The following is a 70,922-nucleotide window of genomic DNA, read 5'->3' on the forward strand; positions in this document are numbered from 1 at the left end:
CAAACCCGGGGTAGAAAGCCTGATGTTGAGTGTTGCGCTCAGCAAGCCAGGAGCAAAATTTAAGGAGGTGCCAAAAAATTCAGTCATCGAGATACATACTATTTTCATGCCGTATATTTAAAACTCAAAGTTAATGAGAAAAGTCCACAATGAACAAAATATCCCATTTAAAAACAGAATTTTAAATAACGAAGTGCCATGCAAAACACATAAGAGCCAGAGGCAAAAGACAAAAAAAAAAAATCAATAATAATGATCCTGTCTTTATTTTAAATTTTGATATTTTGTTCATCGTGGATTTTTTTTTTGGCATTAATTTTGAGTTGTTAACATACTGCGTACAAATAGTGTTCCTGTGGGTCACTGAGATTTTGGGGGCCCCCTTACATTTTGCCCTCCAGCAGCATACAGGGCTCAGCTCAATGCAGTCCCAGCGCTGGGGGTCAGTGCCAGTTCCTAGAAAGGCTGTGGAAGCACACCGGGCCGCCCCGGGGACAGGTGCTCTGGGCTGGGCTGGCCTGTCCCCAAGGAAAGTGCTGGGGGCAGGAAGGTGGGAGCCCACCCCGGGCCAGTCCCGGAGCCTACCTCGCTTATTCTGCGTGCCGTGCTTCCTGGCCAGGGAGAGTTCCCTCTGGATTCGATTTTCCAGGTACTCCTGCTTCTTGCCCAGCATCTCTTCAGTCTCTCGGAGTCGGGCCAGAGCCTCCTGGGGGCTGGGAGCGGCTCGGCTCTTAGAAGAGCCTCCCCCTTTAAAGAATTTGCCCAACTTGCTCATGTCTGTGGAGCTGGGGGCCGCCTGGGGGACGGGCAGCGAGACCGTCCTCCAGTCTCCAGGTCCCAACCTAGAAGGCGGCGCTCCTGGGAATCAACAAGTCGTCGGGGCAGGTGACACACACTCCTGGGCATTTCCTGGCGCCAGCGCCCCGCCCTCGGCTTGGCCGGGAGGGGAGGGCGCTGGAGTCGGACTTGGTCGCTGGCGCCACCTGCCCCAGGGAGTTCGGGGACAGCTGGGAAGGAGCGCAAAACTCAGGACCGCAGCCAAGTGCCGTGTTGTCTATGCTGGGGACAGCAAAGCAATGTCCCAGGGGTCTTGTGGGGGGAGAGAGAGAGAGAGAGAGAGAGAGAGACCCTGATAAACAAAATGCTTTATCCCCTACGGGTTTGTGTGTTGTGTTTGTGGAGTGTGTGTGCATGCAGTGTTCTGTACTCCGTCCCTGTCCTGGTGAATAAAAGCATTCAGACTTGTCCGCGGGGGGTGTGTGGGTGTGGGTGTGGAGGCATCGGCTCACAGGACAGGGGTCTGCCCCTGCGAGGCAGGCGTGCAGGCCAGTGGCTTTGTCTAGGAGCGGCTGGCCCGACCGGGCTTGTCTCTGCAGGTGAGGCATCTGGGCAGGCCCCTGCACCTTGGCTGCCAGCTGGCATGGGTCATTTCTAGATCACCCTCCCGTGGCTCAAAGGGGCAGAGAGATGGTGGTCATGACTTTCCCTAATGTCAGGAAGCTGAGTGTGTGTGGTTGTTGCATCCAATTCTGTAATTAGGAACCAGCGTGATTGTTAGTGTATCCGAAACCTTTAATGGGGTGCCCTTGTGTTTGGATCTACGTCACATGCCTTTACAGAGGCAGCGAAGTGAAAAAGGAGAGAATGTCCTAGAGAAAAGAAGCATTCTTTTTTCTTCATGCTCACTATGCGTCAGTCCCACCTAGGAGAGCTGCAAGCAGAGGTTGGTAAGATGAAAGAACAAGATATGTAATGGCACAGGCAGTGCTGAGCCTGCGACAAGGAATGGAACATGCAGTTGGGTTCTAGTTGTCAGGGGCCAGCATGGACCCCACGTAACACAGCCTTATTTGAGCAACACTACCCAACGTCACCAGAACCACTTTCTGATTGTTAGCTAACCACTGATTGTTAAAGGGGAAAAAAAACACGTCCATTACTAAGACAAATACACCTTGATATCCAAGATCAGTAACCCAATGTGTCTGCCATCGTACTGACACAGAAGCAGCAGGTTGATCCATTGTATCCAACACTGGAGTCGCCAGCATCAAATGTTGCCAAAGAAATTAGACATTTTCACAGGAGGCTCACTGGTTTAGGTCTCACACACAAAACCATATGAACTTCTTCTTTCCCCCAAGCCACAGCCAGCCACACCTTACCATTTCTCACCTGGCCGTCCAAAACACTGATGGTCTGTAACACATATTTTGCTCTCATGACCTCTGTATTGGAAACTGTAATCAGTATTGTATTTTATTATTATCTAAATGTTTCATGAGTCTGTTTTGGAACATATTTTCTCAGTTAGATTGTAAGCCCCTTAAGAGTTGAGAAGTAGCATGCATTCTGCTACAGCTTCCATTGCTGGTCAGTTTAACCAGCCTTTACTGAGTGTATTCTATATGTAAGGTGTTGGGAACACAGGAATAATCTGCCCAAAGGAGCTTTCCCTTCCAGCCATAGCAGTAACATCATTTTTTTCTGAGCACATACTGTATACCCAACAACATACGGGATGCTGAAGATTCAGCAGTGAAAAAAGAAAAACTAAAGCCATGCACGGTGGGGAGCCTACTTTCTAGGTAGGGAAAGGCAGACAACTCATTAATTAAGAAAGCAAAGTACTAGATGTACTGTGGAAAAAATAAAGCAGGGCCTGTTAGAGAATTTAGATTTTAGACAATATGTGCAAAACTCTTAAGTCTTACATAGTAGAGTTCAAAAGAAGACCAGTAGAGGCGTGGCTTGGAGACAGAAGAGGAGAGTGCTGTGAGATTGTCTCCAACTCACATAGGGTCCACACGACATGCTAATAAAAATCTTGCATTTTATCCAAAGAGCAAATGTGGATCAATCAGAAATTCAAACAAAGGGTTTAGTCATTAAATCCTATTTCAATAGAAAAAAATCATCAGTTTCACCCAATTTAATGTGCAGCGCTTTCAGAAACAAGATACATGAATTAAAAATCATTCCCTCCCATTCATACAGAACCGCAATAGGGAAAAGATAACACTTGCAGGCAAGCAAGCCATCCAAATATCTATTAGTACTTAATCCAGCAATGGGATATAGAGAATACATTTTTAAATCAATGATGTAGAAGCTGGAAAATGACACATTAATCTTTATTCAATACTCATCCAACAAACGCGGTTTCATAAAGAGTTCTCAGCATCTAGTGTATTTTTCACTTTCTAATCTCAATTGATCTCAGCTAATACAGAGGCTGTTTGTTGTGTAAGAGAATGATCTTGTTCAGGATGATTTACCATGGTTAAGATGGCAAAGGAAATTGGAAATTTATAGATCTGTTCAAAAGAGCTAGGTGTCAGGCTAATTGATCCATTTTGGCCACCCCGTGGAATTACATCCATTTTTAGAATACCAGATAAACTCTCTAAAGCAACAGAAGAAGAATTGCCGTTTAAACATACTGCAGAATCATCATCAGAAAGCTATTTATTAAGCAGCTCAACAAGCACGTAGACATTGTTTTCATTGGCAGTTCTGTTTCTTAGAACCAAATACTCATTGTCTATAATACTCAGTCACAACAATGAGTACAAAAGTCGCCATTATGAACCCAATAATTTTGCACAAATAAAAATTGTGTTGACCTAATTCATAATGAAGGTATATGGTGCCCGTGACTGAGTTTTGCCTGTATAGCTAGCTCTTTATCCATGTTGTCTCATATCTCTGTCTATCCTTGACCAGAAAAAAAGTCACAGAATCTAAGGATTATCACATTTGGCTGTAAAATGTTTTCTGCACCAACCCCTTGATGGACATAAAATGGGATCTAACCCTCGACCTCACTGTCACCCTTACTGCATAACTTACCCAAAGTGGATTCTTGCCCTTTCCTTTCCCGCCTGAATTTTGTTATACTACCTGAAAACAGCCACATGAGATTTTGGACCTAATCGAGGAATGCACAGATCTCTCAGTTAATGCTAACTATAGCTTTCCTTCCGTTCAGCACAGAAACCGTGACTCCTCTTTCTCTCACACCCCACACCCAATCCATCAGCAAGCCCCATGGCTCTAACTACTACACAAACCTGACCATTCACCGCCACCACCACTGCTCCCACCTGCTCAGAGCCACTCTCGTCCCGCACAGATGTCACACAGACTTCTAACCTGACCTCGCCAGGATGACCTTGAGCTTGCAGCTGTCTCCATGCAGAGTGAGCCAGGGTCAAACCCCCACTGACTTCCCACCTCACTCCAGTAAGAAGCCAAACCCTTTCACAGATGTCTTCACGCCCCTCTAGGAAGTGCTATAGGTCCCCACCCTCACTTCACCCGAACCTCCCCGTCCAATCCTGCCATCCCCCGTGTCCACTCTGCTCCAGCCACCCTGGCCTGCCCACTCTGGCTCCGATTCACCACGCACACTCTCACCACGCAGCCTTTGTAATGGCTGCTCTTCTGCCTGGAAGCCTGTCGACACTGACTCGTTCATGCATTCATTGATTCAGAGGCAGAGTATTGCTTTTTTTTTTTTTTTTTTTTTTTTTTGAGGCCTTACTATGTGCCAAGCACTGAACAAGGATCTGGTGACACAATGAATAAGACACAGCCTTTGTCCTCAGGTGACAAAGAGGAGACATATTATCCATAGTCGTATAAATACAATCACAGAAATTGTAATAAATGTCACCAAGGAACAATTCTGGGAAATATAAGAATGTATATTGGGATAGGTAAAAATAATATCCCCCCTCCAGTCATCCACATCCTAATCTTGAAACCTGTGACTACGTTACCTTCTCTGGCCAAAGGGACTTGGCAGGTGTGATTAAGTTCAGGATCTGGAGAAGGGAAGAGTATCTTGAAATATCCAGCTGGACTCGATGTAATCGCAAGGGTCCTTAGAAAAAGGAAGCCAAAGGGTCAGAGTCAGAGAAGGAGATTGCTGGAAGGGGAGGGATGGTGAAGGAAAGGATAAAGGAGATATTTGAGAATGCCACTTTGCTGGCTTTGAAATGGAAGAAAGGGTCATGAGCCAAAGGACGCAGGCTGCCTGAGGAACGGGGTTCGCCCCTGGAGCCTTCAGAAGGAACGCAGCCTTGCCAACACATTGGTTTTAGGACTTCTGACCATCCGCCCTGTCATATAGTAAATGTGTGTTGTCAGCCACTAATTGTGTAGGAACTTGTGACAGCAACCCTAGGAATTCAGGATACATTACAAAGGATCTGATGCAATCCATGGCAGGTCCTAAAAACCACTTTTGAGAGCTGAAAGATGAGTTGGTGATAACAGCAAGTTTAGGGAAACCAGAAAGTCCTTTTTCGCTAAGGGTCTAGCCCACAAGGGTGGGCAGGAGGATCGCTATAAGCACAATTAGTGAAGAGATCATTGGGAAGGTGAAGGCGGACAGTGGTTTTAGGTGTTGGGAATAGGGAGGCAGGAGTTGAGTGACTTTTATACGCCATTCTATGAAATGTGGATAATAATAGTAACTAAAAGTGTCGTGAAGATTAAATGAAATGATCCATGTAACGGCCTGGTACATAATAAAGTAATCAAAGAAGTTTAGCTGTTATTACACCTAAAGTTTGAATTTAGAATACTCAGGATTTGATGTAGAACATGGTATACAAGATAAACTGATATTCGGAGAGGAGAAATTATTTTGTCATGTGAATTATGTAATATCTTACCTTTTGTTTCATTTATTCCCTGAATAGAAGCAAGATATTGCCGTGAGGATGCTGTGTGACAAAACACCCCAATACTCCAGGACTTTTGACCATAAGCATTTCTACTCAAACTCACAGACAAAAATCTGCTCAAACTTACAGAAATTTGACTGGCCTAGAAAAGGCTTGCCTGCATAGCTCTTCTTCCGACTCGGTCAACTGAGCTTGGCTCCATGCTGCGGGTTGGGTGCAGGTCTGTTCCATCTGCATCCATTCTGGGGCCAGACTGAATGGCATCATCCTAGACTGAAAGAATTACAAAGATGAATGAAACATCAATCCAGCCATCAAAGCGGTTATAGCCTGTAAGGGAGAAAATATGCATAAGAATAATTATAAATTTAGAAAGAACTAGATTTAATAGAGAAGTACAGATAAACCATCATTAAGAGTCCAAAAGAAGGAGTGACTCCTTTACAGTGGGAAGAATAAGGGAAAGCCTTGAAGAGGAGTCTACATTTCAATTTGGCCCTCAAGGATGGATAGTAATTTGATTTGTATGGATAGGAGAAAGAACGTTCCATGACAGAGAGAGTAGCACAAGACACAAGGGCATGTGTAGGCTCACTAGTGCATAGAAGAATCAAGAAAAAAAATTTTTTTTTCATTCATTAATCCACTAAAAATTTATTTCACCTAAAACATAGGCTCAGGGCAATTATAATACAATGAACAGGAAAAACAGACATGTCCCTACCCTCAGGAAGCTTACAGCTTAGCGTGGGAGACAAATTTTACTCAAGTAATCATACAAACAAGCGCAAAAGCAAGGCTGGGATAAATGCTTTGAAGGAGATACGAAATGAATGTAATCACAGCAGGATGTGTCCTAGTAAGGGAGAACAAAGAAGAATTTCCTAAGGAAAAAACACTTGAGCTGAGCTAACAACTAAAGGAAAAGCAGAAATGAACCAGACCAAATGGGGGAGAGAAGAGTATTCCAAGTAGAAGGGACAGCATGTGTCAAGGGCCTGTGGCCATAGGGAGTACAGAGTGTGAAGAGACATTTGAGAGAGAAGGAGTGAGAATAAGGTAAATTGGGCCAAGATTTGAAAGACTCTAAATGCCAAGCAGAGACATCCCTCCACAGACTAAGAGAGTGCCTTAAATTCGCGGACCATGTCATATTCAATTCTGTATCAAATGTAGAATCGTCTCTCATGTGTAATAGATGTGACTTGAGTGCAGATTTTATTTTGTAGCTAATAGAAGCCACTGGAGATTTTGGGGGGCAATTCAATTATAATACTATCTGGTTAGTGCTAGTAAGAAAAGAACGTAAGAAGTGCTGCGAGAGCAGATGGCTGGTGTCCTGGAGGACTGAATTTTGCCTGTGCCTTCAGAAATCCTTCCCAGGTGAGAGAATGACAAAATCACATTCTGAAGGTGGGGTAAGAGAGAAATCCATTTCTTCAATTGATCCGATGATAAGAATGGATTTAAAGTTTGAATTTTTAAACATAGCCTCTCTGGACCCACCCCAGGCCCTCTAAATCAGACCCAGAATGGGGGAAGGGCAGCTGTATTTATAAGCAAACATTCCACCTGATTCTTATTCTCAAGAAATTTGGAAAACCCTGGTATAGAGAACACTGAAGGGAAAAGAAAAGGCATGTGCAAAAGTATGAACAAATGAAGAGCCAGAAGGTATATTCAGGAAATGGCGGGAGAGTGGGGAGTCAGTCAAAGGGGAAAGGGTTATTGCTGAGGCTGGAGACTGTGGGAAGGTTTACTTATAAACCTTCTCCTTACTAAGCTAAGGAATCTTGTGAATGACGGAGAACCAGTGAGGAAGATCTTAGGCAAGGAAGTGAGCTTTGGGGGAGGAAATAACCAGACAATTGAAGAGTACAGGTTTGAGAGACATTTCTGCGGCACGATGGATGGTTTAATTGGTACTTCCCTGAGAGAAGTAAGAAAGGAGATGGAGAAAAACTCCCAGATTTCTAATGTGGTACGTTGCCTTTGTTAGGGAGGGGTTGATATGTGAGAAAGCACTCCGTTTTGCACTTGAAGTTTACATGACAAATGACAACATGTAAATATGTCTAATAGACAGATGGAAATAGTGACCTCCAGCTTGGGAGCAAGTTTTCAGGGCTGAGAATATGGGAGTCACTGGAACTAGGGGAATGTCCCTTGTATAAGGATGTAAATTGATAAATGGACCGAGGACAAAATTGTGGGGAAACAGACGTGTAAGTAGCACCTAGAGGAGGTGTCAGCAAAGGAGACTAGATAAAGATGGAAGAGCTAGCAATTATAGTCTTGGCTACACTAATCGTCTAATGCTTCCCCCAGGCTAAGTGAACTGAAAAAATAACAGTATTTCCATTCTGATTAGATTGATAAAATATATATTTGCCACTTATCTAGAGCATTCTAGTAAAATAGAATTTACATAGTAAATGCTAGAAAACTTAGTGAAATCCTAGAAAACCTGCCATTGATTGACCCAATCAACTAAACTCAACATACAAAATCCAGGTAAGCCAAGAATTTTTAGATTCAAGAATACCAGAAGTCTTTGGTACATGGATTTGAGTCCTGACTCTTTCATTAATTTGGGTGAATCATTTAACTTTTTTATGACCCTGTTTCCTCATCTTAAAAAGGAAAAGCGACCGAGGCTGGGATAGCTAGATGATATCTTAGGTTGCTTCCAGCTCTAAACTCTAAAGGGTCTCCAGAGATCCAGGCAAGTCTAAGATGGAAACGTTGAATAGATTAATTCAAGAGTAAGTACTGGTACCTGTTTCCCAGTCCCACTTTTCCCCCTCCCTCAATGCACATTGATTTGGGGCCACCCAAAGTCACACAGAAGCCCTGGGACACCCGAGGGCATAAAGGAGGCACGGGGTACTTTGACGGTTCCTGTCACGAGCTGTTTTCATTGTCACTTATCCACTCTGAGTGGTGTCTGGGGGCGCGTCAGTGGAATGGCATCCCTTTGTACCCACCCACCTAGAGGAGCCTCTTTCCTCGGTGCCTTTCACGTGGCTCATCAAGCACGTGGACCTCCTCCATCCCAATGGCATCACCAACCGCGGGCTGCCGGTGGTTGTGTTAACTCAGGGAACTAGAGATTTTGTTTTTTCTACCAGATTTCAAGACAAAAAAAAAAGAAAAAAAAACCTTTGCTTTTTAAAAACCCTAACAACTCCTTTACAAGGGGCCTTCACTTTATACAATTAAGTACCGTTGATACAGAACGAATCAGGAATTGCACAACCAGTGTCCTCCCCTTCACTTGGTTCTTGCACATACTACTTGCACCAGGCACTGTGCTGCTTCCTCGAGTTATATTAATGTAAACATTGCGAACACCCCTTGCTTTGGGTTCACTCAGGACTCCGCGCACTTACAGCAGCCCGACTGCTTCCGGCACTCGCCCCGCCCACACCTGCAGGCTCCGCCCCTGGGGCCGCCGCGCTCCCAGCAGGCGCCGCGCGCGCAGTCGCCCCGCCCCTCAGGCCCGCCCCTGCAGGCTCCGCCCCTGGGTCCGCCGCGCTCCCAGCAGGCGCCGCGCGCACACTCGCCCCGCCCCCTGGCCCGCCCGCCCCCTCGCGGCGCTGGGCGATGGCGGAGTTGGACATCGGGCAGCACTGCCAGGTGGAGCACTGCCGGCAGCGAGGTGATGGAGGAGGGCCCCGCCCGGGCCGCGGGAGACCCGGTCCCCGCTCTGCCACCAGGAACGGTGGCGGCGGGGGAGGGGAGGCCCGGGGCGGCCGGGCGCCCCCTGTCTGTGGCGCGAGCTGCGCTGGGGCTTCTCTGCCGCCCCCAGCCTTTGGGACAATCGAGGGGTCTCGGTGCTCGGGAACCGTGCAGTTCCTGGAAACGCACCTTGCAGGGTGCACTGTGGTTCCCGAGGGCGCCTTGCCGGGCCGTCGCGCGGGGAGGGCGGACTCGCGTTCCCCTCGGAGCCCGCCCCGGCGACCCTGGGCGAGCGGCTTCTCGCTGCCACGCTTTGTGTTTAACCTGTGCCTTACCTGTCCCCGGGAGGCGCTGGGCGAGGTCAGTGTGTAATCTGGTTTTCCTGGGCTCCTCGGGAGACGAGCTTCTCGGGAGACGGCCCTTAGCTTTCACCAGATCCTCCGAGGGATCCTGACCCTGCGTCCCCCGCCAGGGGACCCTGACCCGGTCCCTGCTGTCGTTCTTTGCTTCTGAGGAGCACCCGTTCAGCAACCATTTGCCGAGCGTCTGTGTTGGTGCTGGGACCCCACCGAGCCTATAAAATACGGGCTGGTCGTAGAACAGCTTTCAGACTCGTAAGCTGCATGTTAGAGCACTGATAACAAGGTGGCGATGTTCTTTGTCCACGGAACGAAGACGCCTGCGATGCGCGCATCCAGTGGGATAGCCAGTGGGCGTGGGGCACAGGCCTTAGGATTTCTTACATCTGCGAAGGCGCGGCCCTGAAACGTCAGAGCCCGCAGAAGGCTCAGTCTTTGGTCCCTGGGTTTCACTCCAAAGGGGTGCTGTCCCATTTGGCTCATGCTACTGTACGATGGCAAATCTCACCTCCCAGTGCTGCTTCAGCCACGGGTAGCAGGTACCTACCTGAGTGACTGGTGAGGGCTCCGAGGTTCAGCGCAGATTAGTGGGAGGCCCACGGTTGATTAGTGATACCTGCTGCGGGCTGCGGGTGAACAGACCCCGTCCCTGCGAGGCCCTTGTTGCTTACAGCAGCTCTCTGCGTATGTATCTTGCACCACTGGCCATGTAAGACCCTGTGCTTCCTTGAAGAGCTTTCATACGGAAGCTTGGCCGGTTGCTGCTGACTAAGTTATGTATCTCAGGTATACCTGATGACCCCTGACAAGTCCCCCCTCATCTACTTTTTCTAAGGTCATCATCTCCCTTTCCAACTTCAGGTGTCTCTTAAAGTGTAAATATCTGAGATGAGGCCAGATTATCTAAGTCTAGGTCTAGTGGAGAGGGGTTAATATTTCAAGTATGTTAGGTGAGTATCCCAGATTTCCTTTAGCTTCTGGATGGCTAGCAGGATGCTGTCAGGTGTCAGGAAATCATCATGAGCTTAATTCTTCCCCTGCGTCCTCTTTGGTTTGTAGCTAATGTTTACATGGCCACTAAAAGTCTCAAAATAGCAACTTTGTACAGTTTTTCCAATTTGAAAGAGACATAAAAGTTTTGCAGAGTATTATATGCTTCAGTTGCCTTGTGTTGTTGATAAACGTACACAAATTCTCTTGGTATGAAACATGCTTACAGTATCAGCTTTCAGAACAGTGACAATTCCTTAAGCCCAGTTCTCAGGTGAAGGAATAACTGTATTTTGGCTCTCTTGTCCCACAAGCAGAATTACCCACGGGTCCCTTTTGGTTATAAGAGGACCCCATCTTTCTGTTTCATGTTAAGATAACCTGTGGGATGAGCTCTTTTGGGGGCAATTACAGCTTTCTGTACAGTGCAGGCCTTTTGTTTTCACTTTATAAAATTGATGTCCTTGAGTATATCCTGCTTGGCTCTATATTGTAATAGGAGGTACAGTCAAAAACAATTTAGAAAGTAATTGATTGTATCTAGTGGTGAACAGTCAGTTGCCACATCTGGGAATGGATACTGTCATGTACTTTCCAAAAATTCAGTTCCCAGCTTAGTGACTTAGTCCTAACTTAGTTGTTCCTCCACAGCAAGGAAGAACACAATTCAGGATTCAATTTTACAGTATCAATGACTCTATGTATTGAATTTCTGGAATTTCTTTGAAAACATCACCACCTAGTCACCACAGGCTTTTTTCTCGGAGTTGAGTATATTCAAAAGAAGTGAATTGTTGTAATTATCTTATTAATTATAGTTACTATCTTACTAGTCATATCTTTTGTGTATATCATTTTGTTTTTATAATTACCCTGTGAAGTAGGTATAGCATATAACATAAATATATATATATATGTATATATGTATACCGTGTTTCCCCAAATATTAGACCTACCCCGAAAATAAGCCCCAGTCATCAGCCAGACAGATGTATTTAGTATGTTATGATGATGTTCCAGAAGAAGATGACATGACTGTATTTGAATAAATGTACATTGTTGTACATGAAAAAGAAGACATCACTGAAAATACACCCTAATGCGTCTTTTGGAGCAAAAATTAATATAAGACCCCGTCATATTTTCGGGGAATCACGGTATATATACACATACACGCACAGACACTTATCACCTAATAATAGAGCTTTGGTTTTTTTGTACATATATGTGTGTGTGTTTACCTTTATAAAATAGTATATATATATACTATATATATATAGTATATATATATATAATATATATATATTATTATATATATAATATATATATAATAAATAGTATATATATATATACTATTTATATATATATAAAATAGTATATATATATATATCTCCCCAAGGCTCTACTACTAAGTAACTTGCCTAGCATTGATAGATTAATAAACAGTGGAGTCAGAATTGAAATCCAGGTTTTTCACTTCAAATGCAGGATTTTTGCAGCATGCAGTCCTCAGAAACAACACCTCTTAAATCTGGGAAATAAAAACAAACCAAAAAGACAACCCCCCTTTTTGGCTCTGGCATGCTTCTATTAGTAACACTTACCTCCTTCCTTACCATCTAGTTACTCTCTCAGGACTTGAGATTGCCATAGCTTTTGTTTAACCACTGCCGACCACATTAGGGTGTTGGTCAAAAAGGAAAGTCATCTGTAGAGGCAGTGCAGTAGTTTAAGAAAGAAAACGAAATCAAAATCAGAAACTGACCAGTAAATACAACATTTTTTCTCAATTTTAGATTTCCTGCCATTTATATGTGATGCTTGTTCAGGAATATTTTGGTAAGTTACATTTTTATGCAAGATTTGCAAGTAGTTTTAGAGTTGTAATGCGGGGTTGATTTCTGAACAACAGAATGATTTAAAATAGTTCTTATTTTAGCCATTGATATTTGATATTCGTTAGGGTCATCACTTGGAAAAAACAGACTAGTCATAGACTCTGATACTTCTGCGTATATGTGGCTAATCTTTAAACTTCCAGAGATGGCATTATTTATGTGTGTGGTTTTTATGTAAAAGTTGTATTAGTGTCTTTTAATCACAGGGCGAGAACATCTCCAAAATATAAAGAATATGGGAACAAAATCTAGCTATAAATATGATATAAATATAATATAAATATAAAGTTATTCTTTATTTCAATTAATAAAATGAAAAGAGCCCAATCTATACATTTCGTAAATTGGCTATCACATGTCCTTTGTACACACATAACATTCAAAGTCAAACCCAGGAACTAACCAAGGATTTTGGAAAATGCGTTTTCTCTGTGATTAAACTTTTCTTGAATCAGGCATTTAATTTATTAAATAGAGCACTGAGAGAACAAATTCTTTTCAGAATATAATTGAGAAAGATTTATTAGAAGTAAGAAAAGTAATGCATATTTTAAATCATCAGAGCTAGAATGCTCCTTGGACATTTTATTATTGATGGTCTTTGAAAAATAAAAGGAATCAAAAGGTTCTTTTGTGTGTCTTTTCACACACCTCAAGCGCTCAAAGTGAAGGTAATTTAGAGTGGTGAATTATTTTTACTCACTGAAGTTGAACAGTTGTGGTTTTAAAACTTTGGAGACTACAGACACTCCATCTTTTATCTGGCATTTCAGTGTATTCTTATATAGAGAGTTCTTAATGTGGTGTAAGGGTAATTAATGTTAAGGACACTAACCGTGAAAACAGCTCAGATTACTGCCGTTATCTCAAATGCATTATTTGATTGCGTTTAAATAAACACTCGTTTTTTTAAATTATTTAAGCCTTGAACACAGAAGCCGAGAGTCGCATAACTGTCCTGAGGTATAGTAACGTTCTCCTATCTAATAACATGTATTTTGTTCAGATTTTGAAGACATTTCAAGCCAGTCAGTGTACCACAGAGTACTGTTTGGTTTACTAAACTGATTATTCAAAGAGGCTATTACTTCACTTATATTACGTGTGTCTGTTTTAAAGAAAAATTGGTCTACTTGGTATTTATACATTTTTAGTCTTAGAATTCTTCTTTCTTTACACTTGAGTTCTGTTTAGGTGGCCCACGTAGAGCTCTGGGCTCTACATTTATAAATCTACAATGAAATTAACGTCCTCGTCACATACTCCTTCCAGTTTCCTTCACTCTTGTGTTCCTTTCCCCTGGGGTCTGGTGTTAGATTCTGTGGTAATAAATTGTCAGCCTTAGCCCACTGGGAAGAAACCAAGAAAATCCCCAGTATGATTCTGACCTAATAGATGATTAAGAAAAGGGCTGGCAGACGGAAACCAAAGCATCATCCTTATTAGGGATAAAAGATAAAGTAAATGATGAAGCTTTTAGTGTAGAGCCGGATGAGTCCACAAAGGAAGGCCAGAATTAGGCAGATTTGCCCACCAGTCAGTCACAAGAGTGCTGGGCCTCCTTGAATTCCAAGTTCTGTTCCAAGAGGAAACAAGAGAAAGCTGAGCCTACTGTGTCTAATGTAATTTTCTCAAATTTGACAGTCAGATAAATGGCTCCACCTCGCTTGAGTCAGAGAGAGGCAGGAAGTTAAACTGAATTCACTCCATTGGAAAAGAAGTATTTGCCTCACACTTTTCAGTGGGTATTTATTCCTGCCCACCATTTACTGAGCACTTTACCAAGGATTTTTATATCTGCTGTAGAAAATTAAGGTTAAATGAGCTGTGGTCAGAACATATCATTATGAAAACTGACTTTAACCCTCTGTGTCATGGATAAACGTATAATTTTTAAGTGTTCATTTAGATATTTAACCACTTCAAATTGCTGTAGAAAGTGGGCATGACTTGCCATATGAGGGTGGATGAGATGACTACCTGAACGTATTATCATGGGGGCATCTTTGTGTGGGACTGGTACAAAGTAGAAGACTAAAATTATAAAGAGAAACTGAATAGTCATTTTAACTTGACTTAGAAGATAAATACACCACAGTAGGAATATTATGAAACTATAGCACAGTCAACACAGCGATCATTTCTCATACAAATATTTAGTATAATCTTTAGTGAGAGTGTGTAAGTTGCTCTTACAAGTTTAAACAAAAGTAATGTGAATGTTGCCTTCCAAAATAGATTTGATTTGCTTTATATGTGAAATATAATGTCACTTTTCCTCCTTTGCCTTTCCAGGTGACTGTCATCAATGAGAAACTGAAGTCAGACACACATTCATCTTACCCATGCTCATTCAAGGACTGTGCTGAAAGAGAGCTTGTACCAGTTCTGTGTCCTCACTGTGAGAAGACTTTTTGCCTGAGGTGATCATTCAAACCACGCAGACTCTGTGTATCTGTTTAATCGGTATGCACGTATATGAACCAGTGTCACTCTTCTGTTGCTCGTAGACACCGTCATCAGTCAGATCATGAATGTGAAAAACTGGAAGTTCCTAGGCCTCGTATGGCTGCCACTCAGAAACTTGTTCAAGACATTATTGGCAAGTATCAAGAAAGCTTGTTTTGTGGCTTTCCTTATTGTTGTATGTTCTGTTAGTTCCAAAGCTCCTGCTTCTTATGTCTGCTTGCCAGTATGGAAGGCGCTGTTAACAGCCCCAGTGGTTATAATTTGCTGTAGATTTTGATGACATTCTTGTGACAGTATTTCTTACAAGGCCTACCTGACCAATGAAGATTTGGAGATTCTATAGAAGTATCCTATAGATGTTCTCCTTTGCTGGGCCACTTAGATCAGCTGGTTAACCATTATGGCTATAAATGGGATTAATGAGGCTGAAGTAGTGGTTTGTCGTCTGTAAACACTACGCTTTAAGCCTAGTTAGCTGTCCTATGAATGCTGCTGATAATCTGAGGTGTCTGTGACTTAGTCTGTCTGCCACATGTAAGTTCTCCAGAATTTTCTCGATTGTTAAGGATGCTACCTTTATGAAAATCTATAACCAATCTTAAAGTTCTCTGTAGAAGTCTTAGTGATTAGATTAAATAGGCTTCGGTTGGAAAGAAGAACATAACAATGAGTTTTTTGATGTGGATGTTGCTTCCATTGATCATGTAAGTATAATACCTACAAAATGAATGTGGCCTCTATATTTCCGTTGGGTGTAATTTGTGTACATTTCAGAGCCATAATGAATAATAGTTCATAAAACTCTGGAAAATGCAATGTAGAAGTTCTTATGTGCTTAAATGCGTATCCTTATTTCTTAGATTCCAAGACAGGACAGACAGCAAGTAAGCGACGGAAAGGTGCAAAAAATAGTGAAACAGCTGCAAAGGTAGCCTTGATGAAATTAAAGATGCATGCTGATGGAGATAAGTCACTGCCACAGGTTGGTCTTACAGATTTTGAAAAACAAAACAGTTTAAGTATCATAGAAGCTCCCTTCCACTCTTCCTTCCCGTCAAGTAACAACTAACCCGAACCTGAAGTGTATCATTCCTAATATGACATGGTCTATAGCTACATAAATGATACATGGTTTTGTGAGATTTTCCACTTCACAGAAATGTCAAGGAACCATATGTATCCTCTGTCAACTTTTTTTTCACTTGGCATCATGTTTTTAACATTTATCCATGCTGACACATTTAGTCTAGTTCATTCATTGTGATAGCTGCATAGTATTCCATTGTGTATATATTCCACATTTATTCATTCCCTTAGTGAACAAGATTCAGAATGTTTTCAGTTTTTTTTTGCTGTTGTAAACTGTTCAACAGTGAACATTATTTTATGTGTGTCAGAATGTTTCTCTAGGGCAGTCCCTTTAAAACTATATAATATCAATTACATTTTATATAACAGCCCAGTACACATATGCATATATACATACATGCATACATATATACATACATGCATACATACCTTAACAGAGTTTCACGTCGTCTTACAACTATGTAGTGTACACTCTGATATTTTTTATTCTATTTTATTTTAAAGATCATTGATTTTATAACCCCTAAAGAATTGAGATCCTCAGATTGAAAAATGCTACTCTAGGGAATATATTGAGAAATAGAAAAGCTGGATCATGGGATTTGCTCATCTTCAGCTTTACTAAATGTCAGCTTTCTCCTGTCAGTGGTTGTACTGATTTATCTCTTTCCTGTCTGAGAGTTTCAGCATTTCCTGGCAACACTGGGTATTATTCATTGTTACAGTTTGATAGATGTGAAGTGATATCACACTGAGGTTTTAAGTTCAGTTTCCCTCGTGACTACTGAGATTCTGCTACTTTCCACACGTTTGTTGGCTGTTGACTTTGTTCTGTGAATTATTTGTTCATATCTTTTGCCCATGGTTTTCTAGTGGGTTGTTTGGCACTTTATAGATTTACAAGATTCTTTATATGTTCTGAAATCTAATTCTTTTTGATTCAGTTGTGTTGCACGTATCTTCTCTCAGTCTGTGGTTTTTGATCTCTTTAGTGGTCCAGACTTAAAATTTTAATACACTCAAACTTATTCATGATTTCCTTAAGATTTATACTTTGAAAAATATATTGTTTAATATTTTTCTTATATTTTCCTTTAAAAGTTTTTATTTCATATGATTTTTTGTTTGTTTGTGTAGCTCTTTATCCCATCTGGAATGTAATTATAAGTAAGTAGAGGTAAAGATTTCTACACCCTCCACCCCGGAATGCATTACCTGTTGTCATAACATAAGATAACAAAGAGTTCATCCTTGTAATGACACATCTGTCACACAACACATTGTTCTGTATGTGTGGGACTAGTTTGGGAATCTCAACTCAGTTCCTTTTTGCTATTTGTCTGTCTGCGTCAATATCAAACTGTCTTAATTACCATAGCTTTATAATAAGTAGGGTAAGTCTCTCCTCCTTATTCTTTGCTTTCAGCCATGTCTATTTTTGACCATTTATTCTTCTGTAAAAAATTTGGGATCACTTTGTCCTGTTCTGTGAAATTGTGATTTTGATAGGAATTGTGCTAAATTTTAGATTAGAACAGTTGACCTCTCTAGAATTTTGACTCTTCCCATCCATGTTTATGGTCTGTTGTTTCAACTTTTCTTTAGGTGTTCTGTTATGTCTTTAAATAACATCCTGTAATGCTTACCGTACATATCTATATGTCTTTTCTTAGGCTCTTCATAATTTTTGCTGCAATTATAAACGATACCTATTTTTTAAGTAATGTTTTCTTAATTATTTATTACTGACTGTTGTATGTAATCCTTCTATCCCGCAAAGAAATTCCTAATTATTCCCATAGTTCATAGATTTTGCTGCAATGGTTTCTGTGCAGTCATATGACAGTTCTGTGTTGCTTTTTTTAAAAAAAAATTTTCTTTCCTCTTCCTCCTCCTCTGTTATTATTATTTGTCTTAATGAATTGGCTGAGCTCCAAAACAATGTTGAATAATATGGCTCATAACAGGCATCTTCGTCATGTTTCTGACTTTAATCCAAATGATTCTGAAGTTTTATCATTAAATATTATCTTTGGTACAGATATTTGATACTAGCTTTTATCAGGTTAACAGTATTTTTCTACTCCTAGTTTGCTAGGAATTTATATCATGAATAGGTATTAAGTTTTGCTGTAAGTTTTTTTCCTACATCTAATACGATGATCATGGTGGGTTTTTTCCCCCTTATCAATGGGATAAATTACATTGATGAATTTTTCTGTTGTTAAATCACCCACATATTCTGGGGTAAACCACTTGACGCTGGTATACAATTCTTTTAAAATGCACAGCTAAATTGATTTTGTAATATGTTATTTAATGTTATTTTGTGGCATTAATAGCAAGATTATACTAGTAAAATTAGTTGAGTAGCTTTCCGTCCTCTATTCTTTGAAACAATTGTAGAGGGTAGGGATTATTGGTTCTTGAAGGTTTGGTAATGCTTGCTATAACCTTTGGATCTATTGCCTTTTTGAGAGGAGAATTTCTAATACTATCTCAGAGTGTTAAATAGTTTTTGGTTCATTTGGCTAATCTGTTTCTTCTGAAATAAATTTTGGTAAATAATATTTTTCTTAAAAATTTCTGATGTAGACTTTCTAGTTTATTGTTATAAAGTTGTTCGAGTTATTCTCTTATGTTCCAAAATCTCTACTGTGTCTTCCAGTATCGTTCCATTTCATTCTGGTTAATATTTCCACTAAGTTGCATCATTAGAAAGTAGTCCTCTGACCAGGAGAAGAGAGGAAGAGATGTCACCAGACAAAAAACAGAGGTCTATTTCATATACATAATCTGTATCTTAACTTTTTTTATTTTTACAGACAGAAAGAACGTACTTTCAGGTTTTCTTACCTAAGGGGAGCAAAGAGAAGAGCAAACCAATGTTCTTCTGCCATCGATGGAGCATTGGGAAGGTCATCGACTTCGCAGCTTCTTTAGCTAGTCTTAAAAATGACAATAACAGACTAACAGCTAAGGTAACAACTCGTTAGAATGACTTCTCCCTAAAACTGTTAGGATATGCTGTACTCGTACAAGTATGTTTGTTTGTTACAGTGTGATTTATTTCTCTCTTAACAGAAACTAAGGTTGTGTCACGTGACTTCAGGAGAGGCCTTACCTTTGGATCACACTTTGGAAACCTGGATTGCCAAGGAGGATTGTCCTTTACATAATGGTGGAAATATTATCTTGGAATATCTTAGTGATGAAGAACAGTTTTTAAAAAATGTTGATTCTTACTTAGAATAGTTTCACTCAAGACTCAAGCCAGAAATCCACAAGGAAAATTCTATGTTAAGTTGGTTTCTTTTACTACAAATACTATATATATTTATTATTTTTAAAATTTTAAAAAATAAATTTGTTTTATTTTAAATGTATTTCCGTGATGTCATTTACAATGATCAGTTTCCTACTAAATGGAATTTGAATTTTTGTGCTTTCAAGTTTATGAGCTGACACTCGATTATTAGCAAATTCTTGTATTTAATTATGAGCTGACACTCGATTATTAGCAAATTCTTGTATTTAATTAGCATTTAGATGCTGTAGTAACCACAACAAAGGTGTACTTCCTGTTTGGTTAACGTCTGCTGTTGATGGATGGTGACTCTGCCCCCTGTCATCTTTACGCCAGGATATAAACTGAATGTTTATATGTTTCAATGTCCTTTTTGGGACACCGCCATTCTTATGGCAGAGGGAGGAAGAAATGGCTCTTAGGAGATACAGTATCACTTTTTAGGCAAATAACATGACCAAGCTAGCATGATGCGGCCAGGAAGTACAGTCTTACTATCTACCTACATGGTGATGTATGCATTGATGTGTCTGCGTGAATGAGAGAAACCTAGACATCATCTCATTCACGCCTCAAGGTTTTTGGACGAGGTGTCTCAGACCTCGGAAGGGGAAATGATTCTTTTGGTGTCACCTAACTCCTTGGGGCATATCTCTGATACAGGTCCTCCTCCAGTGGGATTTACTTTTTGTTTGTTTGTTTGTATGAATGTATTACAAGTGAGAAGAAAGATGAGGTAGCTCAACTTCATTAGTCTCTATACCGAAGCAAAATACATGCCAAAAGTAACTCCATTTTACTGACACATTAAAATTAATGCTTCAGGCCGATTTATTCCATCTATTTTCAACAAAGTACTACTGTATAGAAGGAATAGAAATAATTTCTATTCTTTGTCCCTTTTCCATTTTAATTATCATGGGCACGTATAGTGGCTTTAGGTTTAATTAAAGGAATAAACTCAGAATGTTCATTTCATCTCTGATTTTTGCTTCATATTATTTTCATGCAAAGAATGGAGATAACTTCCAACTTACAGCAGCTGCTTATCCCTTCATTTATAATATCCTAGTTTTTGGAGTACCTACTAAGTGTAAGGAGTTGATTCTCATTACGGTGGATACAATGAAGGGCTGTACTTATAACTACAATGCAAAGCAGTGTAGCAAGTCCCAAATGAATAGATAGATAAGAAGTATAGCTATGTTCCAATAGCTCTTTTATCACAAACTGTGAGACCAGAAGTAGAAATAATCCTTAAATACATTCCCAGGCACCAGAAAGTTTTAATACCAACTAATACCTTAGCATCTTGTCATATTATTTGCACATATAGGTGATCGACACATGTCTCATGAATTGAGCTAAAGCTAAATTTACCAGAAAAAATACCAACGGGGGTTGAGAAGAGGGGAGGTGAGGCTGGCAGAGACTGAGTTATACCCAGGGAGAAGGAGAAGGAAGAAGTGGTCTTGCCAATGATTAGACAGAGAAGAGACAAAGCGGCATGGAGGGAAGGACATATGTCAGTAGGCGTACCAGTGGTGAGTTATGTCTGGTGCCTGAGAGTGGAGCAAAGTCGGCTGGAGGACACACAGGATCAGCATCCTCAGGCTCTAGGGACCAGAGGTCCCCACTGAGCCATCTCCTAAAGAGAGCAAGGGTATGGGTGAGAGCGCCCCCTAGCGTCTCGTTTCCAAATTACTCTGCCATCAGGCAGCTCGCTCTCGGGCTTTCTTTCAAGGCTTTAAGTGCAGTATGCTCAATGGAATTTTAGGGTTTGACTGTCCCCACCCCACCCTAGTATCTGTCCACTTGCTTGCAGATAAGTAGAATTGTGAGTAGAAACCCATAAGTAGTTTTAAATTCAGATAAATAGTTGTAACAACATTATGATGCAAATGAGCTTCAGTTTGAATGTAAACAGCCAGGAATGAATGATAGATTATTAAATTTTCCCCGATTTCTCAGGGTTTACTGGCGGCAGTTTCTAGAGAGTAAGGAGAAGACTTAGAGAACCTGATGGAGGGGAAAGTTTGCAGACAGAGGAATCTGAGGAAAACAAAAGGAACGTTCCTCACATCTTTGACCTGGGCGGCAAAAATTGTGAGTTAAAATATTTGGTCACGTAACTGGAAAAGGAGCTTTGGTTTCACAAAATTTCTGATTTGTGTTTGTTTATTTTTGTTATTGGAACTAGGGAGGTTACCTGGGAACTTAACTGGAACATCACAGAAACAGTTCTGTTTTCAACTTTGGTACAATGTAGCTCATTTTTCTTGATGTGGTACCTGGAAATACAATTTATGAAATATAGGGTCTGTTGCATTTGAAAGATGAACCCACATAAATAGAAGTTTTAAAAAACTTCTAAAAATATCCAATAAAAATTGCTTTGGTGATTTTAAAGGAACAATTATTTTATGACCTAAAATACTTAATCTAAACTGTCATTGTTGCATTTAACAACAGATTGTGTCACATTACATGAGGGATCCGCTGAAACGGTTTTATGTTCAGAGACTACTAGATCCATAGGCTTCATAGTAGATAGTTGTAGTGGGGTTTTTTTTGTTTGTTTTCTTGTTCTTTTTTCTTGATTTATTTTTTTCTGCTTAGCATCAGAACCCCCTCCTCTTGTTTGGGAAACACTCAGTTATGGGAGTGTGTGGGTTGAAGTCCAAAAAGCCTGATCCTTTTCCTCATTCCTGGCAGCCAAGGCATGGGCGTCTGGCCTAAGCTGGGTCAGCCAAGTGTCCTCGCCCTTGGCTGAGTAGGGAGCAGTGTCACAAGGAAGGAGTGACAGATTAGAATTAGTGTCCGGGGGGCTTCCTGTGCCCCATGTGTCAGGGTCTGAGTGGCAGCAGCTCTAGCCCCGTACCCGGGTGGTACCTTTGGCCGTGCATGCAGCCACCTGCTTTCCTTGGCTCCCAAGCTATCTGGTAACCCTCCAGGAAATCGTTTCCTCTTTAAGGGCACCAAAAGCAGCTGCAGGTCTTGCCTGAGACAACCACTCTTTAGAATTGTAGGAACTCGATGAGCAGCCTAAGAATTTGGCCAGGCCGGTTTATGGACTCTGGTTTTCTAAGGAGTGAGGAGCCCACCAGCCGAAGCTCCAGGAGGGCCGAGACCTCACCTGGCTTGATCACTGGTACACCCAGCGCCAAGCCAGGGCCCCAGTGAACAAGTCCAGTAAATACTTACTTCGTTTTGACTTGAATGAATAGTAAACAGCGACATGTAGGCCTCCTCAGTATCTATTTTAGATTTTCGGATCCTGACTGCTTTTAGTGTAGATTTTCCTTAGGAAGAAAGAACACTCAAAAATAGTGTCACTAAGGTTTTAAATTCAGATGAATAGGAGGCTGTTTCTTCATTAGCAGAAATGAGGAAGCTGGAAGGAAAGAGCTTAGGTTCCGGCTGTGATGAATAGAAACTTAAATGCTATGGCTTGTGCATTTAATAGCTACAAGTTGAACAGGTTGTGTCACTCACTAGATAGCTGTATTTGTTTGAAAAGTACAGCAGTCCCTCCTACTGAACTTTGATTCAGCAAAAACAACTGTTACCTCACAACCTCGGGGAGACCGGTGGGACTCCTGCACCAAGAATGTTTTCCAGTTCCTTTTTTAATGCCTTTGCTTATATGATTCAGCTTTCAAAATGATTAGAAAACTTTTTATTGTCTTGCTTTTGTCATTGGTGACTCTGGGAGAAGCAAGGAAATCATTTCTCAGTTTTCTGAATATAGAAAACACTGAAATACTATTTTTCACAAAGACCGAAGAAACTGTCGTCGTAAGATCGAGTTACAGAGATAAACGGCCAAACTCCAGCTACCTCTTTGTGCGGTTAGAAGAGCCTCACATGCTGCAGGTGGTAAACGTGACCAAGACCTTATCAGATGTGACAAACTTTATCATACACCTAGTGACACATGAAGAAGGAGAGACAAACCTGACCGTTCAGCTGTGGGCCTCTGAAGGTAGGCAAGAAAGACTCATTGAAGAAATAAGAAACGTCAGAGTCAGAGTGCTCAGACAAAGAGCAGACAGTCTTTTCCAGGCCTCAATGCACATTGATAGAAATATCCTCGTGCTTGTTCTACCCATGGTACTGCTGAATAAGTGTGCATTTGGCTGCAAGATTGAATTGCAGGTGTTTCAGACAGTGTGGAAGAGACCCTTGCCGGTAATTCTGGGGGCGGTGACACAGTTTTTTCTTATGCCATTTTGTGGCTTTCTTTTGACTCAGATTTTGGCATTGCCTGAGGCCCAGGCTTTTGGATTTGTGATGACCTGCACATGCCCCGGAGGGAGTGGAGGCTATCTGTTTGCTCTGCTTCTGGAGGGAGATGTCACTTTGGCCATTTTGATGAGTTGCACGTCAACATTATTGGCCCTGATAATGATGCCTGCCAATTCCTACCTGTACAGTAGGGTGTTAGGCCTGTCTGGTACATTTCATATTCCTGTTTCGAAAATTATGTCAACACTCCTTTTCATACTTGTACCGGTATCAGTTGGAATACTCATCAAGCGTCGACTGCCCAAAAAAGCAAACCACCTGGAGAGAATCATTAGACCTCTGAGTTTTATTTTAATGTCTGTAGGGATTTATTTGACTTTCAGAATGGGGTTAATGTTGCTAAAAACAGTTAACCTAGAGGTGCTTCTGTTGGGTGTCCTCGTTCCTGCTTTGGGTTTGTTGTTTGGGTACTCCTTTGCTAAAATCTCTAGGCTGCCTCTTCCTGTTTGTAAAACTGTTGGTATCGAAAGTGGGATGTTAAATAGCTTCTTAGCCCTGGCCATTATCCAGCTCTCTTTTTCCCAGCCGAAGGCAGACTTAGCTTCTGTGGCTCCTTTCACAGTGGCCATGTGTGCTGGATGTGAAATGTTACTGATCCTTCTGTTCTACAAGGCTAAGAAAAGATGTACCCTTATCACAGAAGCTAAAAGGAAACAAAGTCCCCTGATCTAACAAAGCATGACAGAAATCCTATTCGGAATGAGGTACTGTGGGAAATTCAAAGAATATCTAAAATGATGCCTGCTCTTAACCCAATTATAATCTAACTGAAAATGTGACACTCGGAGGGGATACATACATCATTATATGTGCTAAACAAACACCCAATGGGTAGTACGAAAGTTAATTGTACAGGAGTTCAGAAGAAGGAAACCGCTTTCCAGCTGTGCTGGTTTGGAAAGGTTTTAGAGTTGCTTTTGAATATGATACTTCATTATGGCCTCATAAGTGGGAAAGAACAATTTAAAAACACCTTGTGTAGTGATTATGATAATATCCCAAGTATTTACAGAAGGGGTGTCCACATAACAGGCATTCAGTAAATGCTCATAGTATTAGGCCATTTTTGTTTAGTTTGCCAGCCAATAAGACAACCAAAGTTCTTTTCTTTTCTATTTTCACCAAATTCAGTATACAAATACCAAGATTTATGAAAGACATGCTTTGGCATGGTGGAGGATGGTTATTATTCACTTTATAAAATGATAATTGCCTACATGGAATCGCTTACTACTGAGTCCTTCACACAGAAATCTCCACGTAGGGGTTTAAAATATAATGAAGCTTGCACAAATTTAGCTTGTTTACATTTTCATGAACCTCTTTACTGATTGGGAGACAAGTGCCCTGCTGTTCTAGTAGCACTGTCTCATTAACCTCGTGACCCCAAACAAAACACTTCTCTGCCCTTCAGTTTTCAAATCTGTAAAACGAAGAGACTCAACCGAGGTTTAAGATCTTGTTCAACTCCCGAGTCTGTGGCCCTGGCATAAAACTCTAGGACCCAGCACCGTGGGCAGGGTGACGGGCTGCAGAAGGTTCAGGTTGATGCCGAGTGAAGGCAGCAGCCAAAATGCGAGACCACATATTATTCGTTGAATTCCCTACAGTGTTTAGCGCAATGCCTCGACCAGACTAGATACTCATTAAACACTTATTGAAATAATTAATCAGTAACATCAATAAAGGTCAAGATCACAGTCTGGAGCCAGACTATGCCCGGGTCTGCAATTCCAGCTCTGTCAGCTGGATGACATTGGTCAAATTCCTTAAAATCTCTGCCTAATTTCACATGGGAAGTGGGGATAATGATAGCACCCACCTCAGGGTAACTGTTGTGAGGATCAAATGAGTTACTATGTGCAAGGTCCTCAGAATACTGCCTAACACACAGTAAAGTCATTAGTATTGTTACTCCGTGCATATGTGAATCATCTTCTACATTAAAAGCAGTTGAATATGTATCAATTGAACTTGGAATATACTTTATTTCTCTTATAGATGTATCAGAAAACAGATTTTTACATAATAAAATTTGTCTAATTTGGATTGGGATGAAGTTATTCAAGTTACTTCTTTTTTAAAAAATAGTGAGATGCATAAAGCATGCTAAATATTTTGCACAGCCATGATTGGTTGGAAAAAGGTAGACGGGTCTATAACCTGGACACCACGCCAGGGAGGCGGTTTTGTCCCGGCACCACGTGTGGCTGAGGCTGGAACCTGTCCCTCCCCACCTCTGTAACACCATGATAGATGATTTCAGGATGGGGAACAAGGACTGCAAATGCAGCTTTCCAATTGGCCCCTTTGGGGACCGAAGAGCAATGCACCAGGCACTGAGAACTCCGCATCCAGCTGGCCCGCGCACAGGACCAGACGAAAATCCTGAGGACTGGGTGGGACCGGTTTGCAACACGGTGCAGCCCGGATCTGAGCGGCCCTCCCCGTGCGCTAGAGGACCGTTCATTTCACTTTCCCGCAGGCATTTGGGAGCAGAACGGCCTGTTTGGCCTGCAGACGCTCTGAGTTACTTGAGAACAAGACGGAAGAAGGGAAGCGCAAAATAAAGAGGAAGGGAATTGTTTTTAAATGTCAGAAGAATGTGCAGGCAGGAAAAAAGGGAATCCAAAGAACCAGAGATGAAAAAGTAGACGCCAAGTCGCGAAGGCCCAGGCCGCCCAGGATCCCGCGAGGCCGGGTCGGGCGTCCCGCCGGGGGCGGGACTTCCTGTCGGGAACTTCCGGTCCGGGACTTCCGGTCCGGGGCTTTTCCATCTCTCCTGCGGGAGAAGCAGGCTGCGGGGACTGCGGTAGCCTCGTGACCCGGACGCCCTCCGGACGAAGGTAGGTCCTGTGATCCCGCGACCCCGCAGTGGTCCCGGGCCGGGCTTGGCGGGCGGTGCGGGCGGCGGGGCAGCGGCCTGGGCGGCGCAGGGCCGGAGTGGGTGGGTGATGTCCACCCGGCGGGGTCGGCGCCCACGGGCCGAGGCCGCCTTCGGGCGCCTTCATTCGGGTGTGTGGAGCAGCCACGGCGGCCGAGTGACCCCACGGACAGCCCCCACGGTGTGCGGGGGTCTCGCCCTTGAGGTGGCACTGCACCCGTGCGGCACGTAGGTAGAAAAATGCCCCCTTTTCGTCGTAGCGATTCCGAAGCAGCTCCGGGACCTGGCGTATTCCTAGGGTCACCTGGTCACAGTGTCAGTGGCGGGGCATCGCCCCCCGCCCCTGCGGGCCGTCGTCGCGCCGCTGGGGGGGGGGGGCAGGTGACCCGCAACGCCGCGATCGGGACGGAAACGGGTGGAAGTGCTTCTGGGCTTTGGTGAATCCGGTGAAGGTCGCAGCGCGGTTGGAGAGATGAGGCTCGCGCACAAGTGGCCCAACTGTCAGGGCGTCGCTGAGTGCAAAGTGTGACCGGCTCCCCCAGGCCCAGGCGTGCTCTGCGCGCTCTGCGTGTGCCTTCCGAGAGAGTGGCTGGCGACGCGGGCCTCCCCTGCTGCCCACGGGGCTGCGGGTCACCTGTACACGTGCCGGCCACACCTCTGCGCCCAGGAACCCCGTGTCCAGCTACCTCGTTCACGTGTCCCTCGGGGCTCACAAAGGGCCCTCATCGCCCACGAGTTAAACTCTTCTTCTCTCTACCTCCCACCCAAGTCCCAGAATTGACTCTTTCGCTCCCAGATTTCACTCTAGCCTGTTCAGTTGCCAAAGTAGGAAATGGGGGCCTCCTTAAACTCTTCCTCTCCCTCACCCCCACTCCAGTCTGTTACTCAGGGGCCCCAACTTTGCCTCCCAAAGCAAATATGTGTTGATTCTCTCCACTTTCCCAGCTGCACCCCCACCCCAGCCCCAGCAGGTGTCCTGTGGGCTCCTGCATGTATGTAGATCTGAATCCCCTAACCCATGTGCCCACAGGCACTCGCCTCTCTTCCCTCCACCCTCCTGTCCACTCTGTCCAGCAGGCACCGTGAAAGGGTGCCCATGGCACTAACATCAAACTCTTCAGGCCCCGCACAGGATGATCCCTGTCTCCCCAGCCTCCCCGCTCCCCGTTTCCCTCCATGGCTGCTGAGCTGTCACACTGAGACCTTGGGTTACTCTTCAGTACCGGCTGTTCTGCAGCTGTGTTAGTAAATGCCTACTTACTAGTCCCGTGGATCTTGGTTTAGTCACACCCTCAGGGAAACCTTATCTGATACCCGAGGACGGGTCAGAGCGCCTGTTACATGTTCCTCTTTGTACGTCTCCTCTTAGCCTTTGTTACATCAGTGATTTTGCGTGTCGCTGGTGATGCTTTGATTAATACCTGACTCCGTGCTAGAGAGGCATTGTGAACTGGGCAAACAGTGATGCAGTGCACAGCACACAGTAGGTATTCAACACGTGGCTGTGGAATGATTAAACACGTGATGATTTCTGGGTGCAGGGTCCCTGGGAAAGACACAGCTTTTGAAATGGGCCGTGGAGAAGGCAGACATCCTGTCAGCGCTGTTAGATGGGGAGATGGGAGTGATTTGATCAGTTTCTGGCCAGAAAGCAGGTACATGGTGAGAAAGTCTTCTTTGAGCCTGGAAGAGAGGAGTTGGGAGTAACTAAGAATGAAAGAAAAAGAGTTTGGGAACAATTCTTGAAGCGCGCTAAGCAATTGCTTCAATAAGTCAAAAAGTGGCTTCCTTTTTAATTGTTCAAAATGCTTATCTTAGGAGGAAGAAACAGTTAGCAGACGCAGCTCAGTGTCTGCTCTCTGCCCTCCCCTCAGCCTTTTCCTGGATTGTGAGCACCTTGATGGGGATCCCTGCGTCGTTCAAGGTGAAGCTCTGTGTCAGGTATTCTCAATTATAAAGGTGATGTAGGTAGAGCTGTTTTATAAATGATGCCACATTTTTCTGAGTCTGACAGCTTCACTGTCCTAGGTACAGATTTTAGCGTGTGGTCCAGCCAGTGATGAGTTATTTTAGTCTTCTCTTCAGAAGTCAGAACACCAAAATATGTCGGTTTTTTCCTGGTCTCATTTCCCCTGGCCTGGGTCAGTAGTGAGATTAATCTGTCCCATATCTGTTTGGAATGCGGTATTTCTTTGCGTGGCTTGTGAAGAGACACGAGGCTGCATGCTCGCGGCTTGTAGAATTCCCGCAGCAAACCTGCGGCAAAGACAGAAACCAGCCTCTGAGTATGGCTGCTGCCTCCTCCCAAACTAAACCCTGGCAGTTGAGGGCGTGGTATAAAGCTCTTCCTGAGTCTGCTGAGCTTTGATTGCCTTTAGCTCAAAATAATCCACACGCCAAACTGGCACGTTTTGGGGAGATTTGTTCCAAACCCCTTCAGAAGTACCTATCTTTGAAAATATAGTTCTTTGTCCTTTCTTTTCCATTCCCCAATGTGATATGACATGGACACTTTGGGAGACACTGTCATAGAGTATTTTTTGTTATGAAAAATGTTTCTACAATAGATGTGGAGTCATTTAGGTGAAAATCCTTTTTACTGCGTCTACCAGTGAGTCTTTTAAAAAGTTGAACTCTAGAATCAGGAAGCTGGTGAGAATCTCGAATGAAAGTCTTTTGCTAATTGAGATGCTTTTGTGGACTAACTGTTCTAGGATTAAGACTTGTAGAGATTTGTCGCTGCTTGGTCCTGATAAGTGTTAAATCTGTTCCAAGATGGCCGATCCTTGGCAGGAATGCATGGATTTCGCCGTAACCCTCGCAAGACAAGCTGGAGAGGTGAGAACTGAAGTGTCAGCCCTAACGTGACAATGGGCAGTCTGTCATTGCCTTGTTAAACACATCTGTACTTGTTTTCATTTTACCGAACACTTTAAATGGAGTGAATACTCCGATTTTATGTCATTAACTTTTTGTGAGGACACTTGTGAAACTAAGATAGGATGTAAGATTATATGATCTTGTACCTAGAAGGTCGTACCCACTAAAGGCTTATTTTATAAACATTGTGGTGAGAAATGTTTAAGAATATCACTTAAGACAGACTGAATGTTTTAAACCGTTGCTCTATTTCATTTTTTTAGTTTGACTAAAACTTACTTAGGCTTTTTCTGTTTGCTTACCAAAAACATCTTTTTAGGTAGTTCGTGAAGCTCTAAAAAATGAAATGAATGTTATGATTAAAAGTTCTCCAGCCGATTTGGTAACTGTGACTGACCAAAAAGTGGAAAAAATGCTTCTCTCTTTCATAAAGGAAAAGTACCCATCTCACAGGTATTTCTTATTTCAATTGCAAGTGAGAAAATGAAACCTGGTTGGAGTCAATAACCTAGACAAAATTTTGATTGTGGACACAGAAATGAAAAAGGAGTTGATGTGGAGGGTGTGGGCAGCTCAGAAGCCCTGAGAGTGGAGGTGAGGCAGGAACCAGGAGGAGGGCCGACCGGGACACATCCCCGAGCCACGGCTGCCACCGCTGCTTGGTGGCCTGGCCCTTGACTGACTCCGCCTTAGCACGGGATCACAGATCCTGCTCCTGCCCTTGGCCATTCCTGCCTGGTATTTTAGACATTGAGCAGAAAGCAATGTTTTAAGGTGCAACTAAATAAATACACTTGCTCTCAATAAAAAGGTTTACAGCTAAGAGCTAAAAGATCATAGTAATGATTATTGGGACAATTCGATATTGTATAAAGGAAAAATATAAAAGTGAAAGTAGGAAAGGAACAAAAACAGTGATCTCAGGCACCATGTACGCAACTCGCCTGAGATGTATCGCACGGTGTGTTTTAGGAAGGCCTGGAGACAGTACCTGTGGTGGGTGATTTGCCTTCTCATTGACTTGTTGAATGCTCTCTGTGTAGTTACCTATTGCTGCAGAGCAGTTTACCCTAAGACTTAGCAGCTCTAGATGACTGGTATTTATTACCTCAGTGTCCTAGGGTCAGGAATGGGGGAGCAGCCTGGCTGCATGGTCTGGCCCGGGCCTCACACAGTTACGGTCAGTCCGTCGTCCAGGCCTCGAAGGACCCGCTCACTTAGGTGACTGGTGGCGACTTCTGTTGGTCCTGGTTGTCTGCTTCCCTGGTGCCTCGCCACGTGGGCCTCCCCAGAGCAGCTCCTAACAGGATGGCCGCGTCCCCCAGAGCAAGAGAGGGAAGGGGAGGGAGGGAGAAATAGAGTGAAGAAGGTGAAAGCACAGCCCCATTTTGTGAACGAGTCTCAGGGTTGCACGTTGTCATTTCTGCTTTGTTCTGTTGGTTAGAAGCGAGTCACTAAGTTCAAATTCACACGCAGGGCAACAGGCGTTGGGCTCCCAGTCTTAGGAGTGTGAGAGAATCAGTGGACATATTTTTAAAACCACCACGTTTCCTTAGTAAATTCTCACCTACGACCAGGGCGAGTGTGTGCGTGCACACGCGTGTGCCTATACTTATCCTGGAATTGCATTTCAGGGTTTTGATTTCTGTGATTTTTCACATGACTTGGCTCCGAGGGAAATAAAGCTGTCTCACTCTTCCCAGGCTGAAGGAAAAAGGAGCGATGATAGAAAAGTGTGGTGTATAGACTTTCGTTAGGCTTTATAGACTCTGTGTAGCCAAGGAGATGTGAAGGTTTGGAGACTGTTGAAAGCAGTGTAGAGTGGGAGCTTGTCGTTCGTGGTTTCAGTTTCATTGGCGAGGAATCCGTGGCCGCCGGGGAGAAGAGTGTCCTGACCGACGACCCTACGTGGATCATCGACCCCATTGATGGGACGACCAACTTCGTGCACAGGTGCGTCGCTGACGTTTTAACGTTGTAATTGCTGTTGGCATGTTAACTGAGCGGACCGTTAGCGTACTCGCTTCATGAACATACGTGCTTGAGAGAATTGTGTAATGTGTAGTGTAAACGTGTTATGCAGAATTTTCAGATACGGAAGAGATGATGAAGTGTTACCATGTGGACGTGTGCAGTGAAGAGCGCTGTTCAGTCCCCTTTTTCTCACCGTCGGAGTCACACAAAAACGGAAGCACGCAACAGTGCTGCTTTGAGATCAGTTAGTGGGATCAGTGTGGGAGGGTTGTCTGTGTAGAGCGGGTTCAGTCCAGGAGAAGAACTATTAAAAAGAACATGGGTTTTAGGGTCTACACACTCGGGCTTGAATCCGGGTGCTTTGTACAGGCTTTGTGACCTTGGGCAGGTTACTCACGCTTCTGAGGCTCGGCTGTTGTTTTCCTCGTATGAAGTGAGCAGGCTAATGGTGGTAGCCTCACCGAGTTGGTGGGCCCTTTATGAAAGAACTAAGTATAATGCCTGCTACAGCGTAAGTGTAAAGCTCGGCATATTAGCTCTAGAAGAGAGCCGGAGGGAATTGCCAGCGAGAGTTAAAACGAGCAGCCCAGTATGGTGGGATTACACAGGGGTGTGACACTGGACGATGCTGTGTCGCTGTGCCTGTTGTGACTAAGACAGAACTGTTGACGTCTATAAAGCTGAGCTCTAGTCTCGACGTGATGGAATGTTAATGTGAAAAGATGCTCACAGCATATTGTAACAGAGATTGTAATCAAGGTATATAGTATGATCTCATTTTTGTTAAAATAATTTAAAGTTTTTATTTTGAATTGAATATTGAACCCGTTTTGTCTATTTGCTTCATCTATTCTCCTCTGAGTCACAAATGACAACCTGTGTGTTCAAAGTGCCATAGCGACTACTAGCTAACAGTTGACTTTTCAGATGTGAAGCTCCAGGTGTTAGAGTTGAGACATTTAACAGTTTATTCTGTACAATCCATACCTGTGTTTATAGGGCCCGACTGTAGGAAAAATAACCAGAGAAAGAGAGAGAGAGAGAGACTTTTCTTTTTAACCATGATCAATTGAAAGATTTTTTTAAATATTTGTTTTTATTTTTTGAAAAAATATTTTACATAGTTACTTACTTGTGGCATTCAGCACTCAAAGGACATAAAATGGCCTGCAGTGCAAAGAGGCCTTCGTACTCCTGTCCCGTTGCTCAGGCCCCGTCTCGGGAGGCGACCACTCTATCAGTTTCTTGGGGAGCCTTTCGGAGACGTTTCATGCCTGTAGGAGCTTCCTCTGTGCGTGTCTGTATACGTGGCTCCCTCGCCCTCACCATTGCCACAGAGGGTTGCAAACTGTACACACTGTTCTGGGGGAGGACGGACAGACTTTATGTGAAAAATTTTGTAAGTAATTAATAAAAAAAAAATGTTTATTGAAAATAAGTTCTGTCTTTGTAAATTTGCGTTTTTGTGTGTGTGTTTTTTTTAAAGATTTCCTTTCGTTGCTGTTTCAATTGGCTTTGTTGTAAATAAAAAGGTATGTTGTTCATAAATTTATGCTTGGTAAGATGTGTTGTTCTCATTTTCTGAGAAAAAGTAAAGGTGTCTCCATAATAAATTTAGGTTTGTGTCTAGAGTCAATTTATACAGCTGCATTATTTTAAAATAAGCTACAGGAGTGTTAAAATTACCATGATACTTTTTTCCAGTGAAGAAAATTTAATGTGTTTTGAGAATCATGAGATACACTTCAGTATTTAATCACCATCACATGTGTGATAGAGTCAGAAGCAGCAGGAATTGACGCAGGACATGAAATGCCTGATGGAAGGGGTGGGATGTGAGCTAGGAGTGTTTTCATAGGCGTCCGTGACAGACCAGGAAGTGCAGGGCCAGGGCTGGTTGGAAAATGCCGAGTGTCTCAGGAACCCAAGTAGTTGCTGGATCTAAACCCAGTAGAGCTAAGTCTGTAGCCTTTGCATTTCCTTGTGGTCTGGCTGGCTGATTGATCAGTGAATGACACCTGCTCACTCGTTAGGGCCCTGTCTTCAAGGAGCTGGTGGTATATTTGATCAGCATGTACACAGGCGAGTTCAGAAATCTCTGAAAATGAAAACACAAACTAGTGCAAATGAAATCTTAGCCCCGGGGTGTGCTAATCAGTGAGAAAGTCCAAAAGGAGCTAAGTGAGCATTTAGCATATAATCAGCCCTGGGCGGTGTGCCTCCCGGCCACTGAGCTCCCAGTTTGGGGAAAGGTTAGATGTGTGAGCAAATAAGGGAAATACGGGGTGGAACTGTGAAAAAAAGGACTGAGAATATGAAGAGGATTAGCCAGTTCTGCCAAGAGTGGTTGGGGAAAACCTTCCTAAGAGAACGGGTCTTAGAACTGGGTTATGTATGTGAGTTGCGTCTTAGAATATTAAGGTTTGCCAGGTAATGAAGAAAAGGAAAGCATTTTAATCCGAAAGAACAGCGTGGAGAAGAGCAGGAGTGTATGGGGACTGGTGGGGTGGCTGTCACGAGTGACGCCTGGGAGTGGCGGCGGCAGGTCCATGAGGTAAGTCAGGTGTGGTCTTACTGTGAGGTTATGGCCTGTGCATGTTAGGTGTGCTTTTTCGGTGGTAGGAAGCCAGTGGCAGGTGATTCCAACAGCGTCGAGATGAATACAGGGAGGGCGGGTGATTCTGAACTGAGATGGTACAGTGAGAATAGCTGAGGAAATACCCAAATCAGGAAGTGTTTTCAAGATAAAATTTGGAGGCGACATGGGGAGGGAACGAGGTGTCATCAGGTAATGAGTGTTTGACCTCTTCGGTTGAGGTTTCTGCAAGACGAGGTTCTTACCTGTGATGGTGGAGCTGATGGAGCCACAGTTGTATGTGGTAGGTGATCTGTGGCCTGGGAAGGACCTGTGAGGACATAGAGAGCTGAAAGGGACGGATGGGAAACGGCTGAGGAACACAACTTTTAAGGGTTGGGCAGAGAAGAGGGTCCTAAAAAAGTGTGGCACCGAGATTGGTGAGTGGGATAGGACTGAGAGCCCTGCCAGAAACACGGGGAACTGGATTAAATCCTGAAGAAGCTTTGCGGGTGGTCAGTCACCTCCAGTTCTTCGAGAGAGGAGGAGGCCAGACGGAGTTGCATGTGATCTCTCTGCGGGGGGTTTCAGGAGATTGTAGGATTACAGCAGAAGCCAGTTGTGGTGGATTAAGAGGAGATGCAGTGTAGACTGGTGTTTGGCAGTGAAGGAAAAAGGAGGTATTATTCTGGAGGTTTTCTAAGGGAGGGAGAATTTGGTGAGAACGTAGCAGAATCGATGTTTAGGAGAAGAGGGATCCTTTGATGGAGCAGCTTTTCAGAGAAGTATGAGAGCGTAGGAATCGTAAGTTGGGAGGCAGGATTCGCCTTAGAAAATAAATAGGAAAGGCCTTTCCTCATCTGCGGCAGGAGACAGAGAGCTCAGGGTGGGTGCCCTCAAGTTTAGAAACGATGGGATGAGAGTCAGGGATTCCAGACTGATGACCTCTTCCCCTGGTTAATCTAGAAGTTGGCAGTTTAGGTGGCCCACTGGTTAGCCATTTGAAAACATTAGTCAGTATAGCAGATTTTCTTGTTACTTTCATAGATAAAGTATTGATTTCAGGAAGAGAAGCCCAGGCTTGGTAAAGGAAACTTGTTTCTCGTCTGCAGATGGAATTCGGAGTTGTGTACAGTTGTGTGGAGGACAAGATGTACACGGGCCGGAGAGGAAAGGGCGCCTTTTGTAATGGGCACAGACTGCAGGCTTCCCGGCAAGAAGGTGAGTATGGCCAGACACTTGTGGTGCCAGTGATTTCAGGTGCTCACATTTGGCTGTTTTCCAACGTTAGCCTGTGCAGTTCTCCGAGTGTGAACTGATTCGTGCATTCTCTTCGTTTTGACCGCAGTTGTGCGTGTGATGGGGAAGCACGGGTTGTTGAGCAAAGTCCCTGCCCTCGGGGAGTTCCTCGGGTATTATTTCAGCCGCTGCATCTCAAGTTCTTTGCACAGTCCCTCCGATCCGATGCCGCTGGCACCAGTCATTCGACAATAAATTGGACAGAAAAGTCTGCTAAAGTTGGGAACCACGTGTGTACAGTTTTTTCTGAGTGTGACGATTAGTATTTCAAGTCTTCTTTCTGCGTGGTGGCTGACGGAGTCCCAAGTCACCTTTCCCCATAAACCGGCCCCGCGTTCTACGTAGTTTCCGATTCTTTCACATACAGCGGGAACTTAAAGAGACTCACAAAACAATTAAGATTCAGAAGCCTCCCACACTGTTATATTTTTCACCTCAAAACTTAATTCTAGAGCAGATTGTTTTTCGTTCCCTTTTTATTGAACTCTAAGAGTCCAAAGATTGGAGTATGCGTCCTGATTTTCAAGACGTTCACGTGTGAAAACAGTGCATCTCAGAGCTGAAGACATGTGGAGCCTTTCCTACGAAGAACTCTGTCCCTTGGGATAATTATTTTTTCTCTGTGTGTAATATCTAATTATGTGATTCCTACCAGTCCAGCAGTTACGGACATGTTGGGAACAGCTGGGAAGCATGCCTGGCCCCGGCGGGCGGACGGAGTGTGGGGTCTGCTCCCCAGCGCCTGTGAACCCGGGTGCGCAGTTGTCATGAATCAGTCAGTTCCAAAGGGGAAATGGAGAGCATTGCGTAACGTGGCGCAGTAGTCAGTGGCGGCCAGACAGCAGCTGCCACTTCTCACTTTCGTCTTGTTTTCAATCTATGTATGAATTATTTCCTGAATTGCTAAATTCCATTTTTTAAATATTTACGGTATTTGCTTGTTTCCCGCTAAACATATTGTGCCTGCTAGCAACTTAGTTATATTCTGTATTTTGGAGGGGGATGGTCTAAAAAGCTAGACTGTGTTTGATGATTGTAAAACAACCACTTAGGGATAATAAATTTATCAGTATTTTAATATTTAAAGGCTTAGAAGTAAATAAATTTGATACAACTAGGAAGAGGGGTGAGAATGTCCTGTTTTATTCTGAATTACAAGTGTCAGATTCTTCACCAGAATTCTTATTATGAAACGCTAGTTATTTGAAACATTTTCTTCTAGATATTACCAAATCACTCTTGGTGACCGAGTTGGGCTCTTCCAGAACACCAGAGACTGTAAGAATTATTCTGTCTAATATGGAGAAGCTTCTTTGCATTCCCATTCATGGGTAAGCTCGTTTCATTTCCTCCCAAAAGTTCCAGATAATTTAACATTTTAAGGAGTGAATTTTCTTAAGAAATGAAATTTTTTATTAATAGACATGGGATAAGTGCCATAATTCTAATTTTGTAATGTCATTTAAAAAATCTATTTGAAAATAATTTCAAACTTAAAATTTGCAGAAATAAAATAACACACACAAAAAAAACCCACAATAGTATACCCTTTAGCCAGATTTCACCCCATTTTTTTTATCATTTTATCATTTTTTTTGTGTGTGTATGTATACACACACCTTTCTTTCCCTGAACTATTTTAGGGTAAATTACATCATGGCTCTTTACCCCCAAATACTTTAGTTTATTTCCTAAAAGTGGGGATATTCTCTTCAATAACCACCGTGCATTATTGACTTCATAAATTTACCTTTTTTGCTAATCTACCATCCATGGTCACTTGTCAGTTGACCTCATAACATCCTTTATAGCATTTTCTTTTGTCCAGAGCAAGATCCAGTCTCAGGCCAGGCATTACGTTTAGCTGTCATGTGTCCTTAGCCACCTTTGATCTGGAGTATTTCCACAACCTAGGAAATTATAATACCACTTGCTCTTAAGTTTTCAAATTATTCGCATAGAGGTATGCAAGGAAGACTGATAATTTATTTCTGGTTTCTCTGTATCACTACTTACTTCTCCTTTGTCACTTCTTCTTTTGTATATTTGTGCTTTCTTCTTTTTTTAAATCATGATGAAATTACTTAGAGGTTCGTTTAAGAATCAGGATTTTGGTTTATTATTCTGATCTACTATTTTTCTCCTCTCTACCTTATTATTTTCATCCTACTTTCTTTTGATTCATTTTGTTGTTTTCTTTTTGAGTAAAGAATATATTTATTTTTATTCTTTGATTTTTATTGCTCTAAATATTTAAGCTGTGACTTTTTATCTGACCACTGCTTTAAATGTGTCCCATAGGTTCTGATATGTAGTGATTTCGTTGGTAGTGATTTTTCACAAAATCTGTAACCTCTGCTTGTATTTTTTTATTTCCCCTTTCACTCAGGTGTTGTGTTCTGAAATTTCCACAAGGAAATGCTTTTTTGTTTTTTATATTTGATTTTTAATTTGATTTTTAATTTTTATTACACATTGTAATAAATCTACTTAATGGGACTAATGTTTTCTTTTGTGCTCTAGTACATGGTCAGTTTTTTTGAAAGTTCCATATGCACTGGGAAAAAGTATACCCTCTATTTATCAGGGTGTCATGTTTGATATGTTATCAAAAGATCTACCTGATTATGTTGTTTATCTTTTGGTCGACTTGACCTTTCTCATAGTGAGAGTCGTATGTTCAAGTCTTCTGTTATCAGTTTGTTTCTCTGTATTTCTCCGTGGCAACTCCTACAGCTTTTAATTTATATAGGTAGAAGCTGTATAGTAATTATTAGTGCCGTCTGATGTTTTGCAGTACTTTTGTGTGGAAGCTTTTTTATATTTCTGTTCATTGTGTGATTGGTGTCCCTGGTTTCAGGACTCCTTAGTTCCATCCATTTTCTTTTATGAATATCTGTTAAGGGTGGAGGATGGCTGGCATGTATTGCTTCTCTTTCATTTCTGCAGCATCCTTTATTTTTCTCTTTTAGTTCCTACTTTTTCTTCATTGTCTCCAAGCGATACTACCTCTCTTTTTTATTGAGGTGTAATTGACATATATTAATTTCAGATGAACAACGTGATTCAATATTTGTATATATTGCAAAATAATCACCACAATGAGTCTAGTTAACATCTGTCCCCATACATAGTTACTGAATTTTTTTCTTACAATGAGAACTTTGCAGGTCTACTCTTTTAGCAACTTGCAAATATGCAGTACGGGTATTGTTACGCATGGTCACCATGCTGTACCTTACATCCCGTGACTGACTGATTTTATAACTGGAAGTTTGTCTTCACCCATTTCACTAACCCCCTACCGCTGCCTCTAGCAACCACTTATCTGTTCTCTGGATGTATGAGCTCAGAGGTTTTTGTTTTTGGATTCCACACATAAGTGGAATAACCTCTTCTATCTTACCTGATTCTCGCTGCGGCTGCCAGGTTTGGTTCTGCGTATTTCCAGCCCCTCCCCTGCAGCTGGAGGTTATTCCTTATACTTCAAACAAGGCTGTGAAGTATAACATCACTGAGTATAACATATACTTCAAATAAGGCTGTGAAGTATAACATCACTGAGTTATAAGACAGACCTGATCCAAGAACAGCTAACAATCCAGCCTTATTTCTAGGTGAGTTGACTGAGGTTCAGAGAGGAAAGTGACTGCCTGAAAATACGCCGCTAGATGGCGATGTGATGGGGCCCGGCTTCCATACTGTTTCTCCAACATTAACTTTGGTTTTTGGAGTCAGGCCACTCCATGTGTGGTGTGGCCACTGCATAGACTTTGTTCTAGGCTGTAAATCTGTGATCTGTGTAGTCAGGAGGAAAGTGAAAGAGAGGCATCGCTGTCAGGTCACCAGATGGTGCCCTTGAGGGAAGTGCAGGACGCTTAGAAAGCCCGCGGCCCGAGTGCCAGTCAGTAGCAGGACTTGAATGGTGGACAATAAAAGGGTCACGTTAGCACGAAAGGGCTGCGAGTGCTCGATACCTGTCACCTTCATTTCTCTGTGCCTGAACTCAAAAGTGAGCAGGGACTTCTAGCTCAGGATGTTCTCAAAAGTGTTACCAAGGAGAGGTGCAGATACACTGATTTCTTCCTCTGATCTTCTGCATTCATCTGATTCTTCAGTTTTTCAGTGTGAACTTGGAAGCATTACTTATACAAAAAAAGTGCAACTGAAGAGATTCATAATTTGAGTTTGAGTCTAACAGGTTTCTAATTAGGAGATGACATTTAGGAGGCAAAGTAAACCATGATAGGTCCATTTCCCTTGTGTAAGTTCTGGGGGCTCGTTTAGATGAAACTCACTGTGTCTGTTTACTTCTACATTTTCTGCCATCGTGGTTGAGGGAGTAATTTCATCACAAACAGTTCCTCTTTATTGAGGCTCCTTTATGTGCCAGACCCTCCGCTGGCTGTTCCGTGTCTCCTGCTCATAGTCCTTACGACTGTGGGCCCAGGGAAGTGGGTGTACCCATTTTGATGACAAGAAAGCAACAACTTGAAGAAGAAACTTTTTCAAATTACAGTTTTTAAGCAGCTGTGCAGGGCAGCAAACTCAGATCTTTGTGATACCAAAGACAGTCCTTTCTCCTGGGCTTAGACAACTGTGAATATACATGCATGCCGTGATAGTAGAATTAGAGTATTTTCTTCAGTTTTTCTCCCAGAAAACATCATGGTTTTAATGTTTATCTTACTAAATTGCCTTGTGAGGAGTGTTGGTCATTTATGCAGTGCACCATGGTAGTTAGATTTTATGTATTCTTAATTTAACATTAGATAATGACCTTTTGTTTTACATGCATCCTCTAGATTGGTTCCATTATCTTAGTCAACACTTAAAGTAACCTGAAGTTCAGGAGGAATACCTTATTTGAAAGACTTCTCTTTTCACATCTCACTTTGAATGCTGTTCGTTAGGATCCGAGGCGTTGGAACGGCAGCTGTTAACATGTGCCTTGTGGCCAGTGGGGTCGCAGACGCGTATTATGAAATGGGCATCCACTGCTGGGACATGGCGGGAGCTGGCATCATTGTCACCGAAGCTGGTGGCGTACTAATGGACGTGACAGGTAGAGTGATGGGGCAGTAAAACACTGTTCTCGCCACATCTGTTGCACTTCCCTCCATACATAACATTTTTCTTTGAATGTTTGGCGTATGTTGTACTTCAACTCTTAAAGGCAAAGGAAGCCCTGCAATTTCCTAGAGAATCAAACACTGGGTGGGGAATAGAGGCAAGGAAAGGGTAGATGCTCAGGGTGGTCTGGGGTTCATAACGGTAAGTGGCTAAACCTCTTCAAGTGTGAGGAGCGGGGGCTCTTGAGAGGCTATAGGAAAAGTCTAGAAGATTCCTGAACCTGCAGATTGTACCAGGAGCCCCGGGGATGGTGACTGGTAGTTGAGGACGGACCTCCTCCTTGGGCCTGGAGAGGTTTAAATACTTTGAACTGATGGTGACATTTTTCATAGTGAAGGGTGAACCTGGGTTTATGGAAATTCACCAGTGGTCTGGGAGAAAGGCAACGAAGAAATAAAGAAATGGGAAGGAGAGCAGTATGAAAATGCACTGAAGTCAAATTGCCTGTCCATAGATTCCCAAACAGTAACGAGGTAATAAGAATAATAAAAGTGCACAAAAGAAGAAATAGAAAGAGAAAAGGTGACATTTTTTTAGACTGGTGTGCTTGAGACGCCCCTCCCCCTGAAACTGGGATTTACTGAAAAAAAGATGTTTGGAAACTCATTTATGTATTGCCAGCACTTTTATATAATGGTTATGTGACAGAGTAGCTTTTAAAAAAGATAACTAAAAGTGTTAAAATACTAGGATTGACCGTAGTACATATCGCTATACTAGCTTTATAGAAATTACTCTGGTACGAGATGTAACCATTTTCCATATTTGATTTGATTTTAGGTGGACCATTTGATTTGATGTCACGAAGAATAATTGCTGCAGGTAGTAAAACCTTAGCAGAAAGGATAGCCAAGGAAATTCAGATAGTACCTTTCCAAAGAGACGATGAAGATTAAATCCAAGCACCGACATATTCAGTCACAGCGGCATCCTCTCCCCAGATTGGCTGACGCACTGATGATGTCACAAAATTGAGGTCCTTTGTTTCAGTTGTATAGTAGGATTGGTTTAAATTGTCTTTGATGTCCAGACTGAAAAAATTGCTACTTGTTGCATATTTTACTAAGACTAGTATGCCAGAATAGATGAAATGTTTGTTTCATCGTTTTAAAACATTTTGTGTGTAAGAATGGACTTTGGGGAAAATACGCAGGCAGTTGATGAGATGCAACTGAAATACCAATTGCTATTATTTCTGTATGAGCCTCTGAAATTTTGGCTTATTATTTATGTACATAAGCATTCTTAATTAGAAAGTTATCATTTTGAAAAAAAATTTCTCTTTAGATTCAAAAGCCATATTTTATTGGATTTGTAAGAAGTATAAGGAGTACTTCCTAAACCAAGGTTTCTTTCTTTGCAGAGAGCCTTGTTTTATGTGTCAGCGTACATGTCACACCCAGCACAGTACCTGACAAATAGCAATCTAAAAACAAGCGTTGAAAGAATGAATATTTTGAAGGTAGCAATTCCTAGTTATAACAGATAAATAAAGTAATGAGTTCACCATCCTGTACTTTTACTTCAGGTTTTGAGGTAAAAATGACCTAGTCATCCTTTTTATATTTCACATCAGCATTTTTTTTCACATTTCATTCCCGTACCATTTCAGTGACCACATGGCCAGCTAGCATTCATTGCTGTGGGCCTCTCTGCAGTGAATGTGTTTGCAGGACATTGTTGCAGTATTTGTTTGGATTCCTTTAAAAGTCTGTGTGTTCAGCCTGATCTGATTAAACCCCAGCAGCCTACCGTGTTTCCCTGAAAATAAGACCGCTCTTATATTAATTTTTGCTCCAAAAGATGCATTAGGATTTATGTTCAGGGGATGTCATCCTGAAAAGTCGTGCTAGGGCTTATTTTCCGGTTAGGTCTTATTTTCGGGGAAACACGGTAGAACTTGGCAGGTGCACTGCATTGACAATACTGTTCATTTCTTCTCAGATTCCTTATTTAACTTCGTTGCCACTGGTTTCTCTTCAGCCTTTAAATATTCCTTAATCGTTTGGGGCTTATCAAACTGAAAAAGAAAATTGTTCTGGTTCATAGATACTTTTAAAGATTGATTTATTGCCTAGCCTTGCCCTTGGCATGTGAACAGACTATGAAGTTGTGTTACAGGCTTACGTGAGCTTTGTAGTTCAGGAAACAGCAAATGCTTCTGTAGTTTTCAAGAGAGGGAGTGTCTTACTGTGCTGCAGTATTTGTTACATCTAGCGCATTAACTATATATGATACTAAGGTTTGAGTATTAGAATTCTGTATTTGTGCTGTTGGTCCCGTGCAGTATAAACATCTCATTCTGTGTTATTCTAAGACAGGTTGTTTTTGCAATTAATTTAATTAAGACTATCATGAATAAAATTTTAAATAAAAAGTAGAATTGAAATTTTCATTATTAAGGTTTGTAGTTTGGACTACTTTTTTTGTTTGTCCCTTTTAATAACTCATAAAACATTTGCCTTGATATGAAATGTTAATATTGAACATTTGTTGAGCACAGTACCAGGCATTATGCTAAGCCCTGGCCATCTGTGATCATATGTAATCCCCACAGTAACCCAGCAGAGGTGCTTATCCTCCTTTCACGGGGTTATTTAATTACCCCAATTTCCCTGCTCAAGATGACACAAACAGGCAGTGAACTCACGTGGAGACACAGCTGGAGTCCACAGTCATAACCCGTTACCAGTGGTCCTCGCTTGGCCGCACAGGAGACTCTCCTGGGACTTTGTACGACTCCACCCAAGGGAATCCGATTTCCTCAGTCTGCAGCGTGGTCTTCTACATTTGTTTAAGGCAGTCGGAATTGAGAACGATTTACTACACTATGCAACTTCTCAGAAGCACCTGATTTCTTAGAAGCAGCCTCCGCCCTCCACAAGCCTCAGGGCTTCCCCGTACAATTAGGTACCTTAAAATGGAAATGGGGTTTTGAGTCATCTCTTTGCCACGCTGGGAGCCCGATTTGAAAATTACTGTACCGGCCTCTTTTATTTCCACATATTACCACTAGATGGCAAACTACACATAGAGAATCATCTTACGTTAAGTATTTTCATCTCTGAAAGCGTTTCATTTTTCCTTCAGGTAACCTTACTAACCAATATTCGAGTTTAATCATGTTAGTATTGAAATCAGGGTAGTTTTTTTCATAAATTGAATTACTCTGTTGTGGGTCAACTCATATTCCCTTTAGCAGAGCCTTAGGTGTCCTGTATATACTGTGGCCTAGATTTTAGTCATCTTCCAGCTTTAGCTTTAAAAAGGATTCATTAATCATAAACATAAAATGAAACGTTTTTATTTTGTTACATAGTGAGAACACTTTTCCACCAATAGATTTCAATGTCCCTGTCCAATAGGGGGTGTGATGCATCGCCACCCGTGCTCGGCAGGGGGCGCCGACACAACAGGCCCGCTTTTCCTCTTCCTTAGAACCTGTTGGCTTGGGTCGTGGACGTGCAGTGGTGAGACGCGTGAGGAACCATGTACGAGTATGTTAATGTGGCCATTGACTTAGGGTCTCACAACCGGCAAAGCGCCTTCACACTCCTGACCTCAGAGTGCGCGCCACTCCGTGTCGGCGAATTCGGGCCGCCAAGCGGCTTCGTCGGTGGAGCTGCTTGGCTGCTCGGAGAAGCAGTGGGGCTCTCCATTCTAAATTTCTTTCACTTAGGTTTTCAGGGGTTAAGTAATGAATTCCTTTCTCCGACCTTACACATGATGAAAGATGTGATCGGAGAGACTTAGAGGTTCAAGTAACATTTCTAAATGCAAATAAATGGTCTCCAGTTTAATGGCTCTACAAATCTCAGTCCAAATTCCTTAATGTGCATTCCAAGGCCATTCATGATCTGACCCGTCTCCTGTCAGCATTTTCATCCTCAGCCCCACATACCGCATGTAGAGGTCAGATGGGAGTTCTTTCATCTTCAGCAGCATAGGTACCTCGTCTGTCTCAGGAATGTTCACTACAAGCTGGGTGGCGGTTTTTTGTTTTGTTTTGTTTTTGTAGCATTCTTAACTTGCATTCTGAAGCCCATCCCAACCCATGTTTAACCCACTTGCACATACTTAACATTCTGCCTGTACATATTAGGTGTTAGCTCTCAGCTTACATGTAACATCCTCCAAGAAGCCTTGCCTGACCACCCAGGTGTGATTTTCTAGCCTCTCTTGAGTGTTCTGCATTTCCTCACTCAGACTACTTACCGTGTTATGTTAGAATCACCATTTTCCTTGTCTGTGAAGATAAGACTGCAAAGACCACGGAGGCTTTTTAGTTTGTCTTGGATTCTCCTCATCTGGCTCAGTGCTTGGCAAAAACCAAGTCCTCCTGAGAGATGTATTGAATGAGTGAGGTCCCTACATCTAATAGCACCCTCTTAGGCACTTTTGTACCCAGGTTTGATAGCAGTTACTTTATGCACACGTACAAATAACAAATTGTCTAAAACCAGGCCAACTTGTCCATTTCCTAGAAAAAAAGACCATCTCATCTTGTTCTTGATTTATTTAAAAAATAAAACATGTATGGAGCATCACCAAAGTCTTTTAGATCCAAGGTGACAAGAGGTGAAATGTGAAAAATATAATAAAATTTGAGTTTCTTCTGCCAAATTGAAATGAATGGAACTACACAATCACACACTAGATGATGGGTCCACTGAAAACAGGTCTTCACAAAGATTAATTTCCATAAAGAGACACTCACTTCTATTGCCCTCCCTCTGCCTCCTCTGTCTGATTCAAACCCGGAGGATGATGCAATTCCTGAAGAATATAAAAGAAAGGATTACTAGCTTTCTTCAAAACCATATTAGAGTTTGTAGCCACGCCTCAGTTCTGACATAACCGACTCTTAATACTTTGCTGACACATTTACAAAGGGGTTCTTAATTTTTGCCTTGATTCAAAGATAATGGGATTGAGTAGATATAAAATCTTTCTTAGTTCCTATCCTGGCTAAAGCCAAACTGGCAAAAATCAAGTTCCTGGAGAACATGATTTTTGCACCCTCTTGACCAAATCTCCACATAATTAATTTCATATCACTATGTAAAAGCCGCTCATGGAGGTTATTACAAGCAACAGCCCGAGGACCCCTGAAACGCTTCTTGACTCTCTGCAGGAATGTTCACTATATTCCACAAGGTCCTCTTGTCATTCCCTGGGAGAAGGTCCTGTGTGATCTTAATATCAAAAATAATGGTTCTGAGAACTTGGTTTTCCTTTATCTGAGAGATCAAGGGGAATGTGTAAAGATCATAAATTCCAGGATCTCACCCCAGATCTATAGAATTTGAAATTCTGTTGGGCCTGAGGGATTCTAGTTTTATAAGCTCTTCAAGTGACTCAGGTGCACACAAACGTTGGGGAATCCCGCTTATAGATGACAATTATATATAACTGAGTAGGTTTCTCTTCAAATGTGGCCATGGGAAAGCTTAGGGGCAAATTTATGGTTCCCTGGTAGCAGGTGTATAGATCATTATATATTATGATTTTTAATTCTTTTCCTGTCCTGTGTTTTCATGTTTGGTTTGTATTTATTTCTTCTTTCAGCTCTCTTCTAATTTAAATTCTTGTCATACTGCATATCCACCTAAGCCATCTTAAATCTTTTTGGAACATGACATGAAACAAGGTAGCCAGACAAATACGTAAATAATTTTTACACTCCGCTTCTGTAGAGAAAAATACATTCTTGGCACTTGGTGCCACGTAAGCACCCTTGGCTGACGTCAAGAAAGCTGTGTGTGTGTGTCTGTGTACACGTTACGTGTACTCACTGATGCTAGGGAAAGTGAAGGTCATGTAAGTACTTCTGTTCATCAGGGAATGATTTTGACATTTTTCTATCAAAAGGCAGCTGTACTTCCTTGTTGCTCTAAATTCACATCTGAAACAATAATGGGGGTGTTTTGAGGGGACTACCCCTTTCCCGGTGTGGTGTCCTTTCTTGCTTGTCCCTGAACCTTTCCACCTGAACCCCTGTATTGTTTTCTATTACTAGCTAGTGAACCCCCACCAAGGCAGTGACTGACAGGGGCTTTAGAGAGTAAGTCTCAGAATTACTGAGCCTGAAGGGGATGCATAGATTGTTGTGAAATGTTTCAGGGAGAGGCAATGCACTATCTGCCTTTGTGTCTGTACCACAACCACTGTGCCCGTGAGAATCACTAGTAACAGGTGAAGCCTGAGAATACGACCACGTGGGAAACTCTGTTCTCTACCTAAGTGACCGGCCGTGTGTCTCGCAGGGAGAACCAGACTTTGTTCTCTTGCTTCCTCTCCTCCGTCATTTCCAGGAGGAATCTGCTGTGATGACCATAGATTGGGGGGACATCGCAGCTAAGTGACCTGAGGCAGCCATTAAGGGACACAGCCTGACACTGGCTCCATCTCAGAAACAGGTGTGCGGCTGACAGGCTTCCCCGTACCTGCTGGGCTCTCACTTTGGGAATATCTACTTGTCACACAGCCCATCTGTTCTGAAACGTAAGTGACGCTAGGCTTCACCATACTGAGATCAGCTTTATAATAATTGGGTAAGAATAGGGTCATTTTGGTCTAACTGGAAACCCTAGAGTCTGATACGTCCAGTTGGGAAATGTTTTCAGTGCTCTGCATGTCAGCACAGTACTTGTCAAACTGCTGCGAAATTGGAGACAAGCTTAAAGCAAAAGACCCACCTGAAGACAAGGTTCTCCAGTTCAGCCAACACAGGAGGCCCGGGTCCGTGTGGGGCGTGGGCCAGACATCGCAGGGGTCCCGACACAGAAGACGATACCCAGAGTTAATGAGATGACAAGGGCCAGCATTTAGTGAGCACTGGCCAGTTCAGATCCAGAATTCAACTTCATCTGCAGAAGTGGAGCATTACTCACTTCTTACAAATCAGAACTAAATCCAGGATGGATAAGGAACTGGCCACAGCCATGTAGAGAGCTGTTAGAATCCGAAGCTGCTGCTTTTCCCACACTGCGGGGCCACCTCCAGCAGGGGTGTGGGGTGTGAGTGTGTAACAAGACATGCAAATCAATAGCTATAATACCAAGAAGAAGAAAATACAGAAAATATGATGGGAGATAGACACGACACTCTGCTGTAAAGATTTGGAGGAAAACGCTCTCACTTAGGAGGGGTTGGAGAATTGGCTTGTGAATTGAGCTAAAGGCCTTAACGGATGGATGGAATTGGGAAAGACGGAGTTGCGTGGCATACCAGGGAGAAGAAACAGCATGAGGAAATAGCTGGATACTGGGAAGGACTGGTTAGTTTGGGAAAGGACGCAGACTCCCGTGCAGTGAGCATGTAGGATCTATCTAAGGGCCCATCAGGAGGACCCCACAGTGGGGGGCCCTGGATGCCCGGCTGGCCTGGGGGCTCCTCTCTCGTTTGCTGGTGGACTCTGCACGGTTGTTGGGCAGCAGAGAGATCGACAACCGTCACACGGAGAGGACACATAGCAGATTGCTTACGGGAGTGGAAGTGGACAGCAGGGCGGCCAGTTTTGACCTTTAAAGAAGCCCAAGAAAGGATCAGAGAGGACAGCGTGGCCGGGAGCAGCAGAAGCTCACAGGAGAAGGCAGGTCTGCAGCCCGTTGTGGCGACATCGATGTGAGGACCTTGGCTCTGATTAGCGAGATGAGAAGCAGAGGCAGAGATGGGTTCAGTACGGGACACGTTGAGCTTCAAGTAAGAATAGGAAACCCAGGTAAAGATGCCCAGAGAGCACTTAGCATAGCCACACAGAGTTCAGAAAGGGAGCCTTTGTACACGGCGAGACCCCTGCACAGAGGAGACAGTGCACATTCCAGGAGAGGAGGTACTTGCAGGAAAGCAGAAGGAAGAGGTCAGAGAGAAAGGGTTCCCCTGGCAGGGTCTTTGTAGGGTGTGGGTCCAGCCACCTGGAGATAGGTTTATCAGGGAAGTTGGTATATGCAAAATAAAATAAAAATAGGGACTAAGCAATTGAACCCCATCCGAAACAGGTACCTTGACCGCTCAAAAGAAGATGGTGGTGACCAACCAGAAAGACACTCTGACTGTGGGGAAAAGAATCTGGGCGCAGTGAAAGGAGAGCGTGTAGAGTCAGCTGGCCAACTAACCTTTCCGGAGGCCCTCAATCACAAAAGACTTCCCGAGGAGCGAAGCCCCACCCCTGTGATCTTGATAAAGGTTGGGTGGCGGTCTGGGCTCCTCACTGGTGACATTTGGGATTCCCTTGGGTTGTCCCATTGTTGTTGTTTTAAATAACTGTCAGTGTGAAATAACCTCCTTTTAGTTGCTTTTGGTTGCTTTACTCGGCCTTGTGTAGCAGGGGCAGACACTGGAAATTGCTCTGTAAAATGCCAACCTGAAGAGTTAGGCTGAGTGACGTCACCCCACGGGCCGTGTCTGCTCCTGGTCATCTTTCCTGCTTGCCCACCTCTGGCAGGTGACCCTGCTTCCTTACCTCAGAACTACCTGGGCACTGCCGCAACTGGGCAAACATGTATTCAGGCCAGAAGCACTTCAGATCGTACGATTGCTCTTTCAATATTTACCGTCCTGCTCCGGGCGGCCTAGGCCAGAGGGCAGCTGATGACTTTCAAACACACGAAGAAAGGTTAATAGACTTGAACGAGAGACCTATCGTGCTCTTAAGGCACTGTGGTGAGTGGCAAGTAGTGGTCCAGGGCACATAATGCCTGAGGAGATGGCTAGTATAAAACAAATAGCAAAATAACACTGTGGAAACGGACGCTTTGCAGGGTCTACTCCCAGCAGGTGAGAGTAAAGGGCCACTCACCTCTGTCCATCCCACGCTCTCCACCCCAAAGCATGCGTGGCTCTTTAAGGGGAGTTCATTTAGTTGTAAAAGTCAGGAGAGGTGGCAGGTGAGACTCTGCTTAAAGATTTTAAATCTTCTAAAAATTCAGATCTTGTCATTTGAGACTGTTTCCTTCCCTTACTCTGTAAGGAAATGGAGAGGACCTGGAACTAAAATCACTCACTTGAGCCACCAGGAAGGGGTGGCTCCCTATTTTAGGGGTGCTCGTGGAGGTGTTGACCACGTGGGTGAGGAGGGCTGGGAGCCAGTTAGTCCCGAGTTCACTTGTCACTCATTGATCCGTGATCACTGAGCCATTTAAGCCAGTCACTGGAGAGCCCAGGTGGCAGGCTTTCGTTGCTGGGTTACGGTGCTCAACACGCAGGTCCAGCTCCCCGGAAGCACGCATGGAAGGAAGGACACAGGCCATTCAGCACAGTGCCATGTGGAAACCAGCGTCGGGCTGCAAGGGTGGCAGTTACAGGTGGCCCGGTCCCGGCAGCTCTCCCCCATTCTATGCCGGGGGGGAGGGAGTCTCCCTCCTCCCTCCCTGCAGAGCGCAGGGGGGAGTAGCAGGGCATGTCATAGGCACCAGTTCTCTAGTTGCCAGCAGGAGCAGTCATGCCATCCTGTGTCCATCTGGCCCAGAGGGGCCTTGGGCAATTGCTCTGCTGTGTTGCAGTGGCTTCTACCCTAACTGGCCTCTCAGACTGTCCTCGCCGACGGCCCCATGCTGACCCACGGCCTCCACTGGCGTCCTGCCCACGGAGACTCTAGGCCATGGGGACCGGGTGTTGCTTTCCGGCCCTGGACCGAGTGCACGGAACAATGTGCGTTTATCTGATGAGGCCTATGTGAGATTTTAAAACCCAATGGAAATGATTTTAGAATACACCCTTTTTCTTACAATAAATGTTTTAGTTTTCTTCTTTGGCTAATAAAAAAGAAGAAAATGGAAATAGAAAACAAAATGGGAAATATAATCTTATTTAAAAAAAAAAAAAATTAACATGTTTCACCCAGATGTCAGCGAGGACCTGCCTGTCATTTAATAAAACACTTAAAGATTTTAATTGATTTCAGACTGAACTGAAATAATTGCTACTTGTGTAGCTTTCTTTCAGACAGCTAATCTAATCTTACAGTAATGCGGTATTAGATTATGCGGTATGGTGTTCAGACCAACCTCCACCTGGAGATAAGTTTTATTCAGAGTACCACATTATAAGAAAATATGAAAATCTGAGGCACCTACAGGGAAGAATAGAAATGATGAAGGGATATGAAACCCTGTTATATAAAGAAGATTCCAGAAATTAGTTACCTTCTTCCTGAAACACATTGTGCGTACTTAAAAGGGAAATGTTAGCTATCTTAAAATGTTTGGAAAACAACTAGATTTATTTTGTCCATATCAGGAAAACATAATTATATCTAATAAATAGGGAGTCATAAAAAAATGAGTTTGACTCAGTATAAGGAAGACCGTTCCAGCAGCTGGTGTCTTCTAGAAATGAGATGCTGTGCCAAAGAAAGTTTCCCTTCCCCAAAATCATTCAATTCACAAATATTTTTTGTGGCTACGGGCCAGTCATTGTTTTCACACTGAGACATAGCCACGAATAAAGGGCAAGAAAAGGGCTGAGAGTCACATCTGGGCCGGTATAGGAGACCTTAGAATCTGAAGAGGAAAGTGAAATTACACGATTTCCCTGGGATTTTCTCCTACTCTAAAATTTTATACTTTTATTCATTTGAAGAAAATAATAACCACAGCCTATTTATCATTTCCTATTATAATTAGTGCTTTCTGGACAATGATCATTGTCTTATTGTTTTCCTGCAGTGCTAATGAATTGTATGTTATATAGAAAAAAGGGTTTTCCACTAGTTCTGGACTCAGCAAACCCAGGAGAAAGGTCGCAATGGTAGCGAGTTTCCTATTTTGGTAGCCTGACAGGTCTGCCCTTTGCAACTCGTCCAGTTAATCAAGATGTTTTTAATCTAACCTTTCTTTTCAAACACATTCACTTTCAGCATAAACTTCAGGCATCAGTACAATTGATAACACGCCTCCCAAACCCTCACTGAAGTCACTGCTAGAAATGTTAGAGAGAACAGGAGTAGATAGAAAGTATTCCTGCAAACTTTCCATCAAACCACAAATCAAAGTTATTGTGCAACTGGGAATGAAGCTTGCTAACGACAGGATTATATATACAATTTTTAAAGTCTTCTTAACACAGATATTGTGAAATATTTTGAGAAATATACCAAGGCACTGTGGTTGTAACATGTTGTGTTCTGCTCATTAAAAAAAGTATGCTTTGGTATTAAGATGCCATGATTTCTTAGAGATCACCGCTTCATTTCCTACCTGCTCACAAACTATATTCAAGAATTTATTCTACCAATTTTCCATGATCCAAATTTACTTTAAAAAAAAAATTAGAACATCTAGAGTCTGATCACTTGAGCTCACTTTCTCCTCTAGTGTCTCTAAGAGTGAAATTATTTTCCTGAATCCTTTTCATTTTATCCCATGTCCTCTTATGAAATATTCCTACTAAGAATACACTTTAAAATTTATTCCAAGATGGAATTTAACAGAATATCTGTATTGTAACTATGGAAGAGGATGTTGCTTTAATTGAATTGATATTAAGTAATAAAGAACACTTACAGAAATAAAAAATAAAATTATGATAAATTTTCTTAAACATATTAAAGACCTTTTAAAAAAATCATTAAAAGATAGAGAGCTATCCTACTCCACTATATTCTTTTCATCATTTCCGTGGAAGTTTTATCAGCCGCTAAAAAAAAAAATTTCACTTTAAGACTACGTTTCCATTTTCAAGCATTATATTCTTAATTTAAAAAAGAAAGAAAGAAAAGAAAACTTGACACTGGCATTAGGACTTTTAGTTTGTCTGGCATTAGGACTTTGGATTTGAAACACTTCCAAAAATGATTACAATTAGGTTTTCTAAACTCTAGGATAATCGATCAGATTTTACATTTATTGTCTCTTGTCCCCACCCATTAGATTGTCATCGAAGGGGATGGGACTTCTCTGTCTTGTCCTGTGCACCCAAGGTCTAGAGCAATACGTGACACAGAGAAGGGGACAAATAAATATATTCTGATGACCTAAACGTCTCCTAGTCATAGTCTCTGGCGATTTTAAAAATTAAGACGAGGTGGAGGCGGCTGACGAGGAAGAGGGACTGCCTCTTGAGCCCACAATTGCCCTTCTTAGTCCAGTACCAGTTTTCCTTGTTACTTTCTAAAGTATTTTGAGAGTGAAATTTGCCATCCAAGCAATTCACAGTGGACTGCAAACAATCTCTGCCTCAAGACCTCTCACAAAATAAGGTTTTAGTCTCAAGTGTGCTAAGGCATCATGATCGATAACAGCTGGCTGGCAGACAGGGCTTCCTGAGTTCTGAGAAGGCTGGCACCGATCCTCCTTGAGGAAGGACTTGGAGAGCACAGAACTTGGAGAATACAAGACCATCCCCAGAATCAGAGCACTGAGGTCATACTGGGAATAGCAGTTACCTGTGGGTAGAGGGCACCGTCCCCAGGTGGTCCCTAATCATAGTTTCACATTAGAATCCATTGTGGAGTTTTTCTCAAACTCTGGGCTATTTTTCATGGTTACTACATCACAAGAGCACAGCCTCAACATCCCGGAAAATGACGGCAGAACATGGGCTTGGTACTTACATGAAGGATTTCAAACCCACAGCCTCACGTTTCATTACCCTGTGTCACCTCTTTTTCCACTGTATCCCTGTCATATACTGGCGATCCCTTGGCATCACAACGAAGAAAGCTCACAATTTCCCAAACTTTTGAATCCCGCTCTAGCAAGCTACGTGTTCCTCAGTAGCTGCATCTGTTGCTCTGGAGTCCATTTCCAAAGAACGGGATTAACCCAATGCTCCACACTGAGTGCCAAAGGCCAACCATCCTCTGAGGCTCGCCCCGCCAGCTGACAACTTCTGTAGTCCCACAAGATAAAGACCAAATTCCTTAGGTTGCCCACCCAGGCCTTCCTGCAATGTATTCTGCCATCTCTCTAACTTCTCTTCTGTATTAGTCAAGGTTTTGCAGAGAAAGAGAACCAACAGGATGTGTGGATGTGTAGAGGTGTGTGTATCTATCATCTATCTGTCTGTCTGTCTATCTATCTATCTATCTATCTATCTATCTATCTATCTATCTATCTGAATTGGCTCACGCAATACCCATCTGTATTTGTTTACCAAGACTGCCATAAAGAAATCCTGGAGACTCAGGGGATCAATGTATCTTCTCACGGTCGGGGTGTCCAAGATCACGGTGTCAGCAGAATTACTTCCTCCTAAGGCCTGTCTCCTTGGCTTGTAGACGGCCACCTTCTCTTGGGGGCCTCACATGGTCTGACTGTGTGTGCATACCCCTCATGTCTCGTGTGCGTCCAAATTTTCTCTCCTTGTAAGGCCACCAGTCAGGTTACGTTAGAGCGCAGCCTAATGACCTCATTTTACCTTAATTACCTAATTAAAGACTCTGTCTCCAAATATAGACATATTCTGAGGTCCTGGGGGTTAGAGTTTCCACACATGAATTTGGGAGGTGGGGGTACAGTTCAGGCCACGCCACTATCCCAATTCCAAAAGTATTTTTTTCCTTTTGTGCATTCTAGCACTTTAAATGTATGTGACATAATTTCCACTTTCCTTATGCATTACCTGAAAATTGTTTTCCAAGTGCGTTATAGTTGTACGCATTTATCTCTACCTCTCTGAATGGACTTCGAATCACTTAGTGAACTTCAAAATTTTCTTAAGCTTGGGCTCCAATTCCAGAGGTTCTGACTTGATAAGCAGGGTTGAGACTGGCACAGGTGTGTTTCAGAAGCCCCTTGCATGATTCCAGCGTCTCTACCAGGGTTGAGAACTGCAGTCACAGTGGAAAGTGACGCAGACGAAGGACCTTTGCCTGTTTTGTGTCATGGTGGATCCCCAGGCAGTGCCAGGCACAGGGTAAGTGGTCAATAAATATTTGGTGGCATACATCTTGTTTTCACCATTTTTCAGCTGTATAAACTCTGAAAGGTCTTTCACGGGTTCTCGAAACCTGTTTCCACACTTATAAAATGGGGCTAACGATACTGACACGGGTCGGGGTGGTTTGGGAGAATAAAGGAGACGACAAAATAAGTTATTTGGCCCATGGGAGACGCCGACCAGACGTGAACTCCCTTTTCTTCCAACGTTTGTGTTCTCCCCATGTTCCTGACCCTGGCAGAAATGCCATTTGGCCAACAGCAAAGTGCATGTGAAATGTATGGTGAGCGAGTAAATGCAAGGTGGGAAATCAAATGATAGATGCGGTATTGAGTTACTTAAGCGGGGCCTAAGAAGCGACGTCTTGTTTTCATTGTTGGTTGTGTGGATTCCACTGCTGTGCTCCTGGGCGGAGATAAGACAGTAAGTGTGAACCACAGGATATGCTGGAATTATTTACAATACAATGTTTCTGCCAGTGCCTACTGAGGGAAACAGAAGTTATAATTTATCTGCATTCTCTCTTATTAAAATGAACGGTAGTAATTAAGAAACTGGAATGCGACCCAGTGAATTCCTCTGGCCCCAAACCTTGCTTGCAATAACATGTTGAGTTTCCACTGAATCCCAGAGACCTTAACAGTCATTATTAGGTGCTAAGAATAAATGTGGGAGAAGAGAAATGAGGGAGGGGAGAGAGAAACACACTTTTGAATTCCCCTCTTTCGATGTCTATGGTGTGTGCGTGTGTGCTTTGTAATCTGCTTTTCCATATTCACGGTGTTAAATTAAACCTGGTTAAATTAAACCTAGATATAAAGCATGGGGTTCTGATTTCTTGTCTACAATACTCAGAAAATAAACCTAAAGGAAACAACTGAATTTTTGCAAATCACTCTTGTAAATCTGTTTGAACAAGTGAAAATAGCCTGAGGGAAAATGCTGTATTCCAAGAGCCTGGCTTCTAAAGAAAGCTGAGTTCTGTGACTCAAGGAGGGTGTGGGAAGCCCTGGCCCTGTGCCCGTTGACTGATTTGGTCATTTATAGCTAAGGACTGGAAACATCAAGCACAGGTAACACGATACGGGAGGTCTGCCTGTTGGCATTTTCTCACCGAAGTCGGCTTAGGTCAAAACTGATGCAGGAAAATCTGTATGCAAGGCTACCATGTACTTTAGACCTTACAGTTTCGCCTTTCTGTGGAATTTGTTTCAATACGTTCAAGTTAAGAACTCTTCCTGTGAGGAGAATTTTTTGTGTGGATTATTTTGACATTTTATTCAAAATCCATCACTATATAAAAATTGTTCTAGTTCTCTGGAATTTTTTTTGTTTTGTTTTGTTTCCAAACCTTGCTCTCCACAGGACGTTTCATTTTGAAGACCTCAAATGCAACTTCCAAACTGGCCTCATTATAGGTGTAAAATTTCTTACCCCAAACCCTCAAGCCTTGAAATCATCAATGTCCGGTTTGAGATGTACATCAGGTCTGAGACAGGGAACATGAAGCATATGTACCAATATGTCCCATAATCCAATATGGTACTTTTTCAGCAAAATGTGCGTATTCACTTTGTTGTAAAGATTACAAATGGCCCCGTGTTAATTCAGGCGAGGCTTACCACCTAGCGAGCTGTGCCAGACTTACTTTTCTAATAAGTGCAGATGAAACCGTGGGATCGGGAACTCTTTCTCCATTTCCTTCCCCAATCGTCCCTTCCTCTCGGCCGTGTCACTCTTCGTCCATTCGCCCCAGCTGACCCGTCCAGAGGCCATCTTTGCCACCTGCCCGTACACCGGCCCCTCCCTGGGCCCAGCGTGGGGTTCACGTCCACGGCTTCACCCTGCCCGTCGTGACTCCCCTCTGACTTCCTCCAACAGCATCCGGTCACAGCTCTCCTCTTTCTAGTCCCACCTGTGCCAACCTGTCCTGCTCCCAGACACCTGTCGACAGCCCGCACTCATGGTGGGTCTGTCTCAGCTCAGAGCCCCAGCGGACGCCTTCTGTCCTCTGGGGCCGTCCTAGTGCTTTCCTCACAACAGGGCTCCCTGTGCTCGGCCAGATCACGATCAGAAGGGGACACCAGGTACAATCTTCACCCACAGCCCCGCCACTTCCACAGCCTCTCGTTCACTTCCGTCCTCGATCTGCGCCACGCTCTGGGGTTCTCCAACCGTCCCCACTCCCCCAGGTGTTCCACAGCATCTCCTGATCTCCAAGTCAGGAAACCTCCTCGTGGAATTACACCCCACCCTACCCCTTTTTTTTTTTTTTTGGCCAGAATTACTACTTCGTAAACTCTCCATTGACCCTGCAGAAAATTACCTTTACCTCTCGCTGGGCTGCCACACTTGTTTGGACATTTGTCTGTCACAGCACTCACTTGATTCTCCATTTCTTTGCACTGCTGGATGTCACTGTCTGGGATGCTGCCTTATTCCTTTTCATGTTTACATGAGGAGAAGAGAGGGCCACACGCATTTGTGGAAAGATGTGTTACACAAAATGAAGCAAGTGTTTTTTTTGTTGTTGTTGTTGTTTTTTAAGTGTCAGATTTCTCATTTCCTGACCCATCCAGAGAAACCCGTTTCCCCACAGTTCTTAACCATTCTCTGACCTTCTCCCTAAAGGGGGTCGAATGGTGTCTTCTATGAGCAAAATGGTATGTCCACATTGTAATCCCTGGAACTCGGAATGTGATGTTGTTTGGAAATTGGGCTTTTGCGGATGTCACATAGTTAAGGATTTTGAGGTGACATCATCCTAGACCATCAAGATGAGCTCTGGATCCCATGAAATTTCCTTCTAAGAGATAAAAGACCGTGTGAAGATGACGCCAGTTTGGCATGATGCAGCCACAAGCCAAGGAATGCCTGCAGCCCCCGGGAGCTGGTAGAAGCAACGAGGGAGTCTCCCCTAGGGCCTCTGGGAGGACATGCTGCTGCCGACACCCGAGTTCAGACTTCCAGCCCCCACAGCCGAGAGAGCTTCAGCTTCTGCTGTTATCAGCTGCCCTCTGTGTGTAGCGTGTAACGCTCCCCCTTTCGCTGTCACCCCACTGGCTGTTTCTACGTTACTTTTCGTACAGCCCTGTACCCATTCCTCTGGTTTTATGCTCTAATCTAAACCGACCTCACCCATTCCAGATCACTGTCTTTTTTCCCCCTAACCCAGATCTGTATTCCTTAGGCTCCAGGTCTGTGGTTCAGCTTCCTGTAGCACCCTTTCAGCTGCCTGCCCTACAGACACTGGCGGTTAAAACTGAACTCATACAAAACTGCTCCTCTCCCCGTGCGCCCTTTTTCTTCTCGGTGCCAGCATCAGCAGGGCACTTCCGACTAATGTCTGACCTTACCTCTGGTATCTTGTCAGTCTCACACGTCCTTATTGAAAGCACTTTATTTTTAAATTTTATCTCTATGTTATTGTTATTGTACATATTGTACTGTTACTCATATTAAATTTGCTGCCCTGTGAAATGGACCACCTTAACCACTGCGTGTGTATGGTGCAGTGGTGCTCAGGTTAATCACGTGATCGAGCCGCAGGTCTCCGGAGAGTTTCCATCTTGCAAACCTGAAATGCCACAGCTACCTCCATGACACGGAAACTTCCTTCCTCCTCCAGCCCCTGGCCACCACCTTTCTACCTTCTGTTTCTATGATTTGCAACAACTTTAATACTGTGTATGAGTACAATCACATAGTATTTGTCCTTTTGTGCTTTACTTTTTAAAGTAGAGTTTATTCTCTTCATTATGGAACAATTTCAGACAAATTGAAATTATTGAGAGGTCGGAAGAAAGAAAAAATTAACTTGCCTCTACTCCCATTGTCTAAGACACTCATAATTAGCTTCATGCATTTAAGCCTAGTCATTTTGTTATTATTTTTCGTATTTCTGATCAGAGTGTAAATCATTTTGTATACCCAGGGATGAATGAATGAGCAAATCTCATTGCTTTTCAAAATTGTCAGTGTTTGTTTTTAGACATCCCTGAAACATAATTCTTCACCGGTTACCAACAATCCCTTCAATTAATTTCAAAGTAGTATTTGCTTTTCGTGTTCACTTTGTCTTGAACCAGAGCCCAGACACTAAGCTCATTTTGCCCTGTATGGTCCGTCATCGCGTGAGATGACGTGTCCCCCACCACAGCTACTGCACATTGCCCAAACCTGCTGCAGATTTATCACATCCAACTGCTCCTGGAGTGTCATCATTCACTTCAGATTTCACCGTGGCGGTTAGCACAAGAAGAATAAATTACTCACATGCTGCCTAGCCTGTGGCTAATGGGTTTCACGGTTCCCACGTATGATCACACAACCTAAGTTGCAAACGCTCCTCCTCCTGTGACAATGCTCTTATTACTGGATCTGTCGTTGTTTTTGAGACTCTAAAGGGTCCAAATTTTCAGCTTGGTTATCTGTATTGGAAACTGTTAGACCATTCCCTAAGCCTGTCAGTAGAATAGTGGACTTTCTTCCCACAGGGGCCTTGGCGGACAGTTTGCCTTCTCCACCGCAGAAAGGATTCAATGACCTCGGGTAACCCTGCCCCTTCCTCCCCAGCTCTCCTCTCCCAGGTTGTGCAACTGCTGTTGTCACTGATGCTGTGCGAGATAATCACCTGTCTCTCCTGATCAGAATGTGGGAAAATATCTTCTAAGCTCATCAGCAATAAGGATAGAGTGTATTTGTAAGGGGAGATCCAAAGAACTAAGACAAAAAGGTTAGAAATGGGTGCATGTGTGCAGTATTGGTGTGTTGGCTCCCAGGCACGTCTCCGGGTCAGTGTGGCTCGAGCACGTGCAGCACACCCAGGGAGGTGCATGTTTTACCCATGACCTGCCTACCACCTGCAGACTGTGGGAGCATCCAGCCCCAGCCAGAGCTCTGGCATGGTTCAGATGGCTGTGGAAGCCCACACACTTCTCCTCACAGCCCACTCGGGTTGGTTCTAACATTCAGGTCACAGCAGCATTGCCTCAGCTGCCCTCAAATCATTTGGGTGACGGTGCACCTCTTCTCTGAAAAACCCACAGGCCGTGATCTAATCCAGACAGTGTTTCCTGGGGTGACACTTGCCAAGATGCCCCAAGGAGAGTGCCCAGTGTTTCTCTACCGAAAGCCAGAAGCCCTGGAGTCCCTACAGCAGGCTGGACCAGGCATGTTTTCAAGCGATAATTTCTCCTGATTTTTAACCTCCTGCCATTCACTTCAATCCTTTTCCCCTAGAGAAGAAGGTTGACGCCAACAGGTCCAAGGAAATGCCCATTCTAGCTGGATTTTGTAACACCCTAACAAGAAACGGTCTTCATATACTCAGTAGCTTCTTGTTTCTGAGACTTCAGTGACACAGAAATAAAAAGTCTGGGCACAGAGGGACTTGTTCCCCTTCTCTTTTTCCTTTTTTGTAAACACTGGGGCCTCTGGAAGTCCTGCCCCCTGTTTGTTGAGCTGTTTGATAGAGAAGCGAGTTCTCCACCTGCCATCCTGTCTCTAGATATTTCCAGGCATGGCTGAATCTGGCAACTGGAGTACATCTGAGTCTATAGTGACAATAGGTGGAAACCCAGCACTAAGCAGCATGGGAAGTGCATGGAACAATGTGACAGGCGGTTTCTAAGAAGCAACACTTAACATCCCAGGCGAGCTGGCGGTCAGTAGGAGAAGGTCTGCGGCAGGAAGCAGGTCCTAGGCAGTCAGGGATCAGACACAAAACAGCTCCATTTAAGGACGAAAATGTCTCCCAAACACAACAAAGCACTGAGCCTCTTTGGACGCGTTACCATGAGCCCTCGGGAGGGGCGCGGGAGCTTAGCAGTAGGTGGAAGCCGGGCCTGAGGTATTAGAAGCAGGCAGATACTCAATATCAAAACGGGTGTGTGTTTCAGGCCTGGACGTGGCGGAGCTGCTGTTAAATCCCAGGCTTGTGGTAAAGAGCGGCAGTTTACAAATTTTGCTCTACATGAAACGATTCACCTGAGGATCTATTGACACATGCGGGTTCTGATTCAGCAGGTCCAGGGTGGGTTCTGATAATCTGCATCACTAATGAGCTTCCAGGTGGAGAAGATGCTGCTGAGCTGGGGACCACTTTTGGGGGGACTTCGTTTTTAAAAGCGTGGGTCTGGAAGGTAAAGGACTGAAAAATTGGAGACAAGTCTGGCACAGAGGAATATGGATGGACGGAAAGGAGTGGGCGTGATGTGTGAAGGTTTTTGACTCCCATGTGAGCAGACCTCAGGTCAGAAAGCACCCATCACAAAAAGGCAGTGACCAGTCAAGCAGATGCAATGACTAGGCCAGTTGACATGAGCCAGGCTTGGAACTGACCCGATGGGCATATGAATGGCAGGACCACAGGAGCAGCGACAGAGGCCAGGCCCAGGCTCTATTTCACTGACACTCTGAAATCTAAGCTGCCAGCGACGGGAAGCAACACTGAGCCTCCACTACGACATCTTCTTGAAGGACACAGTTTTCAGCCAGTGATTTTCCTGAAGTGAGATGACGAGTAGGCACCAATCATAGGAGGCAGAGACGCTATAAAGTGCTTTGTGTAATTCACCTGGGCATAAAGTCGCTCCAAAAGCTTGTCCTAAAACAATGGGAGGGAGCGGGACTTTCTAAGAATAGGGAAAAACGTTGGCAGGGAAGTGTAGGATCATAAGCGTTATAAAATGTGCATACGCTGAGGCACTAACCTAGAGAATTAAATATGGTCTTGCCTTGTTCTCTGACGTGTGCATAACCCGAAACAAGCATGTTTTTGTGCAATGAAAGATTTCAACGGAGACTGAGGGCCGCTCACCTTGGGCCCCTACCAGAGTTAATTTCTCTCTGTTTGCCAGATCAACACCACACAAAAGCGTGAAGAGGCCATTTCAACGGAGGATGCAAAGCTTAAGGGGTGTCTACTTAGTGTGTGGACGGGCCGAGACAAGGAAAGACGAACATTTACCTCACATCTTGATGTTTTCATATATTATTTACCCAATCCTGTCCTCATTTCTTAATGTAGGAATTTCAACAAGGAAGAGTGCATTTTCCTCATAAAAAAGTGGAGGACTAAGGACAATTGATTTGATTGCTTCTTATAATGGCATGAACCACTAAACAGTTAAGTTGTAGAGTTCATGAGGGAGAAGATTAGATTCAGAATCCAAACCGTGGATTTCGTCTCTGCCATTCAGTGCCTAGTGCCTTTGGACAACTCATTTATCCTCTCCACGATTCCGTTTCCTTGCCTTCAAATGTAGAAAGTGTTTGCACGATTTTTCCAAAAGAATTAAATACCATCGTGTATGTGTGTGTGTGTGTGTGTGTGTGTGTGTGTGTGTGTGTGTCAGTGCTCGGAAAACCATAAAATACTAAGTTATAAAATAATAAGTTATTATTATTATTTGAAAAATATGGAGTATGTAAAATAGTAAAAATCCCTCAGTGTTTTTAAAATGTTTTAATAGACTTTACATTCCTACACATATGCCCTTTTGTATCTATACAAATATATACATACACACATTATATATACATATATATGTCATATAAACACCATATATCCCATATATAATATATAATATGCCATATTATATGGCAAAATCAGCCAACAAATAGTTGCTCTCTATAGTTGTCTACATAGAGCTGTTTTGAAGGTTGTTAAGGACTGTATGTATGGCTAGTACCCAGTTCACATTTTTCTCAATGTCAATTGAACCAGCAATACTGAAATATCTCATTCTTCATTCATCTTGCAGGAAGGGGGCGTGCACAGTGAGACCTGCATTCAGACAGAGGAGCGAGTACGGACTAACTCAGTCCGAAGCTCTTAAGCATTCCCAACCTGTGATCCAAACTGCTGAGGTCGGTTAGCGAAAACTCCCAAGTGACACCTTCTGACGGCTGGTATGAGAGAGCCTTAGCACAAGCATCAGCAACGTGCGCTGCTGTGTCCAGTTGGGCTGGATCCTGCAGCACTTGTCACTGGCAGCAGGGACAGACCCGGATGGCACGTCCCGTTCAGGGCTGCTGTAATATAATAGTATACTCAGAGAGGCACTTGATGCTGATGTTTCCTCACGAGGCGTTTTTATGTCAATCCTTTACGTTCCACATGAGCTGCACTAGATGGGGAAAATTGTACCAAATTTTTAATAAACTAGTTGGGACAGAGTGTGCCTCGCAGGTTACGTACGCCTCAGCTGTGTGTGAAAAGATAGTAAACAGGTTTGGAACTAGAACAATACCTGACAATCTAACACAATGGCAAGTTACTTCCACAGAGAAGATTGTAACCACCCCCCGCCACAGCCACCGTCGCTGAAGGACAACACCCTGGTTTGCTAGCAACAAACGTCACGTAACGCCACTCAGGCCGGCGAGAGGTGTTGGAAACCGTGTGGAGTGATCAGTTTGTCCTGCAGATGGGAAAACAGGCCCAAGTCAGTTAACCAGCCATTGCAGGATCAGCCCAGTGGTTTCGGGAAGAACTGGACCCACAAGCCATATTTGTTAATCATCAGCCTCACAACCACAACAAAGGGGGTTAAAGCTCAGAGGATACACTTGCCTCTCCAGAAATCGATATAAGCATGATTGGAGTTTCTTTTAGAGTCTTTCCATGGGTAAGAAGTATGATAAATAAATGCATAGTTCGCACCATTCACCGGAACTTGTAAAGCCTGAGAAACCTGCCCTGCCTAAACTCTCAGGCCCTACACTGATGCCAAAGATTACCTTTTGAAGCTGACGGTTTAAGAAGGAGACAACAGCCAAACCATGACTAATCTATCGCCTGGATGAGTGTGGGGACAGAGCCAGGAGTGCAGTTTCCAGGCTCTCGGCCTCACATGGAAAGGTGCTGGCTCAGGTAGTAAATGGCCATCCACTGTGATCAAATGGCCATCAGCTGTGGCTAGTTGGCCGTCAGCTGTAACCAGTGGGCCATTGGCCACTAATATAACTGCCGTGGCTAGGCTAGCAGAGAATGGGGGCCAGCAAGAAGATGGTGGCTGAGCCAGCAAGTGTGGATTGCAGTTAGGACGGCGGGTTGCGGATAGTGTGGCTCCTGCTTCCTGTGTCTCCAATCCAGCCGCCAGCGAGAATATGACTCCCCTACCTATGGCTCCGTGGGTGTTCCTTTTTGGCCTCACCATATCCTGCGTTCTTATGTGGGGAGCAGGACCAGAGACCCTGCAGGCCGCCCTGCACGACAATGAGACAGAATTGTCCAGAATGTCTTGCTCAATGCACTAAACCAAAGGAATACAATCTAAGAATCTGAGACCAGAGGATTTGGATGAAGAGAAACGGAAGGTCTTAGCACTTACTGATGAGAATTATGTTTAGGAATAAGTGGAGGATACTGTCACAAGTTATGAGTTTGGGACATTTTCATATTGACAAAGTGTGGAGATGCCATGGAAATAGGCTTTTCGCACGAGGCAGGGCTCTGAGCATCATAAGATAGACTATAAATGTAAAGAAATATTACTCCAATGTCTATAATAAGAATTGGGACTTTCTGCTTTTTTTGAGGATGGTATTTGTGGTCCCCCCTGAATGAAAAACACAAGTTTATCACAGGTGGAACACAGGGGCTTTTACACGCAAGGTGGAAGGAACAGCTTGTGTTTGGCAATCTTTATTTTGTCTGTTCCCTTGAGGAGAGGCTAAAATGTGTTTCAAAACAGTAAAGTCCTGGGAGGCCCCCAACATGCAAACACTTGGCTGACTTTGAACAGCTCAGGCCGGCATCGTTTTGAATCTAGATTCCAGCTCCTTTCTTCCCTTGCAGTGCTATGCTTCATTTTTGTTTTTTCCTAGAGAGTTACTCTTTCCTGTACAAATATGGAGGTGTAGAGAGTTAGCACGTGTGGCATTGACGAGTATCAACATTTCTTCACAATTCTCTATTCGGAGTGCTGACCTCCACTCCCACTACCCAAGGACTGGCAAAGGGGAAAAGCTGTGCCCTCCCCCACAGGGGGACCCCCAAATACGTGTTCTTGAAGAACAGTGTTAACAAAATTGAGGGTATGCATTACTGAAATGAGCTTGTAGTCACACTGTACTGCACGTACTCATGAGATGAAAAAGAAATTTGGGACTTTACTTCTGGCCAGGATGTAGTGACGATACATACATCATAAATGGCTGGATCACTGAAGCAGCAATTTTCAGATAGTGGAGTACAGGAAACAGAGGGTCACGGTGGCTTAGAGAAGTGAAACAGTTGAGTTGAACGCCACCATTGTCCAAGCCGTCTGCCTGGGGACATGTCCCCAGTGGTAAAGCAGGGGGGTGGATCCCAAAAGGAGCTTGGATCTGGAGTAAAGGTCTCCTTTATTCTTGGCAAAATCTGTAGTCGCACATGCAGAGTGAAACTTCAGCGGCCAGTGAGAGAAGGACCAGAGGGCTGAAAACTGAACTATTCCCAGACTACACAGTGCAGAGAATGGTCTAAGCTCTCACGAGCCAGAGTGGAGATCCTCAGAAGAGACCCCAAAAGGGCCCTGTTTTGGTATAAACTACCCCTGGAATAAAGGTGGGGTTAGATCCACCTTGACAAATCTTCAACCCAAGCCTTGGAAGGATTACTCTGTAAGAACAAAGACCAATACTCATCTTTAAAGTTTAGTCACAATGAGCTCAAGGTGGGAGCAGTGGGGAACCGTTTTGCAGAGACCATGGATTGTAAATGGGAGAAGGGGCTGAAGAAGGGAATTTGGGGGAAGGCAGTGCTGTAACCACAGGGGAGCAGGAATGAATCATCAGTAACGACTGATGAGAAAACTGAATAATTAAATAGCAAGTTTTCCAACCAGGAGAGACAGCAAGGGATAATCAGCTTTAGGGAACTCTTACTATCCCATTTTGCAGATGAAACAACTGAGGCCAAAGTGTCTGGAGAGGGTAAATGAGGTGACTAAGTCCTTAGTCTGGTGATTTTTTTCAGACTTTCAGAAGAGATTTTTTAAACATGCAGCTTTCTGGGCTCAAATCCGGGGGAGTGTGACTCAATCGGTAGGGGTGGGGCTTGGGGATTCCCAGTTTTTTACAAGACACTTATAGGGTCCTCAAATAAAGGAATCTCATTTGGGAGATGGTGCTTGGAAGTAAGAGGCAATTGGAACATCCTCTTCCATATTCTTATCTTAAGACTAATCCTGATGAATTGTCATCAACTCTAGGTAGAGGGACAAATATTTAGTGTCCCCCATCCCTCTTGTACTCTTTACCCACTTTCCTAGTTCCCAAAAATTCCTTCACAGGAAGAAAGAGGCCAGCCATCACTGCCCAGGAATTTGAAAGGATCTACGCATGAACTGGTTCTAGGCTTGTCAACAAAACTGTCCTAGTACGTGTCCCACGGAAGAAGACCTGGGAATGTTGGAGAGAGCAGACTCCTGATCAGACCCCAGGGTTTGGGACCTGGCTTGCCACTTACCGCTTGTTGGTGCTGGTGAAGTATTTTAACCCCCATTTTAGATGACCTAAAGGGGGGACATCTTACTGATGTCCCCCGTTTATATTACAAGGCTATGGAAAGGACAGACAAGAGCGTGAGGAAATTCTCTAAAATTATGAAGAGCAACAGAACATTTTAGAAAATACTTATAATGTGGATTCAATTCAACTTATTATAGATAATAGTAAAAGATGTCATATCTATGATACATAAATCACTGCAGCAGTTACAGGGAAGTGTGGCCCCCCCAGCCCTGCTCCCAAGAAGGCAAAAATCCCATGCATGAGTTATCACTTTCTCATCCCTAAGCATTTTTTGGTCCCTGATGTTGATCAGAAACTGGAGCCACCAAAAGCTGAACCCTGAGGGTCCCTTCCTCCAAGGCTAAGACCTGGAGTCATTAATGGAAGGGTGGAAGGACTTATAACAGTTTCAATCTTTGCTCCTTCTTTTTTCTCTTCCTCTGTAAACTGAAGAGGTCTGGGGATCTGTGTGTCTTCTTCTTGGGAAGTTGTACACTTTGGGGAAGTTTTAAAAAGGCCGTGGTGGGGGCCCGGGGAAAGAAATGTGCAGTTGCTGGCATATCTCTTTTGGGGTCCGTATCCTTTGGAGAAGGAAGGGGTCTTTTGGAAGTTTTTGCATTTCATCATTTATCTCATTAGGACCGAGTCACGGTGGTGATGGTGGAGGGGAAGACTGTATGTTTGGCTGTCCTTAATGCACGTCCCCTTTGGGATCTTACGGAGAGTGATCGGCGCTGCGTTCAAAGCTAGATCCGAAGCAGGGTGGGACATCATCTAAAACAGATTTACAAACGATGCAAGTCAGAACGTGAAGTCTGCCGTGGTATTTCAGGGAAGGGACACTGCTATCAGCCTCGGGGGAGCAGGAGATAAGAGGACACATATTTTGGAAAAAAGCGAATGGCAGCAAACGATGACACAGGAGTACAGATGACGGAGCAGGAAAAACCACAGGGCAATAGACAAAGAAACCTGTCTCTCTGTGCGATCCTTAGGCACATGGCTTTAAATGTTGGTGCCCCCTTTCCTTCCCCGTCCTAATTCACCCTCCCTTTGTTTTTTTTCTTTAATTAGCATAATGGCATTAACCTTCTAATGATCTCCCAGTCATAATTGCCAGTCACTCCCTAAACTAAGCCACTCAGCAACTGGAATGACCACCTCAAAACTTGAATCTGATTTTGCAACCACCTCCCCTACTGGACAGACCTGACGGCTTGCCTGTTGCTGGCAAACACCTTCGCGTGACCTGCAGCTCCCGCCCTCTCAGGTCTGCCGTCCCCAAACAGACACCTTACACACGCATCTCCACCCGCCAACACACTTTGGGCACAAACACACGTGCTTTTTTTCTTTTTCTTTTTTTTTAAACCACTACACGTCTATGCCTAGTCACACTCCTTGAATGCCCTTACCCTACTCCTTTCTCTGACAAACTTGCATTATCCTGCAGTATTCAGTTCAAGTGACACCTTCTTAGGTAGTTGTTCTAGACTCTGAGGATGGATTGATCTTTCCCTAATAATTATGGACTAAGTACTTCTAGCTGGCCATGGGATTTTTCTTTTGAAGATTTTTCTGGAATGTCTAGGCCACATGGGTGGGCAGCCCTGTTATTGGCAGGTCTGTGCTTCAAAACGAATTCAATTCTCCTCGTGGTCTCCCTGGAGGTAGAAAAGATAGTTCATGTGTGTTCCTCAGCTATTCTCTTTACGTGAATGATTAAACAGTAAGAATTTTGAGAAGGCTCACATTTTACCTTAGGCCAAAGCTTATCCTCTTTTGTACTTGCAAGTTCTTAAAAGATCTCTTGCTGGAAGCCTACCTACTTGTTCAACCATGGGAAATTAAGGCAAAATTTTGAGTTGTTACCAATCTTATGTCACATAAACTATCTCGTTCTATTTGGATTCTGATATGCTGGACAAGAAAGACCCAGAATCCATTGTTCTATCTTTTTTTTTTTTAACTTAGAATTATTATTGAATACATCCGAAGTCCTCACCCTACCTCAATTCTTCTCCCACTCCCAGCAGGCCCATTATTAGATTAGAGGGTGTTGCTCTCCATTCTCAGGCAAATGAGAGAGGAGCTCGAAAAGGGCTCTCATGCAAGTGATTAACTCAAAGGTCATTCTTTGTCGCTCCGTCTGGTGGTTTTCTGCACAAGGCACACCTTGTAGTGCATCAGGTAAGAAGTGCGTGGCCGCCTGTAGCCAACCCTTCTCAAGGCCGTCTCTTATTAGCGATAGGTTGTGAGAAAGACCTTCTTTCATCTTAGCCTCTTCGTTTTTCAAAACCTTTCTACAGTAATTCAGCTCAATAAAATGGCAACGCCGCCGTCCCTTTGTCATTACACCAGGAAAGGTTTGTGACTCATTCATTTATCCCAGCAGCAGAAGGCTCATGTACCAGGAAAATGATATAACACTGGTTTCCAAATCTGATTAGCATCCAACCCAGGAAAGGGGACTCGTTCTGTCCAGACTTCCGCTTGACCCAGACCTTTAGATCTCTGGAGGGACGGGGCCTCAGAGACTGTTTTTCAAAAAGTTCCCCAAGTCAGTTCGGTGGTTAGTTGAGTTAAAGAACCATGTGTCTAGTGGTCTCTGCAGGGGTGGCCAGAGCCAGTCTTCCCTGGGGAGGTTGTCAAAAGTGCAGATTTGACCTCTAGGGGGCTCTGATTGCTAGGTGGGGTCTACAAATTGGCGTTTTTTAACCAGGCTGCAAAGGTGCTTATGAAACAGGGGGAGCCCTGCCTGTGCTTCTCTGCTGCAGTGAAAATCCCACCACTGGCACACCAGCCTTCTTCAGAGGTCTCACTTGTCCGTCATCATCAGCCAGGGTCCAGCTAGTTTCTCCAGGGCTAGACAGGCAAGCGGGATAGGGATAGGATGGGGACCCCTCCCTGCATTCTTTGGAATTCCTGCATTCTTCAAGTCTTCAATGGCGATACCGGTATCGACAGTTATTCTAGGAACGTAGTGTGATTTATAAGCTCCTGTCTTGCCTGTTGTGGAAGCTGAGGCAGAGAAAAGAGCTCAGAATCCAAGAGACCTCCCCACCCAGGAGATCTAGAGATGCTTAAATGTCCAATACTGATGGTGAATATTGTCACTGCTAACACGGTATACAGTGGACGATACTTTAGGTAAACTGGAATAACATGGAGAAAATACAATTGCAATATGGCAGAGAGCATACATATAAAATGAAGTCAACATTGGTTTGGTGCTTGTTGAGCTTTTATCTGTGTGAATTTGGATACGCCGTGTACATTGGGGACCCATTTCTTCACCCATGAAATAAACAGAATTCAGTAGGGGTCAGTGACAGCCACACAATTCTATGATTTTTCTAATTTTCTTGGTGTTATGAAATCACAGGAATTGAAGGAACCTAGGAGGACAACTGAAAATAGTAGATTTTTAAAGAACAGTATATCCTACATTTCATAAAGAATAAAAAATCTATTTTTTGATAAAATTAATATCAAACAGTAGGGCCTATATACTACACATAAAATTATCATATGCCTTCTTCTAGATACTTAGAATTTTTGCGTTTGCATTTCCAAATTATGTCAGTAGGCAAGTATTCAACAATTAACAGGCCTAACGTACTTTTAAGAAGATTTGTTCACTAAGGTTTTATGTTCGAAATATGTTTGCAGCCATGAAAGAGTGGGGTTGCCCTCTGGACTACTACCAAAGAGTGTTGTTTTTGAGTAAAGACAATACATGTGTCAGAATGAAAACCATGGATGTGGGAAGTGAGACCGTCGCGTTGTGTTGATTTAGAATAGTCCATTTTCTGTAGACCCGAGGAACTCAGAAGTGTGCCAAAGGACGAGAGGGGAAAAAGGACCTAGAAAGAAATGAGGGCAATGGCCTTGGGTGTGCTTTGGGAAGAAGCAAGAATGACATTTGCAGAATTTGGCAAGATAATTAGGAGAAAGGGCAAGAGCTGGAATAGCTGCTTCCAAGTTCTGGGGCGATCGGGAATCAGGACCCTGGAGAAACTCAGTGAAGGGAAATTCCACTCTGGCATCCTGGGAACACTCGGGCTCCTGGTCCTGCCCGCTGATATTGTTGAAAGGATACTGACTCCTTCCTTTGGCTACACCAGGAAAGAGAACACACACACATTTTATAAAATCAGACACGTTATGGCAAAGCTAAAAGAAAAAAACCCCATAAATATATCAGAGTAAATGTTTCCCCTAAGCCAGAACTCTGTTCTTTGAGGATCTGAGAAATAATTAGGGAAAATTTTAAGGAACATAAGTATTAAAACTGTAAACTCCAATGATTACTTGAAAAAGCACAGGCTTCCAGGTCTATCTATGGATTTACAACCACCACAATTTTTTTGTTTTTTAACCAAAACATTAAATGATTTCTCCAGAGTGGGGACAAAAGGGATAAAGGAAATCCTTGAAAAAAAGTCAACTCATGTCAAAGTAATTCGTGATTCTTCACACACATACATACTGGTTCATCCACTCAGAATTCATCAAAGGTTTGACTTTATCTGTATTAGGTGAAACTGTTGCTACCTGGAGGTTTTCCTTTACCAATACCTGACACCAGTGGTGACTTTCAAGAGAGTGTTCAAAGGGGTATCAGCATTTGCATTTGCTGATAGGCCTCTGATGAGTGACCGATGTCTTTGTGTAGGCAAAAGAATTATTCTTGGTTGAATCCTTGTTCTGTGCAATACGAATGTGGCAGCTTTGTGGAGATACAGCCATGGAGGGTCATGAAAAGGGCAAACGGCCCAGTCCTGCACCCTTAGCCATGGAAATCGTAATGACAGCAAACACAATCCAGTTTCCTGAATTTTATACCACCTTTTATGCGAGATTTTTCTCTGTGTCTCTTGTCACATGAAAGAAAATTCTATGCTGTTTAAATGAACTTTTAATTATCACATACTTACTGCAGATCTGCACTTAATGTCCTTAGTCTACTTAGTTCTCTGTCTAATAAACCGATT

The 70,922-nt window shown here is 43.4% G+C and overlaps 4 protein-coding genes across 6 annotated transcripts in view; 3 read left to right on the plus strand and 1 right to left on the minus strand.

Moving 5' to 3' along the window:
• The window catches only part of CHMP4C (charged multivesicular body protein 4C), a 21,473-nt gene extending 20,517 nt beyond the window's left edge, over nucleotides 1-956 (minus strand). The window contains exon 1 of the mRNA XM_033126787.1: nucleotides 586-956. Within this exon, the coding sequence (XP_032982678.1) occupies nucleotides 586-775 (190 nt within the window). The 5' untranslated portion in view covers nucleotides 776-956. The remainder of the gene's footprint in view (nucleotides 1-585) is intronic.
• An 8,278-nt stretch (nucleotides 957-9,234) lies between these two features.
• ZFAND1 (zinc finger AN1-type containing 1) lies at nucleotides 9,235-19,833 on the plus strand. Its single transcript, XM_033126849.1, has 8 exons — nucleotides 9,235-9,357; nucleotides 12,523-12,565; nucleotides 13,548-13,587; nucleotides 14,920-15,047; nucleotides 15,135-15,226; nucleotides 15,954-16,075; nucleotides 19,008-19,163; nucleotides 19,267-19,833. Exons 1-8 carry the CDS (start codon nucleotides 9,303-9,305, stop codon nucleotides 19,435-19,437), a joined length of 807 nt encoding a protein of 268 aa, XP_032982740.1. The 5' UTR covers nucleotides 9,235-9,302; the 3' UTR covers nucleotides 19,438-19,833.
• Nucleotides 19,834-23,033: 3,200 nt separating this feature from the next.
• Nucleotides 23,034-23,815, plus strand: SLC10A5 (solute carrier family 10 member 5). The gene is made up of 2 exons (XM_033126103.1): nucleotides 23,034-23,474; nucleotides 23,744-23,815. The coding sequence occupies exons 1-2, from the start codon at nucleotides 23,153-23,155 to the stop codon at nucleotides 23,758-23,760; spliced, it is 339 nt and encodes a 112-aa protein (XP_032981994.1). The 5' UTR covers nucleotides 23,034-23,152; the 3' UTR covers nucleotides 23,761-23,815.
• A 2,710-nt stretch (nucleotides 23,816-26,525) lies between these two features.
• On the plus strand, nucleotides 26,526-41,706 carry IMPA1 (inositol monophosphatase 1). 3 transcript variants are annotated; one of them, XM_033126105.1, is made up of 10 exons: nucleotides 26,526-26,643; nucleotides 28,500-28,622; nucleotides 29,396-29,519; nucleotides 29,881-30,014; nucleotides 31,410-31,514; nucleotides 33,022-33,067; nucleotides 35,223-35,331; nucleotides 36,632-36,740; nucleotides 40,323-40,474; nucleotides 41,323-41,706. In XM_033126105.1, the coding sequence occupies exons 3-10, from the start codon at nucleotides 29,457-29,459 to the stop codon at nucleotides 41,436-41,438; spliced, it is 834 nt and encodes a 277-aa protein (XP_032981996.1). In that variant the 5' UTR covers nucleotides 26,526-26,643; nucleotides 28,500-28,622; nucleotides 29,396-29,456; the 3' UTR covers nucleotides 41,439-41,706. The 3 variants fall into 3 exon arrangements, with proteins under 3 accessions (XP_032981996.1, XP_032981998.1, XP_032981997.1); XM_033126107.1 differs by having other exon boundaries at nucleotides 28,500-28,605; XM_033126106.1 differs by lacking the exon at nucleotides 26,526-26,643 and adding an exon at nucleotides 28,060-28,164.
• The last annotated feature ends 29,216 nt before the right edge of the window (nucleotides 41,707-70,922 follow it).

This window comes from Rhinolophus ferrumequinum, chromosome 14 (genome assembly GCF_004115265.2).
Source record: "Rhinolophus ferrumequinum isolate MPI-CBG mRhiFer1 chromosome 14, mRhiFer1_v1.p, whole genome shotgun sequence".
Lineage (NCBI taxonomy): Eukaryota > Metazoa > Chordata > Mammalia > Chiroptera > Rhinolophidae > Rhinolophus > Rhinolophus ferrumequinum.

Excerpts from the sequence above, each read along its gene's own strand:
- IMPA1 (XM_033126105.1), top strand. The coding sequence starts at position 29,457 with ATGGCCGATCCTTGGCAGGAATGCATGGATTTCGCCGTAACCCTCGCA. Across the intron at positions 30,015-31,409 it reads GAAAAGTACCCATCTCACAG|TTTCATTGGCGAGGAATCCG; the intron begins GTATTTCTTATT and ends TCGTGGTTTCAG. Across the intron at positions 40,475-41,322 it reads CGTACTAATGGACGTGACAG|GTGGACCATTTGATTTGATG; the intron begins GTAGAGTGATGG and ends ATTTGATTTTAG.
- ZFAND1 (XM_033126849.1), top strand. The coding sequence starts at position 9,303 with ATGGCGGAGTTGGACATCGGGCAGCACTGCCAGGTGGAGCACTGCCGG. Across the intron at positions 15,227-15,953 it reads ACTTGTTCAAGACATTATTG|ATTCCAAGACAGGACAGACA; the intron begins GCAAGTATCAAG and ends CTTATTTCTTAG. Across the intron at positions 19,164-19,266 it reads ATAACAGACTAACAGCTAAG|AAACTAAGGTTGTGTCACGT; the intron begins GTAACAACTCGT and ends CTCTCTTAACAG.
- SLC10A5 (XM_033126103.1), top strand. The coding sequence starts at position 23,153 with ATGATTAGAAAACTTTTTATTGTCTTGCTTTTGTCATTGGTGACTCTG.